This window comes from Borostomias antarcticus (assembly GCF_949987555.1).
Source record: "Borostomias antarcticus genome assembly, chromosome: 7".
NCBI classification, from domain to species: Eukaryota; Metazoa; Chordata; class Actinopteri; order Stomiiformes; family Stomiidae; genus Borostomias; species Borostomias antarcticus.
In genome coordinates, this window is record NC_140240.1 from 26,661,530 (window position 1) to 26,732,580 (window position 71,051).

Here is a 71,051-nt window from a genome sequence, read left to right on the forward strand (position 1 = left end):
ATGTGAATTCACCCTCTGAGCTCAGACAAATTCAATCTTCAACTTGTATCCGAGGACGGTGTGGTTTATTCTTGGTATCCTACAAACTTAAGTTTTCCTAAACAGTACAGACACACGTAACAGACAACATGTACAGACACACACATAAAACAACAGGTACAGACACACAAAACAGATAACACATACAGACACACGCACACAACAGACGACACATACAGACACACAACAGAACACGTACAGACCCACGCATAACAGACAACACACACAGACACACACACATAACAGACAACACGTACAGACACACACACACACGCCACTCCACCCTGTCAGACAAACAAGCAGTCTTTCCCACTGCCAGCGTACATTGAGTCCCATTGAGGACCACCAGATGCTGTCCTCGTGTCTCCCTCCTCGGGGGGTTAGGGGGGGTCGGGCAGCACAGGTGGTTTCTTGCCCCCCCCCCGGCCTCACGGGTCTCTCGCCCCCGTCAGCATGGTTTTCTGTTTTTCTCACCCCCTTCCCCCTCTGACCTCTCATTGTCAGCGGAGTGTGAAACCACCTCTTGAGACTCCCCCTCGGGAGGGAAGGGAGGGAGAGGGGGGGTCGCCACTCGGCGAGGTAGACACACACACTCATGTACGCACACACACACACATACACACACCACTCCGACTCGTGGCCACCCGGCCCCCCATCGGCGTTTGTCATGAACGTTTCAAAAGCATCTGACCGCGATGTGCTAACTCTAGGCTATTTCGAGACGGGGATGGCAAAACCGTCTGCTCACTCTCTCCCTCTCTGCCGTGGCTGTCGGAAAATAAGGCAAACCCAGGGGACTGTTAAGTGGGAGCAGGGGGGTTCTACTGTATATGTGTGTGTGTGTGTGTGTCAGTTAGACTGTGGGACTTGAGTGTGTGTGAGTTAGATTGACTTAAGTGTTTGTGTGTGTGTGTGTGTGTGTGCGTGCGTGTGTGTGACCGAGTGTGTGTGAGTTAGATTGGCTTAAGTGTTTGTGTGTGTGTGTGTGTGTGTGTGTGTGTGTGTTTGTGACTGAATGCGACTGAGTGTGTGTGTGTGTTAGATCGGCTTAAGTGTCTGTGTGTGTTTGTGTGTCATTGTGTGTGTGTGAATGTGTGTGAGTTAGATTGGCTTAAGTGTGTGTGTGTGTGTGTGCGTGCGCGCCCGCTGGCCCAGTGTAATCTAAGGGGCCACGTGTCTCTGCTGAAACTAGAGATTTCACACTGTTGCAAAACGAACTCCCCGACAGACACTCGAGTCATCCTCTGCACCGCGTCCCCCCGGGCTACAGAACGACACAATGTGTCCTTTCACCCAGATCATCATCATCATCTTCATCATCTGTGGACCGGGTCAGTAGACGGCTTCCGTCCCGGTCAGATCACGGCGTCAGGGGGAGAAAAAAAACCCGCTAGCAAACGCTTCTTATCCAAAGCGACTTACAGTGTTTTGAGCTAGCGTTGGGGTTAAGTGCCTTGCTCAAGGGCACAACGGCGGGCAATTGTCATCAGGTAGCCCGGTCTTTGGTCAGATGCTCTAAGCAGTATGTTTCCTACTCTACCTACATACGCTATTCATTATCTCTGTATCGAACTTGTGTGTGTGTGTGTGTGCGTGCGCGTGCGCGCGCGCGTGTGTGTTTTTCTGCACGGTTACAGAAAATCCCACAGGTGATTGTGGAAAACTTCTTTTCGAGCCATTCGCCTGTTAAGTAAACAAACACGCCAGCGCCTCCGCGGTGACAGCGAGAGACGCGTTCCCTCCGGCGGAGCGTGGGCCAGGCCCCCTCCCCCCCTCCTCTTCCCTTCCCTTCCCCTCGGAGATCTCGACGCGCGCGGATGGGCCGCACGCGCTTGACTTTCACCCATCCCCATCGGGTCCGATCAGCTCCGGCGGAGGCAGGGCGGCTAAGGGGGGGGGGGGGGAGTGGCTTAAAACGCTCCAGCAAATCCGCTCTCCCGGGCCCGCCGTCTCTCTCCCCGTCTTAGGAGCCCGATCAACAGGTCGGGTGGCAGAGCGTGCCAGCATATTGAATGTAGCCTCCAGCCCCGCGCCTTTGACTAACCGTGGGATCTGTCACTTGCATACTAGGAATATGAAAATCCTCCCTGTCCTCCAAGGCTGAATTTGATTAGATTTGATTGGTGGTGGGGTGGACAGCGAACCGCATGGGTTGGTAATGTGAATCTCCTTTTATTGGATGGGGATCATACGACCTTGTCGGTCTTCATGCGTACATGGCCCGTTCATACACACATTACATGACCCCCGCCTGATCGGCCACGTTTGTTCACGGTGCGAGTGCGTGTGTACACACACATCAGAGGGGATGTCTTGAGAGCGGAGACGACCGGTTCAGCTTTCCTTCTGGGTCTTATCATGTGTCTCTGCGTGTGTGTGTGTGTATGTGTGTGTGTGTGAGAGAGCGTGTTTGTGTCACTGCCAGCATTGTTCGTTAGTCTGGACGCTTACAGCTGTGTGTACTTACCCAGGATAAACACTAGCTCGCAGGTCCTGGGCAGATTTACAGTGGGGAGAGGAAGAACAAGGCGGTCGAATGTGTGTGTTCGCAGAAGCGCTGTGCGTGTTAGCTACACTGATTGCGCGTGGTGCTAGGGGTGTAAGGGGGAGAGAGAGTGTGTGTGTTGGTCCTGAAGCGTGTGTGTGTGTGTGTGTGTGCGCGCGCCTGCTGTGCATCTGGCAGCAGTGCCGGGGGAAGCCCAGATGGGGAGTGTCTGCGTGGTTGAGAATCCTACACTGGTCCCGCTGGGCTGGGCCTTCACTGGTCCCCCTGATGCAGCTCCGGGGTGGGGCCCATAGTTTCTCGGATTTGTCCCCCTGATGCAGCTCCAGGGTGGGGCCTATAGTTTCTCTAAGTGGTCCCCCTGATGCAGATCCGGGGTGGGGCTTCCTTCCAGCCTCCCCTCTCATTTTAAAGGTTAACCGTCCTACTATGTGCTGTGGTGGGGGAATTATCCTTCCTCACCTCTATAATTCATACTAAACTGACCGAATCAATGTTATCACTCAGTCCCAAAATGCGCTCGAGACCGAAAAATAGCCTCAATCCGACGGGTGTCACAGAACGACCCCGTCCATCGGGGTGAAGCCGTCTGCCTGCCATCCCCGGTATGCGAGTCACTCATCCTCCATTCCTGCTGCGTGAGTGTAGGCAGAGGTCACGCCATCAGAGTGTGACTGAGGTGAACAAGGTTAGATCATTTGCACATCCCTACCTCGGCCCAAGGCATCTCTCTATTCAACATTCACTTTGCATGGACATGGAGGGGGGAGGGGAGGGGAGGGGGGATGCACCATAGCTTTACATAGCAGCTGGAAGACTGGAAGAGATTGGCCCGCAGAATGGTGTGTGTGTGTGTGTGTGAGAGAGAGAGAGAGAGCTTTCTGAGAACCGAGTCCGCTCCCTTCTCCTGGACAGCATTAATCTTTTACACTCCCACAAACCCCCCCCGAGACCATTCCATTCTTCGTGTGTGTGTGTGTGTGTGTGTGTGTGTGTGTGTGTGTGTGTGCGCTGAGCCCAGTTATGTGTAGCTGCGTGTAGCCGGAGCGGCCTCGACGGTAACTCAATTAGCCAATTTACGCCAATGGAGGAATGTCACGTCGAGGAGCTTCGGCTTCACGCAAAGCAGGAATAAACACGTTTTCATTCTTTTCACTGTGTTTCATAATAACACAAATACGACACAACATTTCAGCTCTGGACACAATTGACTCCAACACAGTTATTATAATTAGCCGCAGAAGCAGCACTTTATTCCAGTCAACTTTTGTCACACACACACACACACCAATACATCACGTTCAAGAAATAAAAATGTTGCACAAATCAATCCGTCATCCATCCAGCCCCAGACAAGTCCTACCATAGACAATCGATTACGGAACCCCTCCACCTTAATCACATTTTCATCCGTCAAAATAAATAAAATAAAAGCTTTTCACATGCGCGTGGGTGAACTCGCTGGCCTCGGCGGAGCGTCGTTTTGCGACCGCTGCTCGGGTTTAACGGCGTGCGTGGCGCCCCGCCATCCACCCGGGGGCTTTTCCGCCCAGCGGCGACGCTACCTCGGGACCAGGCGAACGACGCTACGCCGAACGCTTCCCCCTCGATTGGATTCCACCCTCCTCTCCTCTTTTCACCTCTCCTCTCCTCTCCCCTGATTGGTTGCCGGACGGTTCCGGACGCAGCCCATAAACCCAAAGTCATAAAGATTACTGCTGACGTTAACTAACTCTCCCTCAGTGAGATATGGCCTCTTACCACTGAGATATTGACTTGTCGGGGTAGAAGTTGCCAGCCGGTCTAGTACTGTGACTCCCCAGAGATACCAGATCTCTCCTATGTCTTCTTACCGACGGGCGGCGTTCGGATTCATTCGGACGAGGTTCGAAACCGAGAGAGAGATCGAACCGCCCCCCCCCCCGTCTCTAAGGGGTCACTCCTTCCGTTGAGCTATGGGGGGATGGGGGTGATTCTCCTCACTGACAGTGGCTTGAAGAACCGTCACTGTGAGAAAGACACAACTCCCCCAAGCCCCCGTCTCCTGAGGCTAACTAGCTCGGTTTTTCAGCGCGGGGGGGGATTTCTTTCCGCCTGTACGTTTATGGCCCCCACTGCCTTTCTTTTTTGTCTGTGTCCTTCTCTTCATTTTTTGTTACCCACGAGACCCGGCGTGGCGAGCGGGTTGGAGACCTCATGACTGCGTCCTGGGCGGCGCGTCCTCCCCCGGTCCTGTGTGGCGCTTTTGTATGGTGAGAGGCCGCGCTGCTGGAAGCTGGATCCGTGTCATGTGCTGCTCATCGCATGGAACAGGACAACAGGGGTGTTTGTGTGTGTTTGTCTACAGGGGTGTGTGTGTGTGTGTCTCCATATAATTTGCCTGATACTGTAGTCCCTGTTTTTAAGAATGTGTGTTCGTATTTTCCTGATATCATCTGTTTTTAAGAATGTGCGTGTTTAGGGCTACATTGTGTGTGTGTGTGTGTGTGTGTGTGCATTTGGGTATTGATAAGTGTTTAAACATGTGCTGGATTCTGGGAGAGTCACCAGGTCCCTGTGAGTGGGTGCGTATGGTCTGGGTCATGGGCTTTTAGTACTGTAGGACCTCCTCTCAGCCCAGGAACCATTAATACACACCCACGCCTCTCCCTCTCTCTCTCTCTCTCTCTCTCTCTCTCTCTCTCTCTCTCTCTCTCTCTCTCTCTCTCCCTCTCTCTCTCTCTCCCTCTTTCTCTACCCTTTCCTGTGAACACAGGGAACATTCCAGACAGTGTTTGTTGTATGAGATATTAAACACACACACACACACACAACTGTATTAGCACTCAAAATGCACACGAACACACACACACCGATGCACGTAACACACTTTCTTTCATGTCCATCGCACACTAACAGACACACTTGAAGCCAAGCCAAGTACATACACACACACACACACCAAACTCCTTCTTTCTTGTATCATCAGATGGCTAGCTCAGTGTCGTGCAGCCATGTCCACTCAACACACACCCTCAATCTCTCATCACTATCCTACACAGACAAACGCACATCCGCACACACATACAACACACACACACACACACACACACAGAGATGGGGGTTCAACAGGGGGTAATCATTATGGAGTAGTGATGAGTTGATCCCCAGGGTCAAGGTCGGGTCAGGCTGCTACTGGTTCAGCTCCATTGATCTGTGGAGGTAAACACACATGCCAGCCTGTCCATGCCTGTGATGGAGGGATTAGTGTGTGTGTGTGTGTGCGTGTACGTACGTACGTCTAATGTGTAATGTACAGTATGTGTCTGTAAGTTGGCAAAAGCCTTTGTGTTTCTGTGTGTGTGTGTGTGTGTGTATGGGTGTACACCCTTGCATATGGATATGTACGTGGGTGTGCCCAGAATTGTGTGTGTGTGTGTGTGTGTGTGTGTGTGTGTGGCGAGGGTAGTAACTCACGCTGACTGTAAGCAGAGGCTCTGGCCTGGACAGCTGTATCGTGGGTCTGGTCTCTAGCAGGGTTGCCTACAGCTCCGGTAGGCCCTTCTCCATGTCACACACACACACTCACACACACACACACACACACACACACACACACACACACACACACACAGCCCAAGCCAGGCGACTGCCACTTTGGACGGCTCAGGTAGCACGTGACAAAACATATGGAGAGAGAGAGAGAGAGAGGGAGAGACTGTGAGAGAGAGAGAGAGAGGTGGGGACAAAAAAAGAGGGGGAAGAAAGAACGAGAGCAAGAAAGGAGACGGAGAGAGCGTCTGCAGCGGCCTCAACTCTGACCGGCGTGTTAAACACGTGGTCCTTCCTCAACGTGACCCGCGCCTCCTCGCTGTGTGGTCTCGTCCTCCTCCGGACGCCCCCCTGCGCCACTCCTGTTTTATGGCCTGCGACCGTCGCCCCATAAGGATCTGTGTACGGTGGCCTGACAAGGGAGAAAGGTTCATCGGACGTTCACGAGACGCCACGGGGGCGGGCGGGGGGGGGGACGGATCCCGACCGCGAGGAGCTCGGCTCCGGACGGCCGCGTCGTTCCCGGCCTCGACGGAAGCGGGCCAAAGTTGAGCCGGGAGACGTGTAACGGCGAAGACGCGGCCGGCTAAATATATGGTTTTTGGCAGCTATTGTCAGTGAAGTATTATGGTCTGTCGCTTTTCTGTCTGTGGCCTTTGGGACACATTCGGGGGATGTGGACAGACCTTAACCTAGCCAAATCTAGTCAAAACCCGGTATGAATTTGTGTAACGAATTTGGGTCTCAAATGTGTTGAAGCGACATGATATGCAATTGCACAGTGTGTTGGGATTACAAATGAGACGGCTGAAATGTTGCCGCTTTTTTGGGGCGGGGGGGTTCTGGTATGTGTGTGTGTGGGGGTGGGTCTTCGGTTCCGGTGTGTGTGTGTGTGGGGGGGGGTCTTCGGTTCCGGTGTGTGTGTGTGTGGGGGGGGGGGTCTTCTGTTCCGGTGTGCGTGTGTGTGGGGGGGGTCTTCTGTTCCAGTGTGTGTGTGTGTGGGGGGGGTCTTCCGTTCCGGTGCGTGTGTGTGTGGGGGGGGGGGTTCTTCCGTTCCGGTGTGGCGTTCTGGATGCTTCATCAGAACACTTCTCCGCTCGCAACTGCAAAGTCTTTTAAAGAAAGTGGAGGTGTTCGAGGTGTGTGTTCAAGGCAACAGTAACCTACTGGGAGTAAACACCCCCCCCACACACACAAGACACACACACTTCCCGTCCTGTGCTGTCAGGGATCTACGGGAGTTGGGTGACAGATACTGAGAATGCCTGGGCCTAAATTAAGCCCTCCGCTCCATCAAAAACATCCTGCCTCCCAGCCTGGACCAAGGATGTGTTCTCTTCTGATGGGAGCAAGCAGGCCAGCGGGTCACACTGTAACACAGTCTCTCTCTGTGCGCACACACGCACACACACACACACACACACACACAGAAATTCATGGTGTGACCCACATACCAGGCAAGCTGCAGGAAAAAGAGGAGAGAGAGGAGGACAGGGAAAGTTGAGGTGTGGTACCACACAACTACAGCCCTTACATTCACTACCCAGATAGCAAGCGGATCTGGGCCATATACAGGCCAGATCTGGCCCTTGTGGCTTAGTTCCGGCCCATATATGGCCCAGAATCATTACACATCTGCTTGCTATCTGGGTAGTATCCCTACTGTTCTAAATCTGAGAGAAAGACACAGAGAGAGAGAGAGAGAAATATTCGACACATTCCCCCTCACATTCCGCCCAACTGTTAATATCAGCCTGTAGGGAAAGTCTTCCAGTTGCTCCCTTTTCTGTTTATTCACTTGGCGCCGAATCTCAAGTCCCATCGAGATGGCTATATGCAGCGGAGAGACGTCCGATCCGACAGCACTGTAGCAGCAGGTGCATGTTAGAGACTGGTGCAGTGGGCCTATAATGCTTTTAAATCTTGCAGTGTTTAATAAACATTGGATTTAGGACTAGGGACGCCGTGTCAGGGTACTGGCGTGCAATAAATTCCGGACCGTCTCATTCAGCGCCACCTGAACGCCTCCACTCTCACGTCCGCGAGCGACAGGATAATTACTGGCAAGGTGCAGGACAGCTCCCATTCCACCTCAGCGTGAGTCAACGGGTGTTGTTGGGCCTGTTAAGTAAACCAGGAATTAGGCTGTTTCACTCTCATTGGTAATTAACCACACATCCGCCTATACACGCCCACTACCGCACCACTTGACTCATTGTTCCCAGTGGGAATAGAAACCGAGAGACTGGGGGAGAGAGAGACCAAGCAAATGCCGGAAGCCTGGCTACCTACACGTAGCTATCGCATCGCCACAGCGTAGCGGGGTCAGGTCGCACACAAAGCCAAGATATGGACACTTAGCTTCAGATTCAGCGGAGAGAGGTGAGAGACGGAGATAAGAGGGAGGGAGAGAGATAGAAAGTCTTCTCCGTTCATGCTAATGTCAGTTAGCGCTTAGCGGTAGGGCAAGCAAGGTTACATCACATATCACTCTGTATGCTAATTGGTTGCAGCTTCTTGTTTCCACTAGCCAAGCTTACATCAGCACCTCAGTAGACACCCAGTGTGTGGGAAGGTGTTCCGCCTTATCCATCGGAATAGGCTATTAATAAAACGCTGCCATATATCAAAATGTCTCAACGCATTTTTGTGTGTGTGTGTTTTTTTTATCCCTTACAGGAGACTGGGCTATAATAAATGTCAATTTTTCAAATGCTTCTTGTTGGCTTAGCTGGAAACTGTCTCCATGTTGGAACAGGTTCACGAGGAGGGGAAGTTGAGTTCACTCTCAGACACTTTTGTTCTCCTCCAGCCGTGGGACCAGCTGTTTACCTTACTACTACTCTACTCTTGTATTTAATAACAATATGATTTTAATAGCATAAATGTCTGAGGCTGTTGCATTGAGTTACTTGGGACGGGGTGGGGGGGGGTGTGGTGGTTAGTATCATCTGAAGGCTAGAAAGTGGATGAGATTAATGTGGTACTCTAGAGATATTCATCTGCTATTTGTAATGGTGATGACCTATCTACTTCAGATGGCAGGCTGAGATGGCAAAGGAACTGCCAGAGTCAACCCAGGACACACACGTGTGTGTGTGTGTGTGCGTTTCAGATCAACGTGTTGTGTACACAGGACCCTGGCCAAGTCAAAGATTCGTAGAGTAACAGAACAGCACAAGGGGCACCAAGACAAACTGTCCACCCAAATAAGACGTTAGGTGTAATGAAAATGCATTTGGATGTTTGTGTTACAGATGGAAAAGATATTCCCAAAACACGGGCACTGTTGGTTTTGGAGGCGGACGCCCCTAATCCAGTGTTCCTATGCCCAAGGAATGGGTAGAAGGCCCCAGGCGAGCGCGACTCTGGGCCGGGGTCGTCCGCGGTCTGCCTGTCACACTGCGGCTCCCATCCCTTCGGTGCCAAGACAAAACGTCTCTTTGTTCATCCTTCAGATCAGTTACTCTGCGCAGACACACATTTCCCTGCTTGAAAAAGACTATGAACAGATTATTCTCGCCACAAGTCTAGAATTAAGACAGGAGATCCTCGCCAATACAAAGACCCGAAAAAGGGCGGCGAAAATGTTTTCTCAGTCACTTGACTTGAGGTCCACTGACAATTTTGATAGGGGCAGAAAACCTCTCTTCACTAATGTAAGAAAGGTTTTGGGGAGGAAATCGGTTTCCCCCAGGCTTTAATGTCCTCCCCATAGACCAACATGAAGAAGCAGGCTTGGTTTGGAGGCCCAGACAGTGGGTCTGCAGACTCGAGCTGCATGCTGGGTCGATGAGTGAACCCAGAGATTCTGCTGAACCAGTCAGCGTGTTTCTTCTCCAGCCCCATCTGGCCAATGAGAATGTCGCGGCGGGACTCTGCAAGATGGTTTGTTGAAAGATCTGAGGTGACTGAACGCCTCAAAGACTGTGTGCCTCATTCGGTGAGTTGAAGCGTGAAGCAACTCCATTAGATGTTGAAAAATAGGGATACCCTTCTGAACATTTCTGCTAATATCGACAACTCTGCATCCTCCTTTGTGCATTCCCCCTCCTCACACACACACACCATCATCTGAACTATCAGACACATGCCAGAGCTGCGTTGCGCAATGCAGGCCGAGTTGAACCTCCAGGTTTTGCAATGCAAACAGAGAGGCGATGAGGTTCGCGAGCCTCGCTGATCCCAAACAGCCAGAAAACAATGACTAATCCTTCAGCACCCTGCGGAAGGCTGGCGAGCAGACGAGAGGAGCGAAGAGACGAGTCTGAGGACGGTTTTCCAAAATATTTATGCTGAATAAGGGCTATTTTCTGAGGGCCACTTCCTGTGAACACACAAATCCACCACTGTGGGGCTAGGACATGGTTTTGCACACAATGCACATGCTAACAGTAAATGCATGAAGTCTGCCTACAGGCTAACATGCTCACAAAGACATGCGAGAGATGTTAAACTTGCGTTTAATCCCGGGCTTCAATCTTGGCTCCGAAACCTTGAACTTGGCATTCCATAAAGTCAACAGTAAGTTGAGGAGCAATCGGAGATGGGAGATGGTGCATACACAGTTTACAGAAGTCCCGAGATCTGACTTCAATAAGTGTGCGAGCGTGTGTGTTCGTTGGGATTTCTCATTCTATGACTATTGGGGGGAAAGCCAGGGAGTTTTAAGTGTTTATTTTGACCTCGCATCCCACCTCCTAAACATAGCTTCTCCTATCTTGGTTGTGGCCAATGCTGATGCACTCTAAAGATTTTTGTTTTCAAAATAAAGGGCTCCAATTGTTGCCTGCTGTTTAAATAGCCTACTTAACAGTTGGATTTGTTGACGCTCGTTGGCTAGCAGTTAAGTGGACGCAGCCCGAACGACTTCTCCAATCAAACACAATCGAGGCTATTTCAGAATAAAAGAATTAACTCACAGTCGGACAAAATAAACAATATCCAGTTCACTGACATTAAGCTACCTGATAATAAGTAACAACAGAGGAAATGACCACTGAGCAACTGCAACACTTTGGATTACCTCCTATTTACCTAATAGACTTGCCTGAGCCAGGTCGCAGGAGCGGATTGGCTGAATTCAGGTGGTTAGAGTTCATCTTGGAAAGGAGGGGGGGGGGGGGAGTTGTGCTCCACTTTTCTCACCCTCTTGCCTTTGTGTGGCGTGTTTGCGCAGGACTTAAGCGGCTCCTCGAGTGTTGGGAGCTGTGTCAGCCCACACCCTGACAGCTCCCAGTTAGTCAGTCAGTTGGGAGGTGTGCGGTACTGTTGTCAAATCGGCGGTGCCACAAAGGGGGGACTCGGGCTCGCCCCGTGGGTGTGCCCCTCACTCTCCTGTCGAGTCATGCCGCTGTGCCGCGCTCCCCTCTTTGTGAAAGCGCACACACACACACATATACAATAAATACCCTAACTACACACACACACGTCAGACGCATGCCAATTCCTACATTTCCATAAGCATGAACTTGATAACCTTGCTGCACAGACAGACGCACTGCCCCACCCTCCCCATAGACCAACCCATCTGTCCACTGACTGCCCCCCCCCCTTAGACTGCTGGTCCACCTGTCAACACTCCACTCCCAACCGCTTGCCGGTTTTGCTGATTTAGACCGGAGAGGACAATGAGGGTCTCTGGTGCATGTCAAGCTCTTTTCACCAGTGCCATTGTCGCTCTGTGCATTTTTTTTTGCCACCACTCAATAACACGTTGTCATCCCAAAAGGTCTTCTTCAGTGACAGATTAGGGACACAGATCTATCACTTGACTTGTGGGAGAAACTGGATGAACTGGACTTCAACCACCTCCCTGCTGCCTCTCCTGCCTCCAAAAACACATATATACAGTATCTAGTCATCTGGAACACTTTGAGATGTTCCTGACAGTATTGCCAGCGTTGCTTCATTTCTGCGCTCGGCTGAAACCTGCACCGACTTGCTGTAATTCAACACCCAAACGGGGTGGGGGGGGGGGGGGGTAAAACTTTGAAACCGCTTCAAAGCTCTTCAATATTAATCCAGGATAATTCTGGGTACTGATCCGCCACGGAAACGACTGTCCAGGCCTCATCAGTCTCACTGTTGCGCTAGAGTAACGGAGGCACATTAGGCCAGCCCCGGGGGCCAAATTAAAGATATCTAAAGATCCTGATCATGAGTTAGTTATGGCGCCACCCCCCCCACCCCCCGCCCATAACGTCTTCCTTTGTGAGTTGTGTTGGGTGATCTGAGGGGGAGGACAGTCTTGTCTGGCCTGGAGGGGAACTTCTCGCCCAGCAGCCATGGGGGAAGCACAGTCCTGTGATCGCCGTATGAGATTCCACATGCTCTGATGAGTAATTCCTCCCCTCCATCCCTCCATCCTCCTCTCCATTGCTGCGGTGTGTGGCCCCTGAGTCATCCCTTCGCCAGACCCACACTTTCCCAACCCTTGTCTGTGGCGGAGGACAAGAAGATCCCTTCCTGCCTCTCCGCCCCTCCCTACGGAGGCGGTCCCGGGAGGGGACGCTCGAAGAATAGCCTCCCTTCGGATGACTCACTCGCTCGCCAGCCGGCCAACCAAATGGCGGAGAGTTCCTCGCCGCTAGCTCCACCCACCCCTCCGAACCCACCACCACACCACACCCTGGCGCGGATCAAGAATCCTCTGCCTCCTCCCCCTGTCTGTCTGGCCCTTGGCGCAATGTCATGGCACCGAAGGACGCGGAACTCACCGGGCTGCATGTTAAACAGTGAGGAGATCACGGGGAGGTAGATAATGACAGTTTAGACTCACGGATGTATTGTTATTATCAGTAAGGGAGATGTGATTTATTCTGTGTGTAGTCAGTGTCTCTCTCTCTCTGTCTCTCTCTCTCTCTCTCCACCCACTCCATCTTGTACAATGTGGTTAATCTCCACCATGAACGTGCCGTGAACTTCTGATGGTCACTCGGCTAATGAGTAGCCGCCGTGTCTCCCTGTATTCTCTTGTTGCGTCTTTACGTGCAACATTTGACCGATGTGGATTAGCACCTTGAAGATGAGACGGCGCCGGAAATGATTTATTCACTCTCCGCCGGCTTCCAGAAGAGACTCTAAAGCACTAATGACTGCTTGACCTGAGACCTCCACAGGCCTCACAAGAGCATCGGGTTACGGGCACGCGATGTACTGTATAGCGAGGATGCCGCAAAACAGGAGATTTTGTTGACCATTGCAAGAGCAATAAGGATTTTTAGGGGCATTATGACTGGGTTAATAAAACACAGCTGCCCCTAAAAGTCCCTAACTTTTCTTGCTGCCTTCTCCGTCTTCGTTCTCCCTTCTCTCCCTCCCTTTTGTGTCTCATTCCAGGGTCTTGAGATTGAACTGTGGCATTTATTGGCCGGTAGACTTGAGACGCGGGGTACACAACTTGGGCATGAGCAACGAAAAGGTGACCAAACTAGCCAAAGTGGTTGCCAACATACTAGGAGTTTGAGCTAAGAGTCAGGCCTGGGAGTTTAATATTTCACACAAAGCAGGCTCACTTAGCCAGTGTTTTTGAATTGTATGTTTATAATGGCCGAGTTTTATTGGGATTTGAAATGGGTTGAATGAGTTCAGAGCCCAGTTTTCTGAGAAGGAGGGACCCTTCATGTTCATCAGTTGTTTGGTTTTCACAATCCAAGTCAATTGGATTAGCAGGGAGCGGCATTGCTCACAATTACAGGGCAGTGACAATATACTGTATTATCTTTGTTATGGCGTTCGCTGAAGTCTGGAAACTTGCTGAACTCAATATCCGGACAAAGTAAACAAGGAGGCACATTCTCCCTCTCTAAGGTAGGGCTTCCAGAGCAGCCATGCTGTTTTCCAGCGACCGCCGCGGCCGCCCTGTTTAAGGCAGTAACAAATATATGTAATAACAGTCAGAGTGTTGGAGCGCAGAGATGAGTCCGGCCGGACCCCGAATGAACAATGTGAAATGCCACAGAGAGAGAGGCTTGGCAGACGGCAGCAGCAACTGTTTAATATCCTAACTATAATCAGCACACTTGGTGGCTATCCCAGATCTCCCCATACCCCATCGCACTTATTCAAACCAGGCCTAGTAGTTCTCCGTACCTGCCTCCCTGGCTAGGCCCTCGGCCCTCACGCTCGCTCCTCGTCCTCGTTGATGCCTACGTGGAAGTTTATCGTGGAAGTTTATCCTGTCGTGACTTACTTGTGTTTCTCTTTATTCTTGTGTCGCTTTTTGTGTGCGTGTGTGGTTTGTCATTGAATTAAAATATGCGTGAAATGCTTTACTACTACAAGAAGTTTACCGACCGTCAAGAATATTGTGTTGTCTCTCAAAATATCAAGGAGTAGTTGTTCAGCATTGTAAAATGTTGATTTAATTTGGATAGTGGTATATATATATATATATATATATATATATATATATATATACTGTACAGTATATATATGTATATCAACTATACACTTTTCTTTATATATAGCAGCTTAGTGTCAACACGCCTGAAATAGTAGGCCTGAAAAACCTATGGTTTACCTAATGCTACTGATTTAATGTGGTTGTAAATGAGGTTACTAGTAGGCCTATTGGTGTACTTGAGTGTTAATGGCCTCTTACACTAGATACTGGTGGCCTAATATGTATTAAAATAGGAATGTACGTGTGCTTGAGTGAATGTCTTACCTATGTGTCACTTCAGCATATTGGTGTCACCATCAGTTATATTAATTATATAAAGCACTTAGTGCCAAGATGCTAAATTCATTAGTGTGGTATGCTCGGCATTCAGTGGGTGAGACAGATATAGAAACCGACTAATGTACAACTTCTTTTGGACTTGACACTTGTTAAACATATTCTCCTCATCCTTGTCAATTTTAACCCAAGTTACTTTTACTCTAAAATGGTGTATGAGGATATGTATTAATCCTAATCCTTAAACCCATATCCTAGATCAAATGTCTTCTATTGGGCCTACAGTTCCCACAGAACTAAGGCTGTTAGCCAAGCATATAGAAATTCTGCTATAATGGAATGTTTTAATATTATTTATCTAAATATCTTATTGTAGACCAAGCAATAACTAGGCTACTGCATAATAACACATTTTGAAAATGTATATTGTGCTACTTTAAGTTAAATTTGACCTTTTTGCTAATAAAGGTGTATTCTGACGCAAGGAATACCACATTTATGACTGTCCAAGGGCAATAGCCTACATTCTGAACTCGGTGGTCTCATGAGCCAGAAACTGGGACTTTGTAGGCCAGTTGAATGAATGAGGACTCACCTTGCCCGCAAAGACCCAGCCTCTAGCACACATTGAAATCACTGTCATATAACCCTATTGGTTTAATAATGTATGCGAACAGGACGTTTTTTTCCACAAATGGCATCCATTTAAACGTGGTCGACACAAATTGATTTACAAAATATAGTCGATTACTTCCGTATCCAACTCAGAACTCAGCTAAGCATAGCAATCATCTGAAATGCTTTAGGAAGCCTACATTATTAATGTGCCATTGTCTGCCGCTGTCTGGATAAGATATGGCTACGTATTTACCTTATTGTCCAATTGTCCACAGACATCTTTCAACTCAGACACGAAACGCGGTGGTGTCTGCATCCCTCGCCTTGGCCAGCAAGATGACTTCGCGCAGAAGACTCACTGGATTGAGCTGTCGCGAGGGATTTTAGCTGCGTGCGAAGTTGAAGTTCTCTGCTCATCACTCTGAACCACCGCCCCTCTCTCTGATCAGTTGCGCTGGTATTGCATGGATTCCAAATTTAGTAAGATTATCCTTTAGGGACGAATTGCACCATTTTTCTTTTGAAACAACTTGGACTGCTTTTTCATCATCAACGGAAGGAAGACGCAATAGTGGGACATATTTGAGCCAGGTTATCCCCAAAGCCTTTTGGAAATATCTGGGATCAATTTGATGTTCTCCTCCGGTCCGAGCGAACTCGTGTGCAACGACCACCGTCAATCCCTAAAATATCCACTCAGGAAAGAGACCCGCTGATGTTATTGCCATGTTGCAGCCTATGACCACGACATTACCAAGAGCTGGAAGGATTTGATATATGGTGTTGCGCCCTCGTGTTGGGACCTCCCCAAAATGGACTTCTGCAAAGTGGTAACCTGGTTTATTTTGAGCGCGTCACTCCGGCTCGTCTCCAATTATAGGTTTCCATTGCCAAGATTTGGCGCAGCAGTGTAACTGATATTCAGTGATTACGCACGAATAACAATAGAAATGTAGGCTACTTTCAATACAACAAAAGTATATATGCAATCATCCCTGAGATCTGTCAGCCGAGGTAAAGCCTTTATCTAGGGTAGAGTTATCTAGGCAACGCTTAGGAGAAGATAGAGAGTATTATTTCTAAGAAAAATAACGCCTAAATAATGCTAATTAATATTTTAGTTAATTTAAGGCCTGACATCGAACATGGAATTATTCATAAACATTTAGCAGCATGGTAGGCTCTATTACGTCTCTTTATAATTTCACCTCTTGTTCGGACATCAGGTCTTTTTGTGGTGTAGAGCGACCCCCTGTGGTGAAAGCATGCCTACCTCGAGCGGCACCTACTTGGCTACCTCCACGAAATTACTCGTATTATAACCGATATTAAGGAATTCATAATTATGAGCTAGAGATTACAGTTTTTATTTATTTATCTAGTGGTCATTGGAAAACGGTTCTGCTTTGACTGGGGATGGGGTCACTGAGAAATGGCTGGGCAGGATTTATATATATATAATATAAAGCCTATATACACATTTTGAACGCTTGTGCGCTTTCAATTTTACCATCATCTTAAATGCAAAGGAACTTAACAAAGCACGCCACAACAGACAGCTCCGACCTTCAATAGCCTATATGACAGCCCTGAGTCCCACTGCACTGCGAACTCCTCTGCCATAGATTGTTGAACATAGTCGCCGTATGAATCGGCTGAACCACTGAGAAGCGCGCCGCGGAGGTAACGCGTAGAGACGCACCGGGCTGACCGCCGCGTTTTCACATCACGCCCTACTTTCCTTGCGTGGTGACGCTCTCGCACAGCAGCAATGTTGCCGTCTTGGGACCCGGAGACAGCGACTTGAGAACAACACACAAATTATCTTTCTCTCACATCAGTGTTACGGATGTCCGTCTTTATTACCACAGCGATAGTATTAACCTCGGCAATCCCTCGGTGAGTAGCCTAATGTTCGTTTGTGCGCAGGACCAATCGTCGTCAAATATCGCGGGTGACATATGCGAACTTTGGCAGGACTTCTGCACTGATGGAAGGATGATTTGTTGATGTGGCATCGAACTCTTACCATTAGTTCCCGCTTGTTGTTGTTGTTACAATGTTACAAGGCAACGAGTGTAGTTGAAGATAGGGGAATGAGGATTATGTTCAAGGCGGCGTGGCTGTACGCCCATCTGTAACCAATTGCCCGTTCCGCATCAATGTAAAGTTTATAACAGATCAATTACTCTCACGTGATTCTCAGATTAAAATGGCAGGAGACGAATTTCCTCATAATTGAAAGAAGAAAGCCTGTGTCTGTCCGTGATCTTAGAGGGGCGTGGGCGTTGGGGCGCTGATGACTGCTCTCTTGTGGCAGGATGAGACGCGGAAGGCCTTGGATAATGGCTATAAAAGGCACATGACATAATAGTGCTCAATCTCTGTCCGTATAACCATCTCTCATATGTACAGGATACGGGTACTCTGTACATATGACGAATAAACCTACTTGAACTTTAATTCACAATAGTAACTCTAGCCTTTGTTGCAATATACAAATAACTTGTCTCTCGGGAACCTTCATTATCCTATGAAGTGCCCGGCGTAGGCCACTGGACGCTCAGAATCCTGACCTAGTTTGCAATTCAAACTCTGTCTAAAAATACACACAAAGTTCCCTCAAATTCCCCTCATCAGCCAGCCAGTCTGCCATATCTACTGGGTGAATGAATATCCACCCGTCTGTTCCTGTCTCTGCCCCACCAGGAAGCGTGACGTAGCCGGGCCTGTAGTCGGCGGACGCAGGGGGGGTCCCGGCGGGGGGTCGCGACCCTCTCGATGGTCTCCCCCACCATCAAGGCGGTGGTTGACGCCGCGTGGGCGGTGTGGAGCATCGGCGCCTCCGTCTACGACTACTTCCAGACCAGCGCCATGGAGGAGCGCATCCACGCGCTGGAAGACGTCATCACCATCCACCAGTGCGTCATAGGGATGCTGTCCGCCGGACTGGTGGCTTTGGTGTCCTACATACTGTTCAGGAAGCACTGAGGGGAACGGCGAGGGGGGGAGGGGGCGTGGGGTTGACCACATGGCCGCGGTCTCGCGTCTCGCTGCAGACACGCAGCCAATGGTGAGTCGGCGCCAAAGTACGACATTAATGCGCTGCCGCCCCCCCCGGGAGGGCCGTCCCAAGACACGGTTTTAACTCGGGGCGACGCCGAAACCGCCGTGGCATCTCTCGTCCGTCACTCAAAGGGATCATGAAGTAAATGGGTTCATAAGTAACGATGCTCACAGTCACATCCCCGCCTTAATACGCCTGATGTGGTTGGACTCTCTATTCTTTAATGAATAACGTTGTTTTTGAATAGTGTCATGTTTGTACTGATTGCTCTCTACTAGCATGTCAGACCCATGGGAATCCCCATTTTAAAAAACGTGGGATTATGGGTGGGATTATCCTAAACCACTTAGCAGGCATGGATGAGAAGATGGGGGACTGCTCTCTCCTTCTCCCCCAGGGCTGGAGAGCGAGAGAGACAGAGGGAGAGAGAGACAGAGAGGGAGAGAGAGACAGAGAGGGAGAGATAGACAGAGGGAGAGAGAGACAGAGGAAGAGCAATGTCATGGGTAATGTAATTTCCAGATGAGGGTTTATATAATGGATTCAGAGAGCCATGTGTGGGCTGGAGGGTCATTAATATGAATGCGCTGTAGATTGTCACAGTTTAGCAGATTGTACGGTGTTGCTGTCCTCTCCCTGTCTTCCGTTTGGTCTGGGCCCACTTTCCCCTCATTGTACTATAGTTGTTCTTCAGAAACATAAATTAGAAGTAGCAGGTTAAAACGACATAGTATAAGTTAAAATTGCTTCATCGGTCTTTCATGGTACTTAATAAATATACTGTAGATGTATGACGAGCACAAAACCAGGAACAAGAAAGAGCATTTCAAAGTGTCCTTAGAAACAGAAGCCTAAATCAAATCTATTGGAATGTAATGGCATACTACTGACCAAGTGTTTATAAGTGGTACATTTAATAACACTTGTGTAATTAGATTTAATAATATGTTATATTGTAAGCCAACGGTTTTAAAATAAAAGTATGACAAAGCAGAGAAAAATGTAAGTGTTTAGTCTCCTGTAAAGAATATAGCCTACAGGGAGTGCTAATCTTTGACATAATTATGTGCAAAACGGGTTCTGCCTATACTATTTTATGACATAATGAATATTTAAAGTTTGCAGCACTTCTGATAACAAACTACCTTCATTTAATGCACAGCCATTCACTAACCAATCACCAATGTCTGTTTATAGCACTGGTTGGTGACTGGACCTACTGCTATTGTTCACAGGGACAAGGCCATCTGTAACTTAGCCCAGGTTAGCCTGGTGTAGGACGGGTCAACTAGAGTGTATTAATATTAACAGAACGTGTTAGAATCTCCATTATCTGACTCCATTTTAAATTACTTAATCTGTGCAAAGCCTATCTTATTGTTGGTTAAACTACAGCAAGAATGGTCCAAGTGATGTTAGATCAAGTCTATTTATTACAATGCCATTGAGTAAAATCAATTACAAGGCACATGTTACAGATGAAAGGTTTAGGTCCTACCCTCCTCTACCATCATGATGTGAGATTAGTGGGACAGAGAAAGAACCCACGGCAAATGAGGAGCCCAAGAAAGGGCTAGGAACATGAGAAAGACAGAACAATGGTCTATATTCCCTTTTATATCCAACTCTACTATCAGAATTCAAACTCAGTTGCTTTGAGGATGCCCAATAACCAGTTGGCTCTTTTGCATATGTGATGGGGACAGGGTGTCCCCCACTCTGCATTACCATGTAGCTGTGTGTGTGTGTGTGTGTGTCCTGGTTGTACCAGCACTTCTGTGCTGACTGAAAGATTATTGTAATGTCTAAGAGAGACCACAAAGGGAACATCCCAAAGTAAAGTTTTATTTTGTGTTATGTTAACAGCAACTAAGTTTGTGTTTCAAATGCATAATAAATGTATAATTCTCAGAACTGAAGAAACATGTCCTCAAAGTTACTAGCTGGCACTGACGCTAGCATCAAGCACTAATTAATGTATACAAAATGTTTGGAAATGTAAATAACGGCTTTAATGAAAATGTAAATTCACAATGTCTGACTCTTCATAAGACAATTCTAACAGGAACTGTTCTCCCATAAGGAGTTGATAGACAAGACATCGTTGGAATGGTCCATCTCTGGGACCAGACGGGGGTATTCCCAGTTGTGCCCTAGATGTGTCCAGTCTGCAGTAAGGTGTACTGGGTGATGAATCTCTCCACACCCTCCCCCTCCAGCATCTTCATGGCCCTCCAGTGGATCTTCCCGCAGTTCTCTGGTTGGCCGTGGGGTCCCAGCTCCTCTTTGATGTAGTCCATCCACAGACCTGTAGGGCAGCAAACACACTTAAGACAGTCCACTCACTTCTGTTGTCCAACATTTTCAGCACTCATAACCTGGTCTATGGAACCATTGCTTGATTCACATTAACATCAATGTTAACTGACATGCAGTGTTGGTTTCAGTTGGGAGAGTGGACTGGGTAATATTTGACTTGGAATAGTGCTCCTTGGATTGCGATTTCATCTTGGCATACGTACACATACAGTTTATACATGATATATATTTTTCTCTTACCATCATCTGTAGCGCCAAACTCTCTCAGGGCTCTCTCGTAGAAATCCCTCAGGTTGCTCATCTTTGGAGACTCCTGAGGGAATAAAGAACATCAGTCCGGTCAGCAACAAATGTTTTGACAGCAGAGCAACATTCTCTACCATTTTCTAAGAACCCAGCCCAAACAGTAGTGCCAACTGACAACAGTTAAAACAAATGCCATCTTTTTGTAGACAGTAAGAGTATGTGCCAATGTGGTTGAACAAAGAGTTGGTTTGCGATTGTGGGATGTGTGGGATATGGTTTCCTCTTGTACGTTGTGACTTGGCAGACTCACTTGTTTCTTCTCGATCTGGATCATGCTGGTGAAAAACTCCTTGGAGAAGGGACGGTTTTCATGTAAACTAAAACAACCGGAAATTCAACATATCACTTTAATATTGCAATGGACCATTTCAATGATTAATCTCGTTGCGATGCGTAATGAATCTTAAGGTGAATGACAGTTAGTTTGTACCTAGTGAAGGTCTTCCTGGCTTTCTTGTAGCCTCCGGACATGTACGACCACTCGAGGTATTTCTCTTTCATTGCCATGGAAACAGACGGCACTGGCGAAAGGAGACCTGGCTGAGAGCAGAGAGCATTTATTCACTTGAAGAACCCCATTCACTCTCTCATCTAGTCACACAGAACCCCATTCACTCATCTAGCCACACAGAACCCCATTCACTCTCGTCTAGCCAGACAGAACCCCATTCACTCTCGTCTAGCCAGACAGAACCCCATTCACTCTCATCTAGTCACACAGAACCCCATTCACTCTCATCTAGTCACACAGAGCCCCATTCACTCTCTCATCTAGTCACACAGAACCCCATTCACTCTCATCTAGCCAGACAGAACCCCATTCACTCTCATCTAGTCAGACAGAACCCTATTCACTTTCATCTAGTCAGACAGAACCCCATTCACTCTCATCTAGCCAGACAGAACCCCATTCACTCTCATCTAGTCACACAGAACCCCGTTCACTCATCTAGTCAGACAGAACCCCATTCACTCTCATCTAGCCAGACAGAACCCCATTCACTCTCATCTAGCCAGACAGAACCCCGTTCACTCTCATCTAGTCAGACAGAACCCCATTCACTCTCATCTAGTCACACAGAACCCCATTCACTCATCTAGTCACACAGAACCCCATTCACTCTCATCTAGTCAGATAGAACCCCGTTCACTCTCATCTAGTCAGACAGAACCCCATTCACTCTCATCTAGCCAGACAGAACCCCATTCACTCTCATCTAGTCACACAGAACCCCATTCACTCTCCCATCTGGTCAGACAGAACCCCATTCACTCTCATCTAGTCAGATAGAACCCTATTCACTTTTGTCTAATCAGACAGCAACAAGTCCAGGTAGACAAAACTCACTACCTGTTTCAATACTCAGTGAACAGATTTTAACTTTGGTTGGCTTTCTATTCCTGTCTCAGTCTGTTCACAGGGCCAGGCTTTATATTATGACTAGGACTCAACATTTTTCCTATGACTTATGACCTGGTCATGGTCACAAAAACCTCCATGTGACGCTTGGGTGCTGTATTGACAGGTAGACTAATAAAGTGACAAGTTACTGCTTAGTGTTAACAGACCAAAAGCAGGCGACAGATTCGTCCTGGTGGTAAAGTACCTGAAACAGCGCTTCGGTCTCCTCCGGACTCTGTGACATCACGCTCCACTCCACCCGGAGCAGCCACAATGGCAGGCTCTCCTGTCAAAAACACACGGGTACTGTTAAGACAGACACCCAACCTGATCTCGGACCAGTTTATACCCTATCCCGCTCCAACGGCTAGCCAAACATACAACATATCACTGAGATGGGAACCAGCATAATCAAACGCCAGGTGACAGACTGCTTTTTTTTCCCGGCATGGGACTTTTATTTTGAAATCAACTTTGAGACAATCCCTGTGGGCCCCCATATCATTTCTCAACTCACACCCAAGAAAAACAGTGTCACTGAGGCAGGGAGTTATATAAGCAGGGGGGGAGGGAAGTTATCGTAATCCCTGTCAGCTACTTCTCATTAGGCCTTGCGAAAGAACCACCAAAACAATGACTACTGCTTCGACTACTACTTTAATCTCAACGGGTCTAAACCAAAATGAAGGTTAATGACATGCATTACTACAGAAACCTGTGTGTTTGTGCATCTGTCAGTTAACATCAACGTTGCTATGGTTCAGGGTAGAACCAGGGTGAAAGGCCTGATCTTCCCCTATCGAACCTTAACAATTACAGTGGTGTAGTGGAGGGTATATGGAGTTATCCATGGACCCACAGGAAACCCACTTCTCTAAACACCACTAACGTAAAAACGAACATTTCTGCTACAGTACACCCATTTCTTTAGTCGGAGGATACTCATATCTTTAGTCACAACTGACAGGAGCTCAGTGACTAGGGTGACAAGTTAATTCTACTCTGGTCGTCTGATTCAGAAAAGAAAAAAAAAAATCTCTGGAGGAGGAAGTTAATATTCTACAGGAAACTAATTGGGCCAGGGAGCTGCCCCATTTAGAGTGTAGCGGAGGGAGAGTGCGAGCGCACCTTGGGATTCACGTGTGTGAGCGCTTCCTGGAATAGCCTGCCCGCGTCGCCGCTCCCCAGCTGCACCAGCGTCCGCAGGCACAGGCTCCACGCGCCCACCGATTGGCTGTGGCGCTGGGCGGCTGCCGTGGCAACCCGGGCCGTCCCCTCAGAGTCCCCTGCGGAGAGCAGCGCCTGGAGCTGGACGGACGGAGGGAGGGAGAGACAGGCGGAGAGAGAGAGATGGACGCTGGGAATAGAGGAAGACGTCGTTTTCGTGGTATTGTCAGAGCGCGTCGCCAAGGTTCTTACCCAGTTCTTATAAAGGTCCTCCTTCAGCAACGAGGCGTCGTGAGCGCGCTGAAGTACCGCCAGCAGCCTGTCCTGCCTCTGAAGACACACACACGCACGCATCAAACACTGCTCCGATAACACCCCTCACACACCTACTCGTCATATCAATAGCAGACGCAACAAGGTGACCCGTTACCATTGATGAACACTGAGATCTAACGATACCTTGTCCTTCAGCTCCTGGACATTGGTTTTCCTCTTGGACCTCTCCAGGCAGAAGGAGACGTAGCACGTCCACATGGCCTCTGGGACACAGTGGAGACCGGTGTCATTACATGTATGGTTTTACAATATTTAAATTGAAACTAGCCGACTAAGCCCTTCTAAACTCTTGCATTGTGACATTCCCCTAGCAGTGAAATAAAGTTATGTGCCAGTGAGTGTGTATGCGCGCGTTCCTGTGGTGTGTGTGTGTACCTGTGTTGAGGCTCTTGACCGCCTCCTCGTAGACCTGGCTGCATCGCTCCTCTCGGCGGGCGATGTCCGAGGCCCGCGCCACCGCGCTCTGAAGCTCCGCCCCTGACCCCGCCTCCAACTCGCGCTTCGCCATGAAGTCCCACGTGACGCTGTCGTCCGCGTGCTTGCCCTGCAGGCTGGAGACACAGGGGGACACAGGCACAGTGAGTGTGTATGTGTGTGTGTGTGTGTGTGTGTGTGATGGAGTGTATGTTTGGGGCAATGACTGTCTTAGGGACACCCTAAAGGCCATCCATATAAAATGCACTCCCCCCCACACTTTTTCCCTTTTTAATTGCGCCTTACTCTTGAATCATCATGTCCTGCAGTTCTTTGGTGAAATCAAAGATGCCGGCGATGCTCAGAAGAGAGAGGATGAAATCGGCCCCTGGGGAGATGGGAGAGGACAGAGTGAGCACCCCGGAACACACATTCTCACAGGTAACGGCAGCGGGGCCGGTGGGGCCGCGTTGACGGACTGAGGAGGACGCAGGACGCTGCGTGTGGAGCGGTGGCTCACCCTGGATCTTCCCCGTAGCGTCCCGGTAGACCACCTCGGCCAGTTTCCCGCTCAGGATCTCTGGGGAGAACTCGTACTCCCCCTGAGACGAGGAAAAACGACGTCGATTTGATTAAAGGATGTGTATTCTGACAGGGCAGGGTTCAAGATGTGTACACTCTGCTCAATATAGGCTGAAAAAAGACTGTGTGTGTGTGTGTGTGTGTGTACTCACCAAATCCATCTTAGCCTGCTCCACCTCCTTCTGCTCTTTCCTCAGTTTCTCAGCGTGCAACAGCTCCATTCGGAAGTACTGACCACACACACACACACACAGGTCATTACAAGGTCATTTCAACAGTACTCCTGGCACAATCCAATGCCATTACAATACAGGCTAATCTGTATTCAGAATAACATATTTCCTCACTGGGTGGTTCCGGTTTCACTATATTTTTGCTTTGAAAACTAATATGGCAGCTCTTTGATTTGTTAAACTACAACTCCCATCTCTAAACCTTAACCCATCCTCCCCCTCACCTCCTGGTAGACCTTCCTGTTCTCGGGATGAAAGCGTAGGGCTCGCAGGAAGAGAAGCCTGGCGCTCTCGGACGCGTTCCTGTCCTCCATCTCCGTCTTGGCCGCCATGATCCACAGGGCTAGAGGGAGGGAGGGAGAGAGGGAGAGAGAGAGAGAGAGAGAGAGAGAAAGAGAGAGGTGGTAGGGAGATCTGCTAGTTCTGCTCACCCAGAACCATAATCCACTCATAACTAGAATGAACCAGTGAACGAGAGGTGACTTCTACCTGGTTTGTCAGGGTGGATGGCCAGCATCGCCGAAAAGACCTTGCTGAGTTGACCCTTCGTGTTCTGTGTGAGGAGATGGGAGAATGTTTGACAAATACCGGAACACTCAGTACTACTCATGCACAATTTTACTAATTCAACATAAGTTCCATTGGTTGGGGGAAAAAATTAGCACATACCCATTTCTTACAAAAGGCAACGTGAGAGAGCCACAACTTAAGATCATCCTGGGGAAGAGAGATTCACAGTTACTTTAAACAACTCGTATCGGAGATTCCTGCTTGCTCCAAGAATAGAGGCAGTTGGTCATTTGTCATTAGCTAGTACTACTGTACATCTAAAAGGCTGGTTCAGTCCATTACCTTCCATTTGTTTGTTGCCCTCCTGAACACCTTGTTAATCCTGTCGACGATGGCAAACTCAATCTCCTCTCTCTTGAAGGAGTAGCTGATACGCTGAAAACGGATTCGAGAGGAAATGTACATGTTAACGAAAAATTGCAATACTTGAATTTTCACATGTAGATATTGCTTCATTGTTAAACCCACCATGAATCAGTCAGATCGGAGTTCAGATCAGAGAGCAGTATCAGAGTTCACATCAGTCAGATTTAACACTTACCGATCTTCTCTTCTTGATCAGCTCTAAGACGTTGATTTCATACTATTATAAACAAGAAAAAACGTTGGTTAATCTTTTTCACCCATTCACAACTCTTATTAACGAGATATTGACAATTGGCACTCACCTGAATGTATGAAATGAAGTCATCTTTACTGAGGATCAGGCGGTGGAGTTTGTATTCCAAGGCTGTTGCTCTTCTGAGCATGGATCTGCAATAAGCAATACAAGCCTTCACTATTTCAGTCGTAGCTACTGATTTATGAGTGAATGTTAATACTGACGTATATGACAAGAAAATAATTAATGAAATTTTATAATGGTGCGATTTCTGTGAAGGCTACTTGAGATCATAATAGCCAACGTCAGCTACAGTATATGGAAAAGAACGTGATCTTACTTGACTTCTTTCTTGGTGAACAGTCCCACTCTCTCCAACTGCTCAAGCTCGGGGATCCTGTCCTCCAGTCGCTGTTGGACGATCTCCGCCATCGTTCACCTCACTGGGTCAGTGGCCCTACACGGACTGACTGCTGCTGCGGGGAATGTTATTTTTGTTTCTTAAATGGCACAGAAAGGAGATCGGTAGCGTGTAAGCTAGGTAGCCATTTAGCAGAGTCTCATCACTTTCCACATGTGTGGAAGTTGTGACTGCATAACTTCCGGTTCCGTCAAGTTTATTACTCCGGGTGGAAACGAACAACGTTCAGCCAAAGTAGCAGTCCTGACTTTATCATAGCGAGGGAAAACAGCAGGAAAGCCACAGTCCATGAGCAGATACATTAAATGTACAAAAGGAAAACCTTGATTACCACATCATTACAAATAAATAGCTACATCATCATGTGGGATTGATTTGCTCCATATCCACAAGTGACCTGCCTGTTTGGGTTAATGGATTTATAGGATTAATAGGATTCAATTATTATATTTAATTATTTAATTATATTTTTTACCAAGCTAAACATTGTGCAAACAACTAATCTGTTCAAGTCCCATGTTCATAGACCAGATTTCCCGCAAAATCGTTGAAAGCGAGAGCGCGTTATGTGTCATTTACTGTCGTTTCCAGCCAATCACAACTCTCAGATTCCATATCACAATTTCTATTGGTTGAAATGTGCTGCCGAGACGTCCAGTCAAACCGTAGAATTTCAACTATAACGTGCAGATTTTACAGGAAGTTTTCCACATATTCAATAATACAATCGTTTAGGCCTTTATGTGTAGTGTTTGCATATATGGTAGCTTTGTTACAAAGGTGCGGGGGAAAATATTCGGGCCCTTCGGATTGTGTTAGTCAACTATGCTAGCCTAGCTATCAGCATCTCCTGCTTCATTGCCTTTTATTTCATGGGCAGCCTGTGTTGTTGGTGAGTCTCAGCAGGCTAGCTGCTAGCTAATGTGGCTAACGCTAGCTAGCTAATCCTCCTGCCCTAAAGCTTTCTCTTCTCGGACACTGCTGTTTATATTTATAGCTCAAGATAACAATAGCCATAGACTCCTACATCGATGTTAAAGTACGGACCTTTCTTATTTTCTACTAAAATGAAAGAAGCCAGATCTTCCAAAGCCCGTTTATCTTAGCTAGGACTAGCCCTGCTAGCTAAGCTAACTTGCTGGCTAACTGGACAGTTAGCCACATTTATGTTGGTAATGTTGCCTTTGTTTTGTATTGGCCTAAATAATCTCTCCCCTGTCCTTGTGTTGTCCTGTGTAAAGCGCTCAGGAGAAGCTAAGCTATGAGCGGGGCCAGCTGTAAAGCCAACGGCGCCGTGTACCCGGCCTCGACAGGCGTGATGAACTCGGTGAAGAAGCCGAAAATGGAGCAAATTCAGGCCGACCATGAGCTTTTCTTACAGGCCTTCGAAAGTAAGATAGCTAGCTTCATTATTCTTACATTCTTAAAATAATGCTTTCCATATTCCTCTGGATAGCCAAATATAAGGATTGTGTTCCTTATTTTTAATGGGAACGGTAGAGCTTAGATAATACAGTATTTAACTTGCCATGCACATCATGGCTGAACTGAGGCCTTACTGAACTTGATAATGGGCAAGAGTGCTGGCTAATTCTCTAGTCCCAAAGTATTGATTGTAGACTTAATCTCTAAGGGGTGTCTGCTAATACGCAAATTATTATAAATAACGGTTATATTATCATCAAATCAATTTACATTGTTCAACAGTTTATGAATAACATTATGGTGTCTGCCTTTTCAGAACCAACTCAAATTTATAGGTTTCTCCGCACAAGGAACCTGATTGCAGTAAGTCAGTCAACTTTTCTTCTTGTTGAGACAGACTGTTCTCTCACTTAATCTGGGTGCATTAATGATTAACCAACATATTTTTCCATTCTAGCCCATATTCTTGCACAGGACGCTCACCTTCATGTCCCACAGAAACACTCGAACAAATGCCAAAAGGTAAAATATTGTGATATTATAAAATAAGTTGTTCATTCATTGATCTGGAAGGAATCTGATTTGTCTCGTACTATACTATTGATAGTCTCCAGTGAATGCTGTAAAACTGTATTTATAGTACTGTGCGTCCTGATGAAGTCTTTTGCGTTTGAACCTGAATTCCCAGGAAAACCTTCAAGGTGGATGACATGCTGCAGAGAGTGGAGAAGATGAAGGGAGAGCAGGAATCTCACAGGTAAGCCACGCGCTGCAGAAGTATTCAGTTTGATGAGATTACAGAAGGCGTTCTTTTATCAGTTTAAACATGACTGAACGGTATGTTTGTCTGCGCAGCTTGTCATCACACCTCCAGCTCACTTTCACTGGATTCTTCCACAAGGATGGTGGGTGTTCATTTAATGTAGAGATTTGTATATTCAAGTAAAGGCTCTACAGTTTAAAAAGCACTGAGGATTTATTAAAAACATTCAACTCTCTTTCCCAACAGAAAAGCCATCTCAGAATTCAGAAAATGAACAAAACTCAGTTTCTCTAGAGGTGCTACTTGTAAAAGTCTGCCATAAAAAAAGAAAGGTAAAACATCTATTTTTGTCTCTTTCGTTCCCTCAACAACCACGTCTGATGATTCACAGACGCCGATTCCCCAGTCGTGCCCTTACAATCTCTCCTGTGTGCGTTCGTGTTCGTAGGATGTCAGCTGTCCCATCAAGCAAGTGCCTACAGGTAAAAAGCAGGTGCCTTTGAATCCTGACTGCAACCAAACCAAGCCGGGCGCCTACCCCTCCCTGCTAGTGTCCAGCAACGAGTTTGAGCCCAGCAACAGCCACATGGTCAAGTCCTCCTCGCTCCTGTTCAGGGTCTCGCGTACAGGCAGGAGGGACATCAACGGCTTGGTCAACGGGGAGGCCAACGAGAACATAGGTTAGCGTTTATACCGCATCGCTGCGGCTTATAACTGCTCATGAGGAGCCTACGACAAGCTTATAACCTCACCCATGCTGGGGGGACCTGGCTATGGATATCCAGTGTCGGTGTTTTAGCGAAGCAACGATACTCGATACCGCCTCGTCTTTTAGATAAGGAAGAACAACAACTCCGGGGCGGCAGATGCTGCTGTTCTTCAGTTGTTTCTGCCCCCCGGACGTTTGAGTGGGCGGAGCCTCCATTTTAAGATGGCGTTTACGGTGAATCTTGCAGATGTGTCGGAGACACCGAGCAGGAAGAAGAGGAGCAGCTCCCACAGAGAGGAGGGGGAGACCACAGAGACCTTTGTTGCACAGATGACAGTCTTCGACAAGAACAGGTAATCCCCCCCCCCCCCCCTTCTGTGCGTTTCCGTCCGCTTGGTCGCCGCGCCCGGTGTTTCCTGGCGCCGTGCGGACCTGTTGTTCGACGAACAGCGGCTGGATGCCGCGGGGCTCCGCTAACGTGATCCCCCACACTGTCTGCAGGAGACTACAGCTGCTGGATGGAGAGTACGAGGTCTCTATGCAAGGGATGGAGGACTGCCCTCCCAGCAAGAAAAGAGCCACATGGGAAACCATTCTGGATGGCAAGGTGTGTGTTTGACAAATACACAGATAGATAGATAGATAGATAGATAGATAGACAGACGAGGAAGAACAGGAACTATATACATCCATGAGTATAGTATGGAATAGAATAAAAACAATAAACATATGTACATACATACATCCAGTCTGTATAAATATATATATATATATGTCTAGGAGTACACATATATTCAGGCTGTATAGATAAATCTAGTATATACATACACACATGCACACCTCCAGAACGCTCAGGCACTGTTACAGTATACAGTCTGATGGCTGCTGGCACAAAGGAACGTCTCAACCGCTCCATATTGCACCTGGGTGGGATGAGCCTGTGGCTGAAAGTGCGCCCCAGCTGGTTATAGAGGGGATGGGAGGGGTTGTCTAGAACAGTTTGTCCCTCATCCTCCTCTCCACCACAGACTCCGGGCTCTGTGTGTGTGTGTGTGTATATATATATATAGATAGATAGATAGATAGATAGATAGACACACACACATATATGTATGTATGTGTGTGTATATATATATATATATATATATATATATATATACATATATAGATATATATATATAGATATATATATAAAGACACATGAAACACCTCAGGAAGTATGAATAAGACCCAAAATCGAATGTGAAAGCACAGAGGTGTTTTTGTGTCCCGTTCCCACTCCCTCCCCACAGAGGCTGCCTCCGTTTGAGACCTTCTCTCAGGGACCCACGCTCCAGTTCACCCTGCGCTGGACGGGCGACGCCAGCGACAAGTCCACTGCCCCCGTGGCCAAACCCCTGGCCACCCGCAACTCAGACGGCTCCAGCCCCGTGGAGAGCAGGACCAGCACGCTCAAAACTGCACCACTGGGTACGAGATGCACAGTGAAACACTTACATTCATATTCTCACCCCCCCCCCATACACACACACACACACACACAGTAGTCGTACTAGTTCAGAAACGTCTTGCGCCCAATGACGACTCTGTGTCACTCGCGTGACCCAAATTGTACCATCCAACCTAGTCTCAACGCCAGACCTGCGAGAGTTCTTGCGTTGATACGCTACGTAAACTGCGCTAACTACTTTACTGCATGCTGCAGATCTCTCCACGGGTCTGGGACACTTCATGCTAAAAAGTTTTTATAATCCTGGGGGCACCAATCAGTATTGGACTTTCGTGTTACTGAGGCGCAGCCCATTTTTCGAACCACTCTCATTGGTCCTAAGCCCTGTCACACTTCCAATTTCGAACACAAGACTCGCCCTCAGAACCTGCGGGGGCGAAAGCATTCAGCCATACATTCAACCATACATTCAACCATACATTCAGCCATACATTCAGCCATACATTCAACCATACATTCAACCATACATTCAACCATACATTCAACCATACATTCAACCATACATACTGTACCTACATAGCCAACAGCTGTGACTGTGACTTAGTGGCTGACACTGAAGACCTCAGCCCTCGGCAGTTAGCGTTTTTTTTTGGGTGACGTTGCATCTTCTCTTCTTCCACCTCCCCTCCCCTCCCCCACAGCTGTGAAAGACTCCGTCGGCACAGACATGCAGCTGAGAAGAGAGCAGATCCTGTGCGAACCCCGTCAGAAGCTCCGCATATTTTATCAGGTAGGACGGCGGCGGCGGCGCCTTGACGGGACGGCGTCCGAACGGGGGGGTCGGGAGGCTGTCGCATCGCCGGCTTCCTGCAGCACTTAGCGATATTGGCCGGGTTTCCCAATAAAGAACCTTCTTAAGGAACCCTTTTTAATCAACCCTTTGCATGGGAGTTAAGAAGTACTTTGGAGTTAAGAAGCTTCTTAACTCAGTTAAGTGCTTCTTAACTCGTTCGGGAAACCCGGCCATTAACTCTTAACTCTAGTTCTGGTTGGCGACAGTTGATATGATAGACGCTTGATATGATGGCGCGCGTTCGACGGTGGATACTAACATTTTTGTGTGCAGGGTATGCTCTTCGAAGGAATTTAACTTTGTCTTTTTCCCCCCAACGTGAGACACGTTCAGCCTACAGAGTCCCACAGAACCAACTGTGGGAGTTGCAACCAGCCCGTTCTTACTTTTTCTTACTATTAATCACATTTCTTCTTACCGTTTCATGGTGTGTCCGGAAATATTAAAGCACTTTGAGCGACGTTTGCATGAAAAGTGCTACACAAATAAAGGTTATTACTACTTACTTAGTATGTACTTACTTCGTTTTTTGTCCCTGGCCAGTTCCTGTACAACAACAACACGCGGCAGCAGACGGAGGCGAGGGACGACCTCCACTGTCCCTGGTGCACGCTGAACTGCAGGAAGCTCTACAGCCTGCTCAAACACCTCAAGCTCTCGCACAGCCGCTTCATCTTCAACTACGTGGTGAGAGACCAGGGCTGTGTGTGTGTGTGTGTGCGCGTGTGTGTGCGTGTGTGTGTGTGTGCGCGCGCGTGTGCGTGCGTGTGTGAGAGACTACTTTCACTGAGTGTTTTCCTGTCGCTGCCCATGAGGTTCCGGCTGGGGTGCAGAAGTTATCTTTTATTCTCCACCAGACAAATTTGAATTTGAGAGACTTAATTTATTGCATTTTTTTTAATGCATGTGAATCACAGAATAATGAGACAACGTTAAGTAAGGCCAGATGGTCATTATCGAAAAATAAGATCCCGACAGTGCATTCGGTTTTGTAACGCACTGAAGGGCTCTTATTTTTCTATTTTGTTATCCCGCTTATTACACGGCTTTTTGCTAACGTCATTAATACTAATATTTATTTTGGCAGAGAAATGGCTCCCTGTGCTTGGGCAGTGGGCGTTCTCAGAGATTGGCTTGATGAGAGGGTTCACATACAACAGCCAAAACCGTTATGAACTGTTTAGAATTTTCAGCAACTTTCAGTCAACTTTTATCTGTCACCCATAGACATATAATGTGTTGCCCTTTGCAGCGGTCTATATTGCTCAGTTGCTCTTGACATCGGTCAATTATCAAGAAATAATTGATCGGTAGAATGCTCAATGTCCAATCAGAATCGAGTGTTTCAGAGAGCCGTGAGTAAAATTTTAAAAACCGTCCTTTTTATTTCTAAAGTAAGTTTAAGCAAGATTCTAAGAGAGAATATTTCTATATTTTTCATTTGGGCTGCGGAGAGTCAATAGGATCTTTTTTCAGTGGACTACGCAGAGTCAATAGACACGCGAGGATTGAGTTGAGACGAAATAGCGCTCACATCGGTTGCTGGATTTTCCCGGGTCATGTGGCGGGCACAACCATTTTTCTTTATTCAGGCGGCAAAGTGAATTCTAAACTAGTGAGTAAAGAAGTTTCCACCAACTACAGAGAAATACCATGGACTTTCAAGACCAAATTAAAAATAATAATAATATGAATTGCCTACAAATAGGGTGGCGACTGGGGGGTGGGGGGTGGCGCGAGGCCTTTTTTCGGGGGGTGGCCACCCCTTCGGAACCGCAGCAGTCTGCCACCCGTTCGTCCAGATAGCGGTTCCGTGTTTGACTTTTGGCTCGTCCTCCTCTTGTCGGCCGCAGCCTCACCCGAAAGGAGCGCGGATAGACGTGTCCATCAACGAGTGCTACGACGGCTCCTACGTGGGGAACCCTCAGGACATCCACAGCCAGCCCGGCTTCGCCTTCAGCCGCAACGGCCCCGTCAAGAGGACCGCCGTCACTCACATACTGGTGTGCAGGTAAAAAAAAAAGAAGCCCCCTCCCGTCCCTGCGGACTCCCGCCCCCCCCCTCTTGACCTGCTGTGATGTTTTGTCAGCGGAGGTGGTCTGCATCGACGAGTTCCATAGGTGTTTAGTTTTATAAGTGACTAGCCATGCGTTTTCTGCGGTCCGTATGTCCGGGGCGCCCGCTTGCTCGCCCGGCCCTTGTGTGCGCAGCGGGGCCCGCCGTAACCTTCGTCCGCCCTCCCCTCCCCTCCCCCAGGCCCAAGCGGACGAAGCCCAGCCTGTCGGAGTTCCTGGAGCCGGAGGACGGGGAGCTGGAGCAGCAGCGGACCTACGTCAGCGGACACAACCGCCTGTACTTCCACAGCGACAGCTGCGTGCCCCTGCGGCCCCAGGAGATGGAGGTGGACAGCGAGGACGAGCGGGACCCCGAGTGGCTGAGGGAGAAGACCGCCACGGTGAGAACCGAACCGGACCGCCGCTCCCACCCCTCCTTCCCACCAACCCCTCATGTTCCTCAGACACTCTTTTTTTTAATTATATTTTTGGGGGCATTGATATTAAATGGGACAGTGTAGAGTGACAGGAAAGGTGGGAGAGAGAGAGAGATGGATGACAGGCGGCACAGGGCCCAGGGCCGGATTTGAACCAAGGCCACTGCGATAAGGCCTAGCCTTCACGTGGTACGCGCCTTAACCCATGATCCACCGGGGCACCCCTCCTCAGACACTCTTGAGTGTGGGAGTACTACAGCCCAGTAGATGGAATTAACCATTCACTTATGTATCATAACCACCAGAGACAGGTTGAAGCTATGCTTATCTTCTTTTCTTTTTTTTAAAGATATTTAAAGGCATTTCTGCTTCATCGGGATAGGACAGTTGAGGGACAGACAGGATATGACAGTTGAGGGACAGACAGGAAAGGACAGTTGAGGGACAGCCACCGTGGGCGCCCCCCTGCTTATTGGTACAGCGAGGGGTCACGCCGCGGCTTTGAGCGCGCCCCGTCGCCAGCGTCTCCTTGCACGCTCGCCGGCCGCCGGTCTCACCATGTGAACGTTTCGCCCGCAGCAACTCGAGGAGTTCACCGACGTGAACGAGGGAGAGAAGGAGGTGATGAAGCTGTGGAACATGCACGTGATGAAGTACGGGTACGTTCAGTATGTAAAAACTTTTCCTTAACCTCCTCAGTTTATACGAAGCCATTTGAAAAAAACACAGAGGTCATAGCCAGCTAGACATAGCCAGATAAACATCTCTGTGGAAAAAAAGTAAAATTAAAAAATTAAAGTACATTTACAGGGTAGTAAAAACAGACATTCCAAGTAAAAGTTGTACGTGAAATTCGTAAGTTGTCCTCTTCCCGGTTGATCCGGCAGCTTCATCGCCGACAACCAGATGAACCAGGCCAGCATGCTGTTCGTGGAGAAGTGCGGCGCCTACATCGCCCGCCGCAACCTCTGCCGCAACTTCCTCCTCCACCTGGTCAGCATGCACGACTTCAACCTGGTGAGCGTGGCCACCATCGACCGCGCCATGGCCCGCCTGCGCCAGATCCAGGAGGAGCTGACCGAGGGGGGGGGCGGGGGCGCCGGGGCGGAGGAGGAGGACCGGGCGCTCATGGGCGGGGCCTGCAACGGCGCCTCCATGGCCGGCGGCGGGGGGAAACACGGCAAGAGGACGAAGAGCTCCGTCGCGGACTGATGGAGATGAAGATGACGACGATGATGATGATGATAATGGCGGCGGCCACGGTGGTTCTTTCCCACCCGTTGTCAGCAATCATTTATCAGCGTTCTTTGGTGCTTAATTGGATGGAGAGTGTTGTCAATAGATGACTTGACTCAAACTGGACAGATAAACAAATGTTCACACACACACACACACACACAGGTTTTTACAGGAGTAACCAAATATGGACAAATGTACACACTTTGAGGACAAGATCACGTTTTACCAACTCATTGTGAGCCAGTCGTCGTTGAGTTTGCGCAGACTGGCAATCGCGTTCAAGGTTTTAATCACGGCACGACGGCATTTGTTGTTGTGTTACTTTTGACAGCTGAGTGTGTGTAGTAAGTTGAGCGCTACACACTGGTGACAATTGTCGTCCCTCTTCATTTGTGCACATACAGTAACCCCTTGGACCCTTGTTATTCTTTTAGCTGATTCTAGCACTTGGTATCTGTATTTAGTGAATTGTTAACAACTTGAATCACGGTTTGCTTAATCTGCTGCCTCAGTTGTCAGATGCACCTCGTCTCCAATCCTCTGAAAGGTCGCTCTCTTTGGTTGGGATTTTAGTTGTTCATTTAACTCGGTCATGTATGTATGTATGTTATTCATGTGTTAGGTTGAGATATCCGGAGTAATTTTGAATAATTGAGCCTGTAAGATGGTCTCACAATAGGATGCCACGCATCTTTCTAGCCATCCTTTCATTCACCTACACACAGACACGTACACACCACACACACACATACACACACACAGCCAGCATGTCACTCCTGTGTAGACTACAGCTCTACAAAACGATACCAATCTCCAGTATGGACGTTCACGGACAAGCGCTAGAACGTTCCTTTATGTGATTATGAAGGGGTTTGGGAGCGTTCGGATGGGATTGCTCCTGGCTTCATAAACAGGGGTTAGAGAAATGAGTGTTGCTCAACACTTCGGGACACACTTTGTACACATTGTAATAATGTCAATATCTAGTTATATCCCATTGTGAATCTGATAATCACTGATAATGAACTTGTTGGTTGTTTCTCCTTCTCAAAGCAATATGCTGTATGTTGGGTTGTAAGATCCTAGTTCATGTGTCTGTCCTATTAGGTGCAGTTGATGCCAAAGGTGGATGGGTGGTTTTTCATCAAACTCCTAGTTCTGCATTATTTTATCTTTTTTTCCCCCTCTTTAGTACATTTCAGACTTGAAATGGCGAGCGCTAAAAGCCTTAGTTCTATTGTATCGTTGTGTGTGCACAAACTGAATGAAACCATACTTTTTTTTTTAGGAATACCTTGTCTGGTCAGATCCACGATTCCTGTCACAACCCTGTGGAACACTTCTGTCCCATATGCAGGCTTTGATCTTTAGGGAAGGGGAGAGGCGATTAATTCATCACTATCTTGTAAACTTTGGATATGGGGATTTTTATATTTAAAATAAAGTTCATTTGACCTTGTTCAAGAGCATTGTTTGATGCTTGTGTTCTCAGTAACACAATTTCATATGTCCAAATGATTTTTTTTGTGTGTGGGGGGGGTCCATAGCCAATGAGATGTACAGATAAATAGGCACGCCTATGACGTTTCTTTCTAGCGACCAACTTCCTCGTTTGAACTCGCTGGTACGCTGAAGAAGGAGGAAAGAGTTCGTGTCTGAATAGCCTACTATCACCACAATCTCAGTGGGCTACTGGTTGCACGTTGTGGCCATAAACGTTCGCCAATAACAGTCGGTATATTCCTACCTTTATGAATTGCGTGAGAAAACATTTAAAGAGTGAATCCGTGAGGCGGAGGTACGGGCGCTGTTCGCTAGGCAACAATGTTCATTCATCATCAAGTGATTTCAGAGCATCTTTCTGTTGTCAAGTAGCATGCAAATTATTATAGTGAAGCAAGCTACAGTGTTACTTACAATAGTGTTATACCTTGGCAGTTTTGTGCATTTTCTACATAGCTTGATATAACTAGTATTAGCTACAGAACCGAAGATGAAACAGTAGTGCTGGACATTTCCCATTCAATTCAAGATTGAGTGGAGCTGAAATTAATCGATACCTTATTTCCATTCAAGGGACATTAAAGCAGCCATGTAGACATTAAACCGAGAGAAAAAAATATGTGTGAACATTCAGCTATACCACCTGGCTGTGTTCTTGGCAATGGAAGTGAAGTCAGGGGCTGTACTGTCCAGGGCCAAGGACATCCGAGAGTACTTCAGAACAGCCTCACCTCAACAGCACTTTGGAAATGAGAGCCTTTCTTCCGAACCGCCAGTGAACAACAAAATAAATAGGACATCATGGGACATGGAGCCGGTTCCTACGTCAAAGAGCAAGCTGAGTCGACGAAGACCCAACCCCGAAAGAAAGCCACGGCAGTCTGCCAGCGCGGCCGAGGAGAACCCTTCAGACCCATATGATGTGATAGTCATTTCAGAGTCTGGATCCTCCGGTGACGGCACACCGTTCAGGAGGAGTAGGGGAGGAAGAGTGGCAGGTGTTCTGGGCAACAGTGCTGCAATTGAGGACCCCATGTATGGGAGGAATTCTTCAACAGCAGCAGATATCGTATCTAGAAATTTGCCTGAGGATACAGACAAGACGTTGGCCCCCATTTTCACCAGGAAAAGGGATTCGAAGAGTGAAGGGACTCAATGGAATAGTTACAAACAGAGGCAACACCCTAAACCTTCAATGATAACCAAGTCCAACGTGTCCCTGTTGACAAAGTCTAGTGTGGTCCCCGACAAGCAGGATTGGGAATTAAAGGTCATTGAGTCCAGTTCAGAGTCTCAATACAGCACCACTAAGAGGGAGAAGTTAACCACTTCCTCTGGGTCCTCTGGCTGGAGAATGGAGCTGTCAGAGCCGGTCAGAGAGAGCTGTCCTGAGGAGATCCGAGAGTCAAACCCACCGTTTCCAGTCAAACTAATCTTTGCTGCACTATGGAAGAAAGACAAGCAACACGTACAACGTCTAGAATGCCCTGGTAAGATTGGGAGACTTTGATGACACTGGCGCCGTTGATTTTTTATTTTTTATTTATTGTAATGTCTTCATACGGTACTGTGTATGTAATTATCACTTTGTGTACCGTTACAAATGTTGCACCACCTTCATTTCCATCAGGGGCAGAGAAGAGCCCGACCTCAAGCATCCCTCCACCCTCACAAAACCCAGGGGGAGAGAAGCGGAAATTTCCTGAAAATGACAGCGAGGGCTCGGAGGTGGTCCCCAAGCGCGGGAGGACTAGCTGTGAGGAGTCTGAGGCCATCATCGAGGTCCGTGGTTCCTCTTCAGAACCAACCATGAGGAGGGGCTCCACGGTGGTTCTGGGTAGGGGGCAGCCGAGGAGGACCAGACTGAGCCGGACACACCGACTCAGGCAGCGCCAGCAGACGGAGACTGGAGGCCTAAGCGTGGCTGTGGCTGCCGGACCGGTGCCGGACCAACCTAACCTCCCAGAATCTGATATTGAGACCCAAACCTGCACTAGCAGAGGTGAGGTTCCCTAAAAGGTTCTTTCATTGGTTCATCTTTGTTTCTTTTGCATTAGCCTGGCACACAGTAGTGTGCAAAAGTCTTAGGTCACTTCTTAGATGACTTGGACAGGGGGAAAAAACAAGAAGAAGCCGAAGTGAAAGAGGAGTTACTGTATGGCAAATCCTGGAAGATACTTGGAAGAATTTACCACAGGACTACACAGCAGTGCACAGTGGTGCTCCAAGGCGAATTGCTTCAGTTATGCATTCTCATAGAGGCCACATAAAAACACAAGAGGTTTCTACATTACTTGTTTTAAAAACACAAGAAATGTTTGTTACTTTTCATTGTATTAATGTTTATTTGTGTTTATTGTAATGTTATTCTAATGTTATATAGTGTTTATGAGCAAATAAACAGTGCCCAGTTAAATAGCTTTAAACATAACTTCCTGGGTGACCTACCTTTTCCTGTTTTCTGTTTTTGGTGCAGATCTCGTCAGTGAGGATGTGCTTTGGACGGACAAGTACAGCCCTCAGCACTCGAGTGAAGTGATTGGCAATTCTGCCTCTGTGAAAAAGCTCCACAGGTGATTATAAACCCAGCGCCATTTCTAAGATTATAAACCCAGCACCATTTCTAAGCAGTAGAAGAAGTGTCTGACTGTCTTGTATTTGGTCATTGGACGCAGCTGGCTGAGGAAATGGAAACTACGAGCCGATTGCGAAGAGAGAAGAAGAAGAGAGCTGGAGAAGGAATGCAAAGAAAACAGTAATGGTAATTATACAGTATATTTATTAATTATACCGGCACGTAGCTCGGGAGGTCGAGTGGCCAGCTAGGGATCGCAAGGTCCCCGGTTCGATCCCAGCTCCTAGCATTGTGCCAAAGTGTCCTTGAGCAAGACACTGAACCACAAAATTGCTCACATGTGGCACCGTGGAGTAGCACCTAGTACTGTCCCCTCACAGCAAGAACATGACAGGTTGAAGAAGTCCCAAGTACTATACTATGTGTTTATAGAGTATAGGTCAGTATGATATACTTTGTCCCATTCAGACTCGTGGGACTGCGGAGACTTTCAGGGAGAAGCCAGTGTGGAGGAGGGGGCGGAGCAGCTGTGTAACGCAATGCTGATCACAGGACCCCCAGGGTCGGGCAAGACCGCCTCGGTGTACGCCTGCGCGCAGGAGCTGGGCTTCAAGGTCGGCTAGTTAAAGGAACGGTTTACCCTGACGGCCAGCTTCGCTGATTGTCCGTCATTCAAAGCCACTCTTTGACGCGTCTTCCTACACATTTGTTTTGATCAGAAACCGTGTTTTCTGATCAGAACATTTTGTATTCAGTGCAGTATGTTGCCTGTGTAAGATTGCTTTCCCGAGCCCTGTTGTCTTTGGTCGTCTTGCGTCCTTCCTTCCAGGTCTTCGAGGTGAACGCTTCCTCTCAGCGCAACGGTCGCCACGTGCTGACTCAGCTAAAGGAGGCCACCCAATCACACCAGGTGGAGCTCCAGGGACATGCCCCTTTTAAACCTGCCTACCTCAGTTACCACAGCAACGCCTCCGCCAAATCTGACACGTTACCTGGTAGATCTACCCCACTTTTAGTACTTTGATCCATTTTCGCATCAAATGTAATCTATATTTCATTGGAAATTATTTATTCAACTGAAGTTGAACTTTTTCATCTTTTGCTCTCCTTACCCAGGGAACACTTCTTCTCCAAGAAAGGTGGTCGCGTCTTTGAGGGAGGGGCCAGGGCAGCGCCCTCGCAGCGCAGGTCAGAAGAGACAGGGCAGTCAAGCTTTCATCGCATTGGCCAACTTCTTCAAGATGAAGAGTAAAGCGGAGAGCATTGTTGTCGATACATTTTCGACTAAAAACCAAGATGGACAGACCTCTGTGGACAACCCGTCAACGGACATCGAGGAACCACCAGCGGGGGCACAGAGTAAAAGCCCAGCCACATCTCTCATTCTGTTTGAGGAGGTAAATGAAAAGCGAGACAAATTATGAATAAACAATGTCTTTTATGGATGTTGCGCAACTTTCTCTGTCTCTCGCTCGCGCTCAGGTGGACGTCGTATTTGATGTTGATGTGGGATTCCTTTCAGCGATCAGGACTTTCATGTCAAACACCAAGAGACCCGTGATACTGACCACTAACGGTGAGGATATCCAATCAGATACTATGACGAAACAGGAACACCAGCACACTTGCTCAACGAACTCCAATTTAATAAGCTATACCATTTTTCAGTACACAAAGGTCATGTACCACCACATTGTATAGCCTGTTAAAATTGGATTTTGTTGAGCAAGTGTGCGGTTTCCTCATAGTATCTACCCCACCTGCACATCTGTAACTGAGATTTGACTCGGTTGTGCAACGTTCAACTATCTATATCCAGTAAGATAACATGTATGGCTTTAATCAAGAATTATCCAATTAGCTGATCACAAACCATTGACAATACATTTAAAACTGCCTGCAGATCTGTCATTCAGCGGCACATTTGACGGCAGCTTCGAAGAGATCCTTTTCAAAACGCCCTCAATGGTAAGACCCACTTTTTACACCCCTGCCTGCCAGCCGGCGAACGCTGCACCCGTATCTTTTTTGAATTATTTTTTTAAACATTTTTAACGTCTGCTGCTCGTGTCCGTTCCCTCTCCTGAGGTGAGCGCGTGCAGCTACCTGCGGCTGGTCTGTCTGGCTGAGGACGCCGGGACGGATCCGGGCGACGTCGCCGCCCTGCTGCGGGCGACCCGGGGGGACGTCAGACGCAGCCTGCTGCAGCTGCAGCTGTGGGTCCGCAGCGGAGGAGGCGGGGCGCCGCCACCGGGTGTTCAGAGGCCGGTGTCCAGTGTTCCTTCCTGTACCCTGAGCATGTTGGGTCTTCTCAACGCTGGGCCCGTACAGGACATGCTGCGCCCTCTGAGGTCCTGGGCCGAACCAGAAGTTCCCAGGTTAGTGGATGTCCTCGCAGAGAGTTGGAAGAGAGGCGTTCCTCTGCTCTACTCAAACTTGGAGCTCCTCCTGCCGCTACCAGCCAAAGCCGAGCCTACTCCAGTTTGCAGCCCGGAGGAAGTGACTCGATCTGGGCCACAGCGAGGGCCGAAGCCCCTCGATTCCTCGGCCCGCTTCAAGTCCCCAGAGCTGGGCCAGACCAACCCCACGAGGACGTCTAGACTGAGTAGAAAGAGCTCCAGATCCGCTATTGAATCACTTGAACCAAAAAGAACCTCACTGTCTTTAAAGAAGATTCGTTCAAGGACCTCGTCTTCTGATGTCGAGCCCAAAAATGAAAGGCGGGTGTCCCGCTGCCTGGGGGCCCTGGCCGACTTCATGGACCACATGTCCTTCCTGGACGCCACCACGCCAACTCCAGACCTCCACACAGCAGGCCCGTGTAGACCAGGGACGTTTGTCTGGACGGGGGCCGAACTGAAGGACGGACTGCTGGACGAGATGCGAGAGGAGGAGCTGCATGGGAGTTGTAGTAGCGGTGGCTGGGGATGGGGGACGTCCGTGGAGATCCGGGCCGCTCTGGAGGCTCTGGCCTTCCGGAGGTGCCGGGCGGGCGTGTTGGATGCGTGGGGCGGAGTCGAGGAGCCGGGCGCGGAGCAGAGGGGGGTGGTCACCCTCCCCGTCCCCCCACACAGACAGAGCTTCAGCTTCATTCAGTCCTCAATCTGTGAGCCAAGGTGAGTCAGACTCATGGTGACCATTGCCTGATTGGTAATCCCTCTGAAGCACTTGAGTATCTTGGGCTAAATTACAGTGCTGTAAATCCGATTATGGTGCCCTTTTAATTTCATGACATTCAATGTAACCTCCTTCAATCCAATTAGTCAATAATTGATTAATCTGGGTAATAAACTGTACATAAATATGTACTATATCTACATTTAATTGCAGTGTGGTCCAAAGGAGACGTGACATAATCAGGACTGTCCTGTCGAGCAGAACCTTCTCCGCCCTGGGGGACAAGCGTGCCGTTACCGTGGACTACCTGCCTTTCCTCCGCTCCATCTGCCAATCGCAGAGGAACCAGGAACCGGAGCAGGGAAGGGGCAGAGGCAGGTAAGCTCCGCCCACTCGCCACAGTGAGGAATTGGGACATATTCAGCCTCCACGTGCTACAGGACGAATCCTTTAAAAAGACAACCGTTTCTCAATGTCCCAGGTTTCTGCATCACTTCAGCAGTATCCACCTGGGCCTCCCGAAATCTACTGTCCGACTCCTAGCAGAAGATTTCCCATAATGACCGGCTTCTCATTTTTGTGAGTGTGTGTATATAACAAAAGGTGTCCACTTGACAATGTGTTGTGCATTGTGTACATATGAAATGTTACTGATGCCAGTTCTATGAATTGAAAAGTTATATGAAACATTATAAGGAAGGTGAATAAAATTGAAGTTTTTTTTTTTTATTCAATTCAAGTGCCGTAACTGTTTGAAGAGATGTAAAAGTTTGAGAGGTATTTCAGAGTTTGAAGTATGGAAAACATTTGCTCGTAAAAAGAAATGGACATCAGTTGCATGTGAGCCTGACCTATTTACACTGTCCTTACTCCTTACACAATACTGAGAATGGATGAGCTATTTGAATGGATACCTCTTCAAGAGCAGTTCTATTTACCAGAAACAGACTGCTTACTGGCAAAACGTGGGCTCCCAGAGTGCTTTTCAAGACATACGTTCACATAAATATCAGACAGCCTTCTGAACAGTCGGTACACACAGAACAGACAGCATTCCGTCACATCAGTATTTTTGTGTCCCTTGATCACAAGCAAATCGGATGAATCCACCGCAGCATGTAGAGAAGCCCGCTGCGCGTCAACGTCAGCTCGACTCCCCCAGCAGCTCGTAGAACGCCACCGCCTGCAGCAGGGCGTCGCACAGCTCCTCCCCTCCGCTCCTCCTCCCCGCCATCTGGAAGGCATCCCTGTACTTCACCAGCAGGCAGTGAGGGAAGCTCACCCTCGGCAGCTCCTTCGTCACCGACTCGGTCATCATCCGCCGCACCACCTGGGCACCGCTGGTACGCGCGTCGCCCACCATGAGGCCGAAGTGGCGGCCCACGGCGGTCCGCATCATATTGAGGACCCTGGGAGGAGCGCCCGGGGCAGGGTCTAGGGCCGGGGACGGGCGGGCGTACCTGGGCTCCAGGAGGGAGAACAGCATGGCCTCCACCGTCCGCATGTGGGCCATGACGGGGAACAGGGTGGTGTTCTGGAGGGAGATGGAGGGCTTCTCCACCACGAAGAAGTTTGCCGAAGGGAGGTGGGACACCACTGAGGAGATCTGTTCAATTCAATGACACGGTACATGAGTTAGTATAGTTATTCTTGTACTGGAAGTTGTCTAACAAGTTCTGGGCATTCAAGTAGGCTACACGATGCTGTCCCAATGCAAGATAAACGATCATGTTTCTCAGTTTCGGATAGTAGCCTTCTTTGTTCAATCAACTCACATCTTCCAAGTAGGATGAGGCCATGTAGGTCCCCTTCATGAAATTGTTGCACTCCTGTTCTTGCCAGTCCAACACTGTCACCCCTCTGTCCACATGGGCCCAGGCTATCTTGTTGATTCCACACACGATAGACACTATGGAATTGGCTTCCTGAAATAACAATTTAGAATTTCATAAACTTGTTCAAGGTACATGAACGATCGCACTGATATTATCTCCCAACAAGTCTCAGCATCTCACCAAGAGCGACGACTTCTCGACCTCTGGTCGGATGAATTTGGCGAGCTGAAGCTTCACTTTTTTTCTCTCTTTCTTTGGCGGGTTGAGGATGGAGTCGAAGACAATCACAGCACTTTTGTGTTTCAAAAGGGGCACGTTTATCACGCTTTCGAGATTTTTAAAAGGTCCATTCCGAATCCTGTGTTCAACAATATTGTGAGACTTGCGGCCGCGCAGGAGCTTGACGCCCGCCAGCTCCGCCTCGGTGGCGTTGTTGAGCATCAGCAGGATGGCGGCCCGCTGTTCCGGGGTGTAGTAGGTGTCCAGGGATTGACCCTCATCCTTACACGGGGTTACAGAAGAGGAGAGAGTGGCATTCAGTGTTTCAAAGCCCGCAACGGGTATCCGACTTCTCCAGCAGCATGTGCATTGAAGATATCGGAGTTCCAGCTCGGGGAGCGAGCCTTGAGGGCGCAGGAATAAACCGTATTTACCTGCAGAATAACAGAATATGCATCTGTGATTCAGTTGAATCCAATGTTATTTAGCTATCTATCTAGCTAGGCTACGTGCTCGTGATCACCAGCACCACCTTTGACAAAGTTAATCAATACCTGACATAAATTACAACGGAAACATTTGTAACATTGCAATAAATGACTTTAAATGAATACCTCTCTGTGCGACTGTTGACACAAATCGCTTGGCAACCAACATTTTGCTTCGGGTTTTCAGATAATCATTCTGGCAACATTGAAGAAACTTCGTCCTCTGATGGTCCACGTTTACATTTACCGACGTGCAAGCGAGGATCGCGCACTTTCGTTCCGGAACTATTTCGTTCCCATGATCTGAATGATGGCTTGAACCAAATTCTTGACCAAACCAAATCTTCATGTGAAAAGTTAGCCCTTTTCAGTCATTTGAAGCTTCAAAGAGACCGCCACCACCACAGAAGAAGACTACCTCGGAAAAATAAATTCACTCGGACAAAACGCGTCTAAATAAGTTATTTAATGGTAGCGCCGAGGCTTCAAAACCCAGCATTTGTTTAAATAAACCCTTTTGCTTAGGTAAGTGAAGTTTCATGTTTATCTGACACTCTCCTAAATAGGCCGACACCGATTTATGGAAGTGAACGGAGGGTGAAAGGACTAGTCTGGCATGAGCTAGCATGCGACTACAGGACTGAAAATTGCTAGTGAAAAGTCTGATTTAAATGTCCCGGGCAGCAGGCTATATACGCTTCTATAATAGTCTACACTCTTTGTCGTTCTCGTGTGTGGGCTACTTACTGATGTTCTGAATCTGAATCTTCCTAGGAAGTCTGACTTCCCATGCATTAAAAATCACCAAACTTTGCACATAGGTCCAGTCCTATGCCAAATGTCCTCAACTGCCATTGTGGGCCAATATAGTCCTGATACTGGCGCTACAGCAATCATCTAAAGCTTAAAGTAGTAAAAATAAATCTGCCATACGTAGCGTACTTTGCAACCACCACCAAAATGTAGGCTCAAGTGAGCAAAAACTTCAATATGCTTTGAGCTGGCAGGAATTACGATGTCCACTCTGTTTTTCTCAACCAGGCCAGGTCCAGACAGGCTTATGTGCGTGGCTGGCTTGTTTCTGTTCAGGACTGGTAGGACGGATGCCAGTCATGCCACTGAAATAGCTGTGAATTGAAATGACATAAAATAATGTCTGATAAATTAAGAAAGGTCTTGTTGCCTGGACACTAGGGTTGCTCAAAATTCCCAAAATCGATCCCTTTTTAAATCCCAGGATTTCCCAAAGTGCTTTTTATACTAATTTAAAGCTATTACAGGCCTATAAAAATAAATGCAACAGAACAACGCTATTTTATCACAAAATTGCTTTATTTCTATGACAAACATGCAGCATTTCTGTTGAAATTCTATAGAAAAATAAATAAAGTAGGCAACATTTACAAGAAAAACTGAATCATCAATCTTTGTTCAGTTAGCATATTATTACTTTTTTTTTTTTTAAAGCCATTGCTTGACGCAGCTTATATTTAACACTGGAAAATGATTTACAAAATGTTTTAAAAGGTTAATCTAGAAAAAAGAGGCATTGCTTTGCCGCTGCTTAAAGGAGTAGTAAAGGGAAAATGCATGTTTAGCCCTGTTTTAAGGTTACTTTAGACCTGGTCCAGGGCGATATCCTACAGATAACGCCCTGTTACTCTCAATGCAATTTACCTAAATTGGATATTAAATACTTGGATAACACAACGTAATGAACATAAAAATCAAAGTACAGTTACTCTTAGCTACCAATAGCCTATAACCAGAGATTACATTATAATAGTATGAAGAAGCTATCAAAATCCCTACCGAAGCCATAGCTAGCAACATATAGTTAGCACCATAGGACTAACACTGATCTAACGGCCATTTCTAAGCAATGATAAAACAACATGGTAGAATATCACCATTGAGGGATTGAACCAGTAAACTTTCATCACCTTGTTCAAATATATTTATCCCTCACACTGTTATCCATATCTATACTAATAAAAGACTTACAACTAAAGAGCTACAACACAGTAGCTGGCGGAGCTAGCAACATAGGGCTAACGCTAATATAGCTAGCAACATAGGGCTAACACTAATCTACCAGGCATTTCTAAGCAATGATAAAACATTGTGGTAGAATCTCACCATTAAGGGATTGAACCAGTACACTTTCATCACCTTGTTCAAATATAATTATCCCTCACACTGTTATCCATCTCTATACTAATAAAGTTACAATTAAAGAGCTACAAGACAATAGCTGGCGGCTAGCGACATTACGTTATGTTTGTATACAGCTTTACATTTTAAACCAGAATTTACCTGACCTGTCCGGGACGTAGTGTTGAGCTAGTCGTCAGTGACTAGTGATGGGAATTGATCCAGTTCCAGACAGATGGTCAAACAGCCGTCAATGACGTGGACATTTATTAGACAATAAGCAAATGGGTTACAAAGACAATAGCTGTCGTGGCAGCAGAGTGGGAAGGCGGAAGCCAGAGTATTTAGGGAAGAATGCAGCATGACGGTACAGCTGTTGAGCTAGCAAGCTAAGAAGCTAACAATGCTAAAGGCTAGGAGGCTAGCCGGGCTGAGAAAGCTAAAAGCTAACAGGCTACAGTCTGTGGCTCTTAAGTACATTCTGCCAGGGGGAGGGGGTGACATGTGACATATCAGGTTATTGTAGAAGACTGTAATCGTGCTCAATATAGTCATTTGTCAATCAGCCAGGTCAAGATTAACCCAGTTGCCAGGACAACCGGAACCTTCCAGCCCGTCTCCAATGTCTGGTTGAGCAATCTTACAACTGTTGTTTACTGCTTACGGCTTACAGAAAATGACTGGTCAGCTGTGTGTGTGGGGCTATTCATACACTGTATCTAGGGCCTAGGCAAAGGTCATCTGCGTGCAATTTAAAGGTGTGTTCTGTCTAAACAGCAAAACTACTTCACTAGGTTGTTCAAGACTACCCTCGAGTGACGGTTGCAAGCGGAATTTTGACGGTATCCCAACCGAGTTCCACCATGGGAAAAGGGACAGGGGACGGCGTGCCATGCAAGTGGAATTCCGACGGTATCCCAACAGAGGTCCACATGAGTTTTACCATCAGAAAAGTGACAGGGCAGGGCGTCAGCGCATGTGAATGCAAGTAGAATTCCGCTCGGAGACCGCTACCAACTCGCCAGCAGAAATTCTCCAGCTGTTTAACAACGGTGCCCCTCTAGACACCCCCCAGTAGAAACACTCCAGCGGATTGTCGCTCTGATTCCAATGGAGGACCGATATCTGTGTGCTATCTGGGAAAAGATTGTAGTGAAAGGATGAACATGTGGAGGTTTGGGGTATAGTCCCATAAAATCAAAATCATCCCCATCGGCCCCAATCTCTCGGGTGGGAGTCTAATACTTTCACCGCTTCTTTATTTTGGTGTGCTGGGACTACTGCCTCTTGTGGTACCAACAGAGAAATGCAGGTCAACAGGTCAACATTGACCAGTGTAAGGGAGGGAGGGAGGGAGGGAGGGAGTGAGTGACAACCCAACAAACGCTATCCTAGGTGCTGGTTTACAGCCATGCACAAAACTAAAACCTATCAAACCTATCTCCTCCCACAATTTTTGGTCAATTGACACTCCAATTGCTACACTGCATCTCCAGACTGTTCTCTACAGATTTTTTTTCTGTAGGCCACCAGTTAAAAGCAGTATTATTGCGTACCACTGGGGCCAGTAGCATCTGTTAATAGCAACCTTATCACTACAATGAGCACCTCATTGCATGGCCCTTTTTCAGATACTCCTGGAACAAGAACACTAAACAAATGCAAATGCAAATGCAAGGTTGATTGGGAGATCGATCTTGATCAGGTGTGGCATTGATCTGGAGTCAACTTGTTAGTTGTGATGTGTTTCCCCTATGGTGGCTCAACTGGTACATACTGTAAGATCTGCTTGCCCAGTAGGCCTACATCTAGGGGTGGGGCTGGGGTGGGGCTCTAACCATCCCATTGACTTTGAATACTGGAGAAATTGAAGCTAACATTACATGAGAAACCCTCATAGGGCTAACACCCGTAAAAATGGATTCAAACCACCAAGGAACATTATCATACAGTAAAGGTTTGACAACACCTTTAATATGATCAGCTTTATTGGGATATATTATTTTATATCAGGCTGATTAATTCATTGTTGATTCATAACCCGATCAGAAGGTATCTGCTGGTGGGCGATGTCATCATTTAATCTCAGTGGGGCACTTGCAGGAGGCGGGACACGATTTATCACGGAAGGAACCCTTGCATCCCCACGACTTATATATAAGAGGACAGTTCCAGTACCTGTCTACGTAGGGACAGGGGTTGGCTGGAGAGAGAGGGAGAAAGAGGAAATTATGTTATTAATCAGAACGGTTGTTCTTTCAGAATACAGTGAACAGTGGTGTTAAATGAATGGTGTATGAAATTAATTAAATAAAAATAAACTGTTGTAGAGCAATTACACCAGGAGTCACTGAGTTCGTTGATGAGTGAATGCCCGAGAGATGCAGGACTTAGAATGGGGTGTGTTGGGGGAGAGACCGGAGTGCACCGAACCACCGCTGGTTGCGATCTGAGGGGGGCGCCACAGAGCCGCCCAAACATGGCTCCCCATTCACCTCCATTCATTTTTTTGGCCGTTAGAAAAATGAGATGGAGGCAAGCTATATCCCAGCCTACAGCCACTTACTGCACAGCTTGTTTTCACAGTTATCAGGGCAGTCTCCACAGGGCTTTCCAGCCTTGTAGGGGTGGTGGGACTGGTAGTTCCCTCTGGGATGTGGGACAGAGCATACAATTATCTATTAAACACTGCTGCTAACAATCAACAATGATCTGAACCATAACATGTCCCCTGATAATGTTTCTTCAGTGTTACAGTACATATGTCAGAGGACTTACAGGAAACAAGACTACGGTACAGTATGACCCTGTTGCTAGAAGGACTTACGGAGGATTGTATTGGCAGACATAGAAGTACTTGAGTCTGGAGTTGGGGCAGTGGGCCATGCCGCAGCCAACCTCGTTAGACCTATACCACACAACCTGAGCACAGAAATGATGGACAAACTAATCATTACCTTATTTTTAGGATACCCAATATGTGAGATCCTTGAGGTAGTATCTATATGAAACAGTTAAAGTTAAAGGCTAGGTTTTGGACAACTGAGGACATTATTGTGTTATGGTAAATGTATCTGGGGTTATAGTTTGTCTGGGTCACATATTTTTGTGAATCAACTTTGATATGTCAATATAGCATTCAAATATATGTCGATATAGAATAGCTACCACCAATTATATTAGAACTCTTTTCATGGCGTCAAAATTCCTGGCGAAGGCCTGGTTTCTTTACCTGTGTGAAGTGTCCGACCGTATGTCCGGTGACAGATCCGACTCCGTACTTGAAGCGATTCACCTCGCTGTACCAGGCGTCGACGGCGGTGGTCCAGGACCTCTTATGGCTGGACATGTACAGGTTCTCTCCAAGACTTGAGGGGCTGTGGCGCATGTTGCAGGTGTCAGCCCACTTCTGGGCTTCGGAGGCGATTTTGGGGCTCCAGGTCTGAGATCAAATCAAATGTTAATGAAACACTTATGGGGTTGCACATTTCTACCTTTGTCATTTGAATATTGTTGCTTGTGAAATCCCTGTTTACCATTTTCAGCATGTTGCTGGAAGAGGGAGTAACTCCCCTTCTCAGATCATTGTGTCTGTTTACGATTTCATCCTCGATCCCGATGCAACAGGACTCGTGCAACAGGACCACGAATCCAACCAAAAACGTGAAGAGAGACATCATGGAGAGAGTCCTAGAAAAAGGATAACAAACGCAGCAAAACAATACCAATCACAACTTACTCACATAGAGCGGTTTTATCAATCTACACAGTAGCGTTACCGTACACACATATGAAAGTGGAAAAAATGACCTTTGCCATAATGACTGGTAGAAATCTGTGCCCCATACTTTACCTTGACGTACTGGTGGATGATGAGAGTGTTGATGAGAGAGGTGTATCTGGGAGTCTATATTTATAGGCCCAATCATAGCTGGGGGCATCATTGACTTTCTTGAAGTGAGAAGTGGGACAGCCACTGTTGACCTATTCTAATGAGGGATTTATGCAGGGGCGTGGTGCTCACCACCTGGGGGTTATTCTAAGTCTAACCCATGTCGCCGGTGTTCTGAAAAGTTGGTTTACCTCCTCAGGATGACCTACCCAGTGGCACCGTATGGGGGAGAAAAGTTTGGATGATTCTAAGGGCCTCTGACTGGCAGGGGCCCGAAAAAATATTAGAACATTAGGTACACTTTTTCAACATCATCATCATAATTAAAATAAGTTATTTTACAATGTACTGATAAAACTAATGGTTTATTTTTCTTTTCTTGTTTTTGGCTCAAAGTCAACATCCAGAGAGCCAATTGCCCCCCCCTCTGTATTTGCATGAAATGATTTGGTCCTGCTGCTAATCGCGACACCAAAGGGACTCGCTTGCAGTGAATTGCGAGTGAGGAGTGTTGGTGTGGAGCGTATGTCTTAAAGCACACATGTACAATGTGCGATAAAACCCACGATTCTGAGGCCGTAAGGTGGTCGTGGGTTGTCGCAGACGATCGTAGCTCATCGTATGCAAAATCGGGACTCGCAAGTCGCACCGTGTGAGAAGGTGTACGATCTGCGATTCATTGCTACTACGTTCTACGATGAGGCTACGACCTCCCAACAAAATATCTGGCATGTCAGATATTTTCGTCGTAGATCGCAGGTGTGAATGGCTCTACGACACGACCACAACAGACAGATGCTCAAAACAATCCTTCCATGTAGTCATGTGCGCCAACCATGTTCATTCATGTTTTGTTTGTTTGCTATGGCACACAACGGGCCCAAATGCGTCTTCGCTTGAGATTTTTCTCCACACAAAAAAGTGCACACCAGCATTGCAGCTTATTGTTGACGGTCCGCCATTGCTAGGAACTTTTATTTCTTGACAGTTTGCAATCGAACGTTTTCAACAAATGCGCAAGAAGAAGAAAAATCGTAGAAGTTCACGCTGCAGCCAAGATGAATCGTGGGCGTAATCGGGGCTGAAGCCGACATGTAGGCTACACTGTGCGATAAAACCCATGATTCTGAAGTCGTAAGGTGATCGTGGGTTGTTGCAGACAAGACAAGAGAGAGAGAGATTAATTCACTTTATGCTAATAATTTGACCCTTTTGACCATAAACTCATCTCTCTCGCTCTCCTATGCTGTGACTATAGGACCTCTATAGCTTGCTCTCTCAGTAGATCGGTTGGTTAGTTGGTCGGTACGTCCACAAAAATTGTGTCTGGCTGCACATGCACGCTGAGAAACCTCTCGTCAGGGCATTCTTTGAAAGAGCGCAATTTGTTTTTGCTAATTTGAGCCAGTGACTCACCAGACCTACCACAGATCTACCTCAGTTCTGCCCCAGACCTACCCCAGTCCTCATCCTATCCTCCCCACTCTCCCCTTTATTCTACTTCTCATGTTTTAAGTACGTTAGTTTCCGTGACCACCTTTGTATTTTATCAGCGCAAGTCAGGGCCGGCTTTAGACTTTTGTAGGCCCTAGGCAAAATTTAATGTGGAGGCCCCATTTTGAAATAAACCTTCCCCACCATCAAGCAATATAGACTAAGGCCCCTCCATTCCATCGCCATGTAACGTTAAGCCATCACTTTAGGCTATCAGCACCAATGACACACTTGAATATCACATCCGGTTGGGGCCTCAGCCATTGAGATCAATCTATTGCTGGGGGAGGGGGGGGTCTCCCGGAAATCTGGCACGTATCGTATCCAATGAGAAACGTTAACAATTTTTATAGAGTTTAAAACAAAAAAGGTTTTCTGAGGGCAGAGGCCCTAGGTATTTGTCTACTCCACATTTAGGTAACCTGGTGCGTGCTATTGTACTGGTTCCCACGGCCAAGGTAGCCTACAACTGTGGAATAATTGTTATGTGCAACTGACAAAGATTAACAGGCTTATGATATTGTCCTTACAACCTCCGAGGTAATCTTAATGTTTGTAGTTATTTAATTATATTTGTGTTATTTAAGTTTGTTCATTCACGGATTAATTACTGTATGTTTATCAGTATACTGCACTGTAAGTCTTATTCCTGTATTCTATTTGTCCTGCTTTTTGTTTAAATGTCTATAATGACTTGCTTTTTGTTTTAATGCTTTTAATTTGTCCTGCCTTTTGTTTTAAATGTCTATTATGTCTTGCTTTTTGTTTTAATGCTTTTAATGTCTCATGTAAAGCACCTTGAATTGCCCTGTGGCTGAAATGTGCTATATAAATAAACTTGCCTTGCCTTGCCTTGCCTTGCCTATGTTCTGCCTTTAGGTTTGTCAGAACACCCCGCCAGGTAGCCTGGTGGGTGCCATAGTGCTGGCTCCCATTGCCAAAGTACAACTGTGGAATAACTGATGCGTGTAACTGACAAAGGTTAAACAGGTTTATGATAATGGCCTTGTTTCCTGTTTCCTGAAGCTCTTTGAGTCTTCTTAAGGCTCCCGAAAGAAGCAAACGCGTTTCCCGAAATGCTTTCGTTAAGGAGGATTTGAAAGAAGGGTCTGGGGCATTCTTAACACGCCTCTTAGCGACCAAATGCTCGCAGATCCAGCCGTGTCAGGCAACAGGAGATATTAATCTAATGCGCCCTGTTTGTTTTGTTGTGTTTTCCCCCTTTTTCCTTTCTTTCTTTCATGCACCCTTTAGTGTTTAAAATTGGGGAAAACCTGAAAATCTCTCCTCTATGTAATATGGTTACATATGTTTTAAATGTTTTACCGTAGGCTATATATCCCACTAATCAGAATGGATTCCTTTTATAATAAGAATGACGTGGATTTATATAGGCCTAGCACCTTTCACAGAACCCAAGGTCGCTGAAATTTTAATTTTGAAGCTGCTCTGTAGTTTTTTTCGCTATTTGATGAAGGCCTTCTGCCTCCTACTTTACCAGGCTTTACATATCAAGCAATTTGAGCTGCAGTCCATGTCTGAAAAATATAAAGTTGAATAAGTTTAACATCATGACCATGATTATTCTGCAACCATCCCACATCTGCATGCACATACGGTATGAGATACAGTAGTTCATCCCCATCAAATGTGTGCAACTACCCCCAGATCATCATACACCATAGTCTGCATTAACCAATAGCTGTGCATAATTGGATGTGATTCCAACAAATGCAATGTGGATACTGTAGATATGTGCTGAGTAGCAACAGCTGTAGTACATCTAAGGGCAGATCTGACTGTTTTGGTGGCACCACATGCAGTGTGTTTGCTATGGTAATACACAGCCCAAACTCTCACAAGATCCTCAGTTCTGCCCCAGACCTACCCCAGTCCTTTTGCAGTCTGCATTAACCAATAGCTGTGCCTAATTGGATGTGATTGCCACTTGGATACACCTGTTGTTTGTCATCACACACACACGAGCAACGGGGAATTGGTGCATTGGGTTGCAGACCACCACGGGTTGGCCATGTAGCCTGCTTGTGAATCCTCTGTATACATTGGTGCAAATCCTGTTATGCACTGTGTGTATATTTAGATGTGAATATAGATGTTGGTTGTTTTTTTTGTTTTTTTTTTAACCTTTATTTAGACAGGGAGAGCCCTTGAGAGCAAGCTCTCATTTACAAGGGTGCCCTGTTACAGGAAGAGAAACAACATTATTAAAAAATATTATTAAAAACAGAAATATAGGTAGTTTATGAAAAACATGTGCAGTCCATACATACATTGTCTTCAAGTAGTGTCCTGAAGGTGTCCAGAGACACCAAGTGTTCTAGTTTGAGTGAGTCCTGAAGAGTGTTCCATTTATCAGGAGCGTAAAATGAGAAAGCAGTCTTTCCTGTCTCGCTCTTGACACATGGGGTAAACAGTTTGTTTGTTTGGATTGTGAGCGAGTTTGATAGTTTGAGACACTAACTACAAACTTAGTAGGGATGACAAATACAGAGGGAGCTTACCACATAGGGCTTTGTAAATAAACATGAGACAGTGATGTTCCCTTCTCACAGTGAGTGAGGGCCAGCCCACTTTCTGATATAATGTACAGTGATGAGTGAGGAACCCATCACCAGTAATAAAATGCAGAGCACTGTGAAACTGTTGCCCTGCAACTGGCATATTCTGTTTTAATATCTGTGTTGATTTTATGGCTCTGCATGCTACTAACGCTTTATCCAGCCCATGTTTACTGCTCTTCATAGAATAGGTAGGCAGAACTAAGTAGGACACCACTTGTTACATCAAAATCTCATTTGGGAGTATACAATTATGTGGAACAATCAATTAGCCTGGCATCGATTGTTTTGTTTTCAGTACCGAGGTGGTGGACAGCTCCTGTAAACAAGCTTCTTAAGCGCGGTGCTAAGAAGGGCATTAAGAAGGGCTCCAAGAAGACATTCGAGAAAAACTCCTTTCTTAAGACTCCGTCTTGGCTGATCTCTTCTTTGGACCCTTCTTAATTCCTTAGAAGGTTCTTCTTCGGGAAACGCGGCCATTGCTGTTACAGCATCCAAAGTAATCTTCATGTTTGTAGTTAATTATATTTGTAGTTATTTGACGGTTGCAAGCGGAATTTTGACAGTATCCCAATCGAGTTCCACCATGGGAAAAGGGACAGGGGAGGGCGTGCCATGCAAGCGGAATTCCGACGGTATCCCAACAGAGAGTTTTACCATCAGAAAAGTGACAGGGCAGGGGGTCAGCGCATGTGAATGCAAGTAGAATTCCGCTTGGAGACCGCTACCAACTCGCCAGCAGAAATTCTCCAGCTGTTTAACAACAGTGTCCCTCTAGACACCCCCCAGTAGAAACACTCCAGCGGATTGTCGCTCTGATTCCGATGGAGGACCGATATCTGTGTGATATCTGGGAAAAGATTGTAGTGAAAGGATGAACATGTGGAGGTTTGGGGTATAGTCCCATAAAATCATCCCCATTGTCCCTGATCTCCCGGGTGGGAGTCTAATACTTTCACCGCTATTCTACTTGTGCAGTGGAGATCAGCGGATTGATTTTGTTGTCCCTCTTTATTTTGGTGTGCTGGGACTACTGCCTCTTGTAGTACCAACAGAGAAATGCAGGTCAACATTGACCGGAGTAAGGGAGGGAGGGAGTGACAACCCGACAAACGCTATCGTAGGTGCTGGCTTACAGCCATGCAACTAAAACCTATACAACCTATCTCGATTGACACTCCAATTGCTACACTGCATCTCCAGACTGTCCTCTACAGATTTTTGAAATGTTTTCGCGCATTGTGATGCGTTTGCCCCTGTCGGCCACCAGTTAATAGCAGTATTATTGTGTACCACTGGGGCCAGTAGCATCTGTTAATAGCAACCTTATCACTACAATGAGCATCTTATTGCATGGCCCTTTTTCAGATACTCCTGGAACAAGAACACCAAACAAATGCAATGTGGATACTGTACGTGCTGAGTAGCAGCAGCTGTAGTACATCTAAGGGCAGATCTGACCGTTTTGGTGGCACCACATGCAGTGTGTTTGCTATGGTAATACACAGCCCAAACTCTCGCAAGATCCTCAAAGCCACGTTATGATCTGTCCAGCCCTTATCCAGATCCACTCTTCAGGTACACATGATTGTTACATACATCTTTTGATGCACTTTCTTGGACACATCATCAGTGATAGTACCTGGGGTCATGGGGGGTTTCGGGTCTTTCAACTTCAGACCCCCCCACACAGGCAACCCGGCCAAGAGTGATCAGTAGATTACAGAATTACTACAGTACACTGTATACAATCAAGCCTAGCATTTTGGGCTGTTGAACTGTAGACAAGGTTACAGAATATTCTAGAGAGTTGTTGACATTACCACTCTCATTTGAAAGACAATTGTTACAAGCTTCCCCTTTTGATTTAATGACGTTTCTAGGTGCTCCCATCTTAAAGCTTTCAAGGGGTCACTGATACAGGTTTTGATGACTCTCCTTATAGAGGTTGATTGGGAGATCGATCTTGATCAGGTGTGGCATTGATCTGGAGTGAACTTGTTAGTTGTGATGTGTTTCCCCTATGGTGGCTCAACTGGTACATACTGTAAGATCTGCTTGCCCAGTAGGCCTACATCTAGGGGTGGGGCTGGGGTGGGGCTCTAACCATCCCATTGACTTTGAATACTGGAGAAATTGAAGCTAACATTACATGAGAAACCCTCATAGGGCTAACACCCGTAAAAATGGATTCAAACCACCAAGGAACATTATCATACAGTAAAGGATTGACAACACCTTTAATATGATCAGCTTTATTGGGATATATTATTTCATATCAGGCTGATTAATTCATTGTTGATTCATAACCCGATCAGAAGGTATCTGCTGGTGGGCGATGTCATCATTTAATCTCAGTGGGGCACTTGCAGGAGGCGGGACACGATTTATCACGGAAGGAACCCTTGCATCCCCACGACTTATATATAAGAGGACAGTTCCAGTACCTGTCTACGTAGGGACAGGGGTTGGCTGGAGAGAGAGGGAGAAAGAGGAAATTATGTTTTTAATCAGAACGGTTGTTCTTTCAGAATACAGTGAACAGTGGTGTTAAATGAATGGTGTATGAAATTAATTAAATAAAAATAAACTGTTGTAGAGCAATTACACCAGGAGTCACTGAGTTCGTTGATGAGTGAATGCCCGAGAGATGCAGGACTTAGAATGGGGTGTGTTGGGGGAGAGACCGGAGTGCACCGAACCACCGCTGGTTGCGATCTGAGGGGGGCGCCACAGAGCCGCCCAAACATGGCTCCCCATTCACCTGCATTCATTTTTTGGGCCGTTAGAAAAATGAGATGGAGGCAAGCTATATCCCAGCCTACAGCCACTTACTGCACAGCTTGTTGTCACAGTTATCAGGGCAGTCTCCACAGGGCTTTCCAGCCTTGTAGGGGTGGTGGGACTGGTAGTTCCCTCTGGGATGTGGGACAGAGCATACAATTATCTATTAAACACTGCTGCTAACAATCAACAATGATCTGAACCATAACATGTCCCCTGATAATGTTTCTTCAGTGTTACAGTACATATGTCAGAGGACTTACAGGAAACAAGACTACGGTACAGTATGACCCTGTTGCTAGAAGGACTTACGGAGGATTGTATTGGCAGACATAGAAGTACTTGAGTCTGGAGTTGGGGCAGTGGGCCATGCCGCAGCCAACCTCGTTAGACCTATACCACACAACCTGAGCACAGAAATGATGGACAAACTAATCATTACCTTATTTTTAGGATACCCAATATGTGAGATCCTTGAGGTAGTATCTATATGAAACAGTTAAAGTTAAAGGCTAGGTTTTGGACAACTGAGGACATTATTGTGTTATGGTAAATGTATCTGGGGTTATAGTTTGTCTGGGTCACATATTTTTGTGAATCAACTTTGATGTCAATATAGCATTCAAATATATGTCGATATAGAATAGCCCCCCCCCAATTATATTAGAACTCTTTTCATGGCGTCAAAATTCTTGGCGAAGGCCTGGTTTCTTTACCTGTGTGAAGTGTCCGACCGTATGTCCGGTGACAGATCCGACTCCGTACTTGAAGCGATTCACCTCGCTGTACCAGGCGTCGACGGCGGTGGTCCAGGACCTCTTATGGCTGGACATGTACAGGTTCTCTCCAAGATTTGAGGGGCTGTGGCGCATGTTGCAGGTGTCAGCCCACTTCTGGGCTTCGGAGGCGATTTTGGGGCTCCAGGTCTGAGATCAAATCAAATGTTAATGAAACACTTATGGGGTTGCACATTTCTACCTTTGTCATTTGAATATTGTTGCTTGTGAAATCCCCGTTTACCATTTTCAGCATGTTGCTGGAGGAGGGAGTAACTCCCCTTCTCAGATCATTGTGCCTGTTTACGATTTCATCCTCGATCCCGATGCAACAGGACTCGTGCAACAGGACCACGAATCCAACCAAAAACGTGAAGAGAGACATCATGGAGAGAGTCCTAGAAAAAAGATAACAAACACAGCAAAACAATACCAATCACAACTTACTCACATAGAGTGGTTTTATCAATTTACACAGTAGCGTTACCGTACACACATATGAAAGTGGAAAAAATGACCTTTGCCATAATGACTGGTAGAAATCTGTGCCCCATACTGTACCTTGACGTACTGGTGGATGATGAGAGTGTTGATGAGAGAGGTGTATCTGGGAGTCTATATTTATAGGCCCAATCATAGCTGGGGGCATTATTGACTTTCTTAAAGTGAGAAGTGGGACAGCCACTGTTGACCTATTCTAATCGGGGCTGAAGCCGACATGTAGGCTACACTGTGCGATAAAACCCACGATTCTGAAGTCGTAAGGTGGTCGTGGGTTGTTGCAGACAAGAGAGAGAGAGATTAATTCACTTTATGCTAATAATTTGAGCCTTTTGACCATAAATGCCTTGACTGGGACCTCTATAGCTTGCTCTCTCAGTAGATCGGTTGGTTAGTTGGTCGGTACGTCCACAAAAATTGTGTCTGGCTGCACATGCACGTTGAGAAACCTCTCGTCAGGGCATTCTTTGAAAGAGCGCAATTTTTTTTTGCTAATTTGAGCCAGTGACTCACCAGACCTACCACAGATCTACCTCAGTTCTGCCCCAGACCTCCTGCCCCAGACCTCCTCAACCTATCCTCCCCACTCTCCCCTATATTCTACTTCTCATGCTTTAAGTACGTTAGTTTCCGTGACCACCTTTGTATTTTATCAGCGCCAGTCAGGGCCGGCTCTAGACTTTTGTAGGCCCTAGGCAAAATTTAATGTGGAGGCCCCATTTTGAAATAAACCTTCCCCACCATCAAGCAATATAGACTAAGGCCCCTCCATTCCATCGCCATGTAACGTTAAGCCATCACTTTAGGCTATCATCAGCACCAATGACACACTTGAATATTATTCATTACAATTGAGATCAATCTATTACTGGGGGAGGAGGGGGGGGGGGGGGGGGGGCTCCCGGAAATCTGGCACGTATCGTATCCAATGAGAAACGTTAACAATTTTTATAGAGTTTAAAACAAAAAAGGTTTTCTGAGGGCAGAGCCCCTAGGTATTTGTCTACTCCACATTTAGGTAACCTGGTGCGTGCTATTGTACTGGTTCCCACGGCCAAGGTAGCCTACAACTGTGGAATAATTGTTATGTGCAACTGACAAAGATTAACAGGCTTTTGATATTGTCCTTACAACCTCCGAGGTAATTTAATGTTTGTAGTTATTTAATTATATTTGTGTTATTTAAGTTTGTTCATTCACAGATTAATTACTGTATGTTCTGCCTTTAGGTTTGTCAGAACACCCCGCCAGGTAGCCTGGTGGGTGCCATAGTGCTGGCTCCCATTGCCAAAGTACAACTGTGGAATAACTGATGCGTGTAACTGACAAAAGTTAAACAGGTTTATGATAATGGCCTTGTTTCCTGAAACCCTTCTTAGCGCTAAGAAGCTCTTTGAGTCTTCTTAAGGCTCCCGAAAGAAGCAAAAAAAGAAAGAAAGAAAGAGGGAAGAAAGAAGCGTTTTTCGAAATGCTTCTTAGCCAAAGACGATCTTTCGTTAAGAAGGATTTGTAAGAAGGGTCTGGGGCGTTCTTAACACGCCTCTTAGCGACCAAATGCTCGCAGATCCAGCCGTGTCAGGCAACAGGAGATATTAATCTAATGCGCCCTCTTTGTTTTATTGTGTTTTCCCCCTTTTTCCTTTCTTTCTTTCATGCACCCTTTAGTGTTTAAAATTGGGGAAAACCTGAAAATCTCTCCTCTATGGTTACATATGTTTTAAATGTTTTACCGTAGGCTATATATCCCTCTAATCAGAATGGATTCCTTTTATAATAAGAATGACGTGGATTTATATAGGCCTAGCACCTTTCACAGAACCCAAGGTCGCTGAAATTTTAGTTTTGATGCTGCTCTGTAGTTTTTCTCGCTATTTGATGAAGGCCTTCTGCCTCCTACTTTACCAGGCTTTACATATCAAGCAATTTGAGCTGCAGTCCATGTCTGAAAAATATAAAGTTGAATTAAGTTTAACATCATGACCATGATTATTCTGCAACCATCCCACATCTGCATGCACATACGGTATGAGATACAGTAGTTCATCCCCATCAAATGTGTGCAACTACCCCCAGATCATCATACACCATAGTCTGCATTAACCAATAGCTGTGCATAATTGGATGTGATTCCAACAAATGCAATGTGGATACTGTAGATATGTGCTGAGTAGCAACAGCTGTAGTACATCTAAGGGCAGATCTGACTGTTTTGGTGGCACCACATGCAGTGTGTTTGCTATGGTAATACACAGCCCAAACTCTCACAAGATCCTCAGTTCTGCCCCAGACCTACCCCAGTCCTTTTGCAGTCTGCATTAACCAATAGCTGTGCCTAATTGGATGTGATTGCCACTTGGATACACCTGTTGTTTGTCATCACACACACACGAGCAACGGGGAATTGGTGCATTGGGTTGCAGACCACCACGGGTTGGCCATGTAGCCTGCTTGTGAATCCTCTGTATACATTGGTGCAAATCCTGTTATGCACTGTGTGTATATTTAGATGTGAATATAGATGTTGGTTGTTTTTTTTGTTTTTTTTTAACCTTTATTTAGACAGGGAGAGCCCTTGAGAGCAAGCTCTCATTTACAAGGGTGCCCTGTTACAGGGAGAGAAACAACATTATTAAAAAATATTATTAAAAACAGAAATATAGGTAGTTTATGAAAAACATGTGCAGTCCATACATACATTGTCTTCAGGTAGTGTCCTGAAGGTGTCCAGAGACACCAAGTGTTCTAGTTTGAGTGAGTCCTGAAGAGTGTTCCATTTATCAGGAGCGTAAAATGAGAAAGCAGTCTTTCCTGTCTCGCTCTTGACACATGGGGTAAACAGTTTGTTTGTTTGGATTGTGAGCGAGTTTGATAGTTTGAGACACTAACTACAAACTTAGTAGGGATGACAAATACAGAGGGAGCTTACCACATAGGGCTTTGTAAATAAACATGAGACAGTGATGTTCCCTTCTCACAGTGAGTGAGGGCCAGCCCACTTTCTGATATAATGTACAGTGATGAGTGAGGAACCCATCACCAGTAATAAAATGCAGAGCACTGTGAAACTGTTGCCCTGCAACTGGCATGTTCTGTTTTAATATCTTGTTGATTTTATGGCTCTGCATGCTACTAACGCTTTATCCAGCCCATGTTTACTGCTCTTCATAGAATAGGTAGGCAGAACTAAGTAGGACACCACTTGTTACATCAAAATCTCATTTGGGAGTATACAATTATGTGGAACAATCAATTAGCCTGGCATCGATTGTTTTGTTTTCAGTACCGAGGTGGTGGACAGCTCCTGTAAACAAGCTTCTTAAGCGCGGTGCTAAGAAGGGCATTAAGAAGGGCTCCAAGAAGACATTCGAGAAAAACTCCTTTCTTAAGACTCCGTCTTGGCTGATCTCTTCTTTGGACCCTTCTTAATTCCTTAGAAGGTTCTTCTTCGGGAAACGCGGCCATTGCCGTTACAGCATCCAAAGTAATCTTCATGTTTGTAGTTAATTATATTTGTAGTTATTTGACGGTTGCAAGCGGAATTTTGACAGTATCCCAATCGAGTTCCACCATGGGAAAAGGGACAGGGGAGGGCGTGCCATGCAAGCGGAATTCCGACGGTATCCCAACAGAGAGTTTTACCATCAGAAAAGTGACAGGGCAGGGGGTCAGCGCATGTGAATGCAAGTAGAATTCTGCTTGGAGACCGCTACCAACTCGCCAGCAGAAATTCTCCAGCTGTTTAACAACAGTGCCCCTCTAGACACCCCCCAGTAGAAACACTCCAGCGGATTGTCGCTCTGATTCCGATGGAGGACCGATATCTGTGTGATATCTGGGAAAAGATTGTAGTGAAAGGATGAACATGTGGAGGTTTGGGGTATAGTCCCATAAAATCATCCCCATTGTCCCTGATCTCCCGGGTGGGAGTCTAATACTTTCACCGCTATTCTACTTGTGCAGTGGAGATCAGCGGATTGATTTTGTTGTCCCTCTTTATTTTGGTGTGCTGGGACTACTGCCTCTTGTAGTACCAACAGAGAAATGCAGGTCAACATTGACCGGAGTAAGGGAGGGAGGGAGGGAGGGAGTGACAACCCGACAAACGCTATCGTAGGTGCTGGCTTACAGCCATGCAACTAAAACCTATACAACCTATCTCGATTGACACTCCAATTGCTACACTGCATCTCCAGACTGTCCTCTACAGATTTTTGAAATGTTTTCGCGCATTGTGATGCGTTTGCCCCTGTCGGCCACCAGTTAATAGCAGTATTATTGTGTACCACTGGGGCCAGTAGCATCTGTTAATAGCAACCTTATAACTACAATGAGCATCTTATTGCATGGCCCTTTTTCAGATACTCCTGGAACAAGAACACCAAACAAATGCAATGTGGATACTGTACGTGCTGAGTAGCAGCAGCTGTAGTACATCTAAGGGCAGATCTGACCGTTTTGGTGGCACCACATGCAGTGTGTTTGCTATGGTAATACACAGCCCAAACTCTCGCAAGATCCTCAAAGCCATGTTATGATCTGTCCAGCCCTTATCCAGATCCACTCTTCAGGTACACATGATTGTTACATACATCTTTTGATGCACTTTCTTGGACACATCATCAGTGATAGTACCTGGGGTCATGGGGGGTTTCGGGTCTTTCAACTTCAGACCCCCCCACACAGGCAACCCGGCCAAGAGTGATCAGTAGATTACAGAATTACTACAGTACACTGTATACAATCAAGCCTAGCATTTTGGGCTGTTGAACTGTAGACAAGGTTACAGAATATTCTAGAGAGTTGTTGACATTACCACTCTCATTTAAAAGACAATTGTTACAAGCTTCCCCTCTTGATTTAATGACGTTTCTAGGTGCTCCCATCTTAAAGCTTTCAAGGGGTCACTGATACAGGTTTTGATGACTCTCCTTATAGAGGTTGATTGGGAGATCGATCTTGATCAGGTGTGGCATTGATCTGGAGTCAACTTGTTAGTTGTGATGTGTTTCCCCTATGGTGGCTCAACTGGTACATACTGTAAGATCTGCTTGCCCAGTAGGCCTACATCTAGGGGTGGGGCTGGGGTGGGGCTCTAACCATCCCATTGACTTTGAATACTGGAGAAATTGAAGCTAACATTACATGAGAAACCCTCATAGGGCTAACACCCGTAAAAATGGATTCAAACCACCAAGGAACATTATCATACAGTAAAGGATTGACAACACCTTTAATATGATCAGCTTTATTGGGATATATTATTTTATATCAGGCTGATTAATTCATTGTTGATTCATAACCCGATCAGAAGGTATCTGCTGGTGGGCGATGTCATCATTTAATCTCAGTGGGGCACTTGCAGGAGGCGGGACACGATTTATCACGGAAGGAACCCTTGCATCCCCACGACTTATATATAAGAGGACAGTTCCAGTACCTGTCTACGTAGGGACAGGGGTTGGCTGGAGAGAGAGGGAGAAAGAGGAAATTATGTTTTTAATCAGAACGGTTGTTCTTTCAGAATACAGTGAACAGTGGTGTTAAATGAATGGTGTATGAAATTAATTAAATAAAAATAAACTGTTGTAGAGCAATTACACCAGGAGTCACTGAGTTCGTTGATGAGTGAATGCCCGAGAGATGCAGGACTTAGAATGGGGTGTGTTGGGGGAGAGACCGGAGTGCACCGAACCACCGCTGGTTGCGATCTGAGGGGGGCGCCACAGAGCCGCCCAAACATGGCTCCCCATTCACCTCCATTCATTTTTTGGGCCGTTAGAAAAATGAGATGGAGGCAAGCTATATCCCAGCCTACAGCCACTTACTGCACAGCTTGTTGTCACAGTTATCAGGGCAGTCTCCACAGGGCTTTCCCTCCTTGTAGGGGTGGTGGGACTGGTAGTTCCCTCTGGGATGTGGGACAGAGCATACAATTATCTATTAAACACTGCTGCTAACAATCAACAATGATCTGAACCATAACATGTCCCCTGATAATGTTTCTTCAGTGTTACAGTACATATGTCAGAGGACTTACAGGAAACAAGACTACGGTACAGTATGACCCTGTTGCTAGAAGGACTTACGGAGGATTGTATTGGCAGACATAGAAGTACTTGAGTCTGGAGTTGGGGCAGTGGGCCATGCCGCAGCCAACCTCGTTAGACCTATACCACACAACCTGAGCACAGAAATGATGGACAAACTAATCATTACCTTATTTTTAGGATACCCAATATGTGAGATCCTTGAGGTAGTATCTATATGAAACAGTTAAAGTTAAAGGCTAGGTTTTGGACAACTGAGGACATTATTGTGTTATGGTAAATGTATCTGGGGTTATAGTTTGTCTGGGTCACATATTTTTGTGAATCAACTTTGATATGTCAATATAGCATTCAAATATATGTCGATATAGAATAGCTCCCACCAATTATATTAGAACTCTTTTCATGGCGTCAAAATTCCTGGCGAACGCCTGGTTTCTTTACCTGTGTGAAGTGTCCGACCGTATGTCCGGTGACAGATCCGACTCCGTACTTGAAGCGATTCACCTCGCTGTACCAGGCGTCGACGGCGGTGGTCCAGGACCTCTTATGGCTGGACATGTACAGGTTCTCTCCAAGATTTGAGGGGCTGTGGCGCATGTTGCAGGTGTCAGCCCACTTCTGGGCTTCGGAGGCGATTTTGGGGCTCCAGGTCTGAGATCAAATCAAATGTTAATGAAACACTTATGGGGTTGCACATTTCTACCTTTGTCATTTGAATATTGTTGCTTGTGAAATCCCTGTTTACCATTTTCAGCATGTTGCTGGAGGAGGGAGTAACTCCCCTTCTCAGATCATTGTGCCTGTTTACGATTTCATCCTCGATCCCGATGCAACAGGACTCGTGCAACAGGACCACGAATCCAACCAAAAACGTGAAGAGAGACATCATGGAGAGAGTCCTAGAAAAAGGATTACAAACGGAGCCAAACAATATCAATCACAACTTACTCACATAGAGCGGTTTTATCAATCTACACAGTAGCGTTACCGTACACACATATGAAAGTGGAAAAAATGACCTTTGCCATAATGACTGGTAGAAATCTGTGCCCCATACTGTACCTTGACGTACTGGTGGATGATGAGAGTGTTGATGAGAGAGGTGTATCTGGGAGTCTATATTTATAGGCCCAATCATAGCTGGGGGCATTATTGACTTTCTTGAAGTGAGAAGTGGGACAGCCACTGTTGACCTATTCTAATGAGGGATTTATGCAGGGGCGTGGTGCTCATCACCTGGGGGTTATTCTAAGTCTAACCCATGTCGCCGGTGTTCTGAAAAGTTGGTTTACCTCCTCAGGATGACCTACCCAGTGGCACCGTATGGGGGAGAAAAGTTTGGATGATTCTAAGGGCCTCTGACTGGCAGGGGCCCGAAAAAATATTAGAACACTAGGTACACTTTTTCAACATAATCATCATCATTAAAATAAGTTATTTTACAATGTACTGATAAAACTAATGGTTTATTTTTCTTGTCTTGTTTTTGGCTAAAAGTAAACATCCAGAGAGCCAATTGCCCCTCCTCTCTATTTGCATGAAATGATTTGGTCCTGCTGCTAATCGCGACGCCAAAGGGACTCGCTTGCAGTGAATTGCGAGTGAGGAGTGTTGGTGTGGAGCGTATGTCTTAAAGCACACATGTACACTGTGCGATAAAACCCACGATTCTGAGGTCGTAAGGTGGTCGTGGGTTGTCGCAGACGATCGTAGCTCATCGTATGCAAAATCGGGACTCGCAAGTCGCACCGTGTGAGAAGGTGTACGATCTGCGATTCATTGCTACTACGTTCTACGATGAGGCTACGACCTCCCAACAAAATATCTGGCATGTCAGATATTTTCGTTGGAGATCGCAGGTGTGAATGGCTCTACGACACGACCACAAGAGACAGATGCTCAAAACAATCCTTCCATGTAGTCATGTGCGGCAACCATGTTCATTCATGTTTTGTTTGTTTGCTATGGCACACAACGGGCCCAAATGTGTCTTCGCTTGAGATTTTTCTCCACACAAAAAAGTGTGCACACCAGCATTGCAGCTTATTGTTGACGGTCCGCCATTGCTAGGAACTTCTTGACAGTTTGCAATCGAACATTTTCAACAAATGCACAATTAGTGGTACAATCGTAGAAGTTCACGCTGCAGCCAAGATTAATCGTGGGCGTAATCGGGGCTGAAGCCGACATGTAGGCTACACTGTGCGATAAAACCCATGATTCTGAAGTCGTAAGGTGGTCGTGGGTTGTTGCAGACAAGAGAGAGAGAGATGAATTCACTTTATGCTAAAAATTTGACCCTTTTGACCATAAATGCTGTGACTGGGACCTATATAGCTTGCTCTCTCAGTAGATCGGTTGGTTAGTTGGTCGGTATGTCCACAAAAATTGTGTCTGGCTGCACATGCACGTTGAGAAACCTCTCGTCGAGGCATTCTTTGAAAGAGCGCAATTTTTTTTTTCTAAATTGAGCCAGTGACTCACCAGACCTACCACAGATCTACCTCAGTTCTGCCCCAGACGTCCTGCCCCAGACCTCCTCAACCTATCCTCCCCACTCTCCCCTATATTCTACTTCTCATGCTTTAAGTACGTTAGTTTCCGTGACCACCTTTGTATTTTATCAGCGCCAGTCAGGGCCGGCTCTAGACTTTTGTAGGCCCTAGGCAAAATTTAATGTGGAGGCCCCATTTTGAAATAAACCCTCCCCACCATCAAGCAATATAGACTAAGGCCCCTCCATTCCATCGCCATGAAACGTTAAGCCATCACTTTAGGCTATCATCAGAACCAATGACACACTTGAATATTATTCATTACCATTGAGATCAATCTATTGCTGGGGGAGGGGGGGGGGGGGCTCCCAGAAATCTGGCACGGGGGGGGCTCCCAGAAATCTGGCACGTATCGTATCCAATGAGAAACGTTAACGATTTTTATAGAGTTTAAAACAAAAAAGGTTTTCTGAGGGCAGAGCCCCTAGGTATTTGTCTGCTCCACATTTAGTTAACCTGGTGCGTGCTATTGTACTGGTTCCCACGGCCAAGGTAGCCTACAACTGTGGAATAATTATTATGTGCAACTGACAAAGATTAACAGGCTTATGATATTGTCCTTACAGCCTCCGAGGTAATCTTAATGTTTGTAGTTATTTAATTATATTTGTGTTATAGGTTTAGGTTTGTCAGAACACCCCGCCAGGTAGCCTGGTGGGTGCCATAGTGCTGGCTCCCATTGCCAAAGTACAACTGTGGAATAACTGATGCGTGTAACTGACAAAAGTTAAACAGGTTTATGATAATGGCCTTGTTTCCTGAAACCCTTCTTAGTGCGAAGAAGCTCTTTGAGTCTTCTTAAGGCTCCCGAAAGAAGCAAAAAAAGAAAGAAAGAAAGAGGGAAGAAAGAAGCGTTTTCCGAAATGCTTCTTAGCCAAAGACGATCTTTCGTTAAGAAGGATTTGTAAGAAGGGTCTGGGGCGTTCTTAACACGCCTCTTAGCGACCAAATGCTCGCAGATCCAGCCGTGTCAGGCAACAGGAGATATTAATCTAATGCGCCCTGTTTGTTTTATTGTGTTTTCCCCCTTTTTCCTTTCTTTCTTTCATGCACCCTTTAGTGTTTAAGATTGGGGAAAACCTGAAAATCTCTCCTCTATGTAATATGGTTACATAATGTTTTAAATGTTTTACCGTAGGCTATATATCCCTCTGATCAGAATGGATTCCTTTTATAATAAGAATTACGTGGATTTATATAGGCCTAGCACCTTTCACAGAACCCAAGGTCGCTGAAATTTTAATTTTGATGCTGCTCTGTAGTTTTTCTCGCTATTTGATGAAGGCCTTCTGCCTCCTACTTTACCAGGCTTTACATATCAAGCAATTTGAGCTGCAGTCCATGTCTGAAAAATATAAAGTTGAATAAAGTTTAACATCATGACCATGATTATTCTGCAACCATCCCACATCTGCATGCACATACGGTATGAGATACAGTAGTTCATCCCCATCAAATGTGTGCAACTACCCCCAGATCATCATACACCATAGTCTGCATTAACCAATAGCTGTGCATAATTGGATGTGATTCCAACAAATGCAATGTGGATACTGTAGATATGTGCTGAGTAGCAACAGCTGTAGTACATCTAAGGGCAGATCTGACTGTTTTGGTGGCACCACATGCAGTGTGTTTGCTATGGTAATACACAGCCCAAACTCTCACAAGATCCTCAGTTCTGCCCCAGACCTACCCCAGTCCTTTTGCAGTCTGCATTAACCAATAGCTGTGCCTAATTGGATGTGATTGCCACTTGGATACACCTGTTGTTTGTCATCACACACACACACGAGCAACGGGGAATTGGTGCATTGGGTTGCAGACCACCACGGGTTGGCCATGTAGCCTGCTTGTGAATCCTCTGTATACATTGGTGCAAATCCTGTTATGCACTGTGTGTATATTTAGATGTGAATATAGATGTTGGTTGTTTTTTTAGTTTTTTTTTTACCTTTATTTAGACAGGGAGAGCCCTTGAGAGCAAGCTCTCATTTACAAGGGTGCCCTGTTACAGGGAGAGAAACAACATTATTAAAAAATATTATTAAAAACAGAAATATAGGTAGTTTATGAAAAACATGTGCAGTCCATACATACATTGTCTTCAAGTAGTGTCCTGAAGGTGTCCAGAGACACCAAGTGTTCTAGTTTGAGTGAGTCCTGAAGAGTGTTCCATTTATCAGGAGCGTAAAATGAGAAAGCAGTCTTTCCTGTCTCGCTCTTGACACATGGGGTAAACAGTTTGTTTGTTTGGATTGTGAGCGAGTTTGATAGTTTGAGACACTAACTACAAACTTAGTAGGGATGACAAATACAGAGGGAGCTTACCACATAGGGCTTTGTAAATAAACATGAGACAGTGATGTTCCCTTCTCACAGTGAGTGAGGGCCAGCCCACTTTCTGATATAATGTACAGTGATGAGTGAGGAACCCATCACCAGTAATAAAATGCAGAGCACTGTGAAACTGTTGCCCTGCAACTGGCATATTCTGTTTTAATATCTGTGTTGATTTTATGGCTCTGCATGCTACTAACGCTTTATCCAGCCCATGTTTACTGCTCTTCATAGAATAGGTAGGCAGAACTAAGTAGGACACCACTTGTTACATCAAAATCTCATTTGGGAGTATACAATTATGTGGAACAATCAATTAGCCTGGCATCGATTGTTTTGTTTTCAGTACCGAGGTGGTGGACAGCTCCTGTAAACAAGCTTCTTAAGCGCGGTGCTAAGAAGGGCATTAAGAAGGGCTCCAAGAAGACATTCGAGAAAAACTCCTTTCTTAAGACTCCGTCTTGGCT

The 71,051-nt window shown here is 46.6% G+C and overlaps 4 protein-coding genes across 5 annotated transcripts; 1 reads left to right on the forward strand and 3 right to left on the reverse strand.

Moving 5' to 3' along the window:
• Nucleotides 1–20,300: 20,300 nt before the first annotated feature.
• Nucleotides 20,301–26,938, reverse strand: utp6 (UTP6 small subunit processome component). Its single transcript, XM_084440795.1, has 19 exons — nucleotides 26,712–26,938; nucleotides 26,439–26,523; nucleotides 26,312–26,353; nucleotides 26,053–26,145; nucleotides 25,870–25,917; nucleotides 25,690–25,753; nucleotides 25,425–25,543; nucleotides 25,120–25,197; nucleotides 24,906–24,987; nucleotides 24,692–24,773; nucleotides 24,347–24,522; nucleotides 24,095–24,174; nucleotides 23,888–23,965; nucleotides 23,597–23,776; nucleotides 22,674–22,754; nucleotides 21,497–21,606; nucleotides 21,317–21,383; nucleotides 21,001–21,073; nucleotides 20,301–20,749 (listed from the first exon to the last, which is right to left on the reverse strand). The coding sequence occupies exons 1-19, from the start codon at nucleotides 26,801–26,803 to the stop codon at nucleotides 20,595–20,597; spliced, it is 1,785 nt and encodes a 594-aa protein (XP_084296921.1). The 5' UTR covers nucleotides 26,804–26,938; the 3' UTR covers nucleotides 20,301–20,594.
• Nucleotides 26,939–27,488: 550 nt separating this feature from the next.
• suz12b (SUZ12 polycomb repressive complex 2 subunit b) lies at nucleotides 27,489–37,181 on the forward strand. Of its 2 annotated transcripts, none has more exons than XM_084440793.1 (17): nucleotides 27,489–27,684; nucleotides 28,034–28,183; nucleotides 28,534–28,580; nucleotides 28,675–28,739; nucleotides 28,906–28,974; nucleotides 29,073–29,122; nucleotides 29,227–29,312; nucleotides 29,429–29,660; nucleotides 29,937–30,042; nucleotides 30,191–30,296; nucleotides 30,982–31,159; nucleotides 31,841–31,929; nucleotides 32,536–32,679; nucleotides 33,846–34,003; nucleotides 34,249–34,447; nucleotides 35,063–35,151; nucleotides 35,371–37,181. In XM_084440793.1, the coding sequence occupies exons 2-17, from the start codon at nucleotides 28,054–28,056 to the stop codon at nucleotides 35,693–35,695; spliced, it is 2,073 nt and encodes a 690-aa protein (XP_084296919.1). In that variant the 5' UTR covers nucleotides 27,489–27,684; nucleotides 28,034–28,053; the 3' UTR covers nucleotides 35,696–37,181. The 2 variants fall into 2 exon arrangements, with proteins under 2 accessions (XP_084296919.1, XP_084296920.1); XM_084440794.1 differs by having other exon boundaries at nucleotides 35,063–35,142.
• A 6,582-nt stretch (nucleotides 37,182–43,763) lies between these two features.
• tefm (transcription elongation factor, mitochondrial) lies at nucleotides 43,764–45,686 on the reverse strand. Its single transcript, XM_084440711.1, has 4 exons — nucleotides 45,586–45,686; nucleotides 44,933–45,405; nucleotides 44,693–44,842; nucleotides 43,764–44,523 (listed from the first exon to the last, which is right to left on the reverse strand). The coding sequence occupies exons 1-4, from the start codon at nucleotides 45,626–45,628 to the stop codon at nucleotides 44,062–44,064; spliced, it is 1,128 nt and encodes a 375-aa protein (XP_084296837.1). The 5' UTR covers nucleotides 45,629–45,686; the 3' UTR covers nucleotides 43,764–44,061.
• A 4,479-nt stretch (nucleotides 45,687–50,165) lies between these two features.
• LOC311311669 (cysteine-rich venom protein natrin-1-like) lies at nucleotides 50,166–51,290 on the reverse strand (the record flags this gene model as incomplete). The annotated part of the gene is made up of 4 exons (XM_084441416.1): nucleotides 50,166–50,262; nucleotides 50,441–50,535; nucleotides 50,846–51,055; nucleotides 51,150–51,290. The coding sequence occupies 4 exons, from the start codon at nucleotides 51,288–51,290 to the stop codon at nucleotides 50,166–50,168; spliced, it is 543 nt and encodes a 180-aa protein (XP_084297542.1).
• Nucleotides 51,291–71,051: the final 19,761 nt, after the last annotated feature.

Excerpts from the sequence above, each read along its gene's own strand:
- suz12b (XM_084440793.1), top strand. The coding sequence starts at position 28,054 with ATGAGCGGGGCCAGCTGTAAAGCCAACGGCGCCGTGTACCCGGCCTCG. Across the intron at positions 29,313-29,428 it reads TCTGCCATAAAAAAAGAAAG|GATGTCAGCTGTCCCATCAA; the intron begins GTAAAACATCTA and ends TCGTGTTCGTAG. Across the intron at positions 29,661-29,936 it reads GGAGGCCAACGAGAACATAG|ATGTGTCGGAGACACCGAGC; the intron begins GTTAGCGTTTAT and ends TGAATCTTGCAG.
- utp6 (XM_084440795.1), bottom strand. The coding sequence starts at position 26,803 with ATGGCGGAGATCGTCCAACAGCGACTGGAGGACAGGATCCCCGAGCTT. Across the intron at positions 26,524-26,711 it reads TTCACCAAGAAAGAAGTCAA|ATCCATGCTCAGAAGAGCAA; the intron begins GTAAGATCACGT and ends TGCTTATTGCAG. Across the intron at positions 21,074-21,316 it reads TCCAGATCGAGAAGAAACAA|GAGTCTCCAAAGATGAGCAA; the intron begins GTGAGTCTGCCA and ends TTATTCCCTCAG.
- tefm (XM_084440711.1), bottom strand. The coding sequence starts at position 45,628 with ATGTTGGTTGCCAAGCGATTTGTGTCAACAGTCGCACAGAGAG. Across the intron at positions 45,406-45,585 it reads GTCAACAGTCGCACAGAGAG|GTAAATACGGTTTATTCCTG; the intron begins GTATTCATTTAA and ends GTTATTCTGCAG. Across the intron at positions 44,524-44,692 it reads CCTCATCCTACTTGGAAGAT|ATCTCCTCAGTGGTGTCCCA; the intron begins GTGAGTTGATTG and ends TGAATTGAACAG.